This window comes from Rutidosis leptorrhynchoides, chromosome 8 (assembly GCF_046630445.1).
Source record: "Rutidosis leptorrhynchoides isolate AG116_Rl617_1_P2 chromosome 8, CSIRO_AGI_Rlap_v1, whole genome shotgun sequence".
In the NCBI taxonomy this organism is placed as follows: Eukaryota; Viridiplantae; Streptophyta; class Magnoliopsida; order Asterales; family Asteraceae; genus Rutidosis; species Rutidosis leptorrhynchoides.
Window position 1 is genome coordinate 244,233,574 of NC_092340.1, and position 72,089 is coordinate 244,305,662.

The 72,089-nt window shown below is 31.6% G+C and overlaps 3 protein-coding genes across 3 annotated transcripts; 1 reads left to right on the top strand and 2 right to left on the bottom strand.

The window, feature by feature from the left end:
* Positions 1-18,794: 18,794 nt before the first annotated feature.
* LOC139861640 (CAAX prenyl protease 1 homolog) lies at positions 18,795-24,440 on the top strand. The gene is made up of 14 exons (XM_071850100.1): positions 18,795-18,950; positions 19,425-19,572; positions 19,673-19,757; positions 19,853-19,948; positions 20,527-20,592; positions 20,738-20,836; positions 20,958-21,071; positions 21,566-21,676; positions 22,213-22,275; positions 22,437-22,529; positions 22,763-22,876; positions 23,478-23,549; positions 23,956-24,021; positions 24,126-24,440. The coding sequence occupies exons 1-14, from the start codon at positions 18,920-18,922 to the stop codon at positions 24,240-24,242; spliced, it is 1,275 nt and encodes a 424-aa protein (XP_071706201.1). The 5' UTR covers positions 18,795-18,919; the 3' UTR covers positions 24,243-24,440.
* Positions 24,441-25,008: 568 nt separating this feature from the next.
* On the bottom strand, positions 25,009-26,800 carry LOC139863120 (cinnamoyl-CoA reductase CAD2-like). Its single transcript, XM_071851767.1, has 3 exons — positions 26,509-26,800; positions 26,099-26,285; positions 25,009-25,376 (listed from the first exon to the last, which is right to left on the bottom strand). The coding sequence occupies exons 1-3, from the start codon at positions 26,672-26,674 to the stop codon at positions 25,244-25,246; spliced, it is 486 nt and encodes a 161-aa protein (XP_071707868.1). The 5' UTR covers positions 26,675-26,800; the 3' UTR covers positions 25,009-25,243.
* LOC139864066 (uncharacterized) lies at positions 26,735-27,950 on the bottom strand. The gene is made up of 4 exons (XM_071852653.1): positions 27,807-27,950; positions 27,615-27,698; positions 27,269-27,505; positions 26,735-26,746 (listed from the first exon to the last, which is right to left on the bottom strand). The coding sequence occupies exons 1-4, from the start codon at positions 27,948-27,950 to the stop codon at positions 26,735-26,737; spliced, it is 477 nt and encodes a 158-aa protein (XP_071708754.1).
* Positions 27,951-72,089: the final 44,139 nt, after the last annotated feature.

A 72,089-nucleotide genomic window follows, 5' to 3' on the forward strand; every position in this document is an offset into this window, starting at 1 on the left:
CTTGTTAAGACTTGATTATTTGAAATAGGTTTCATGAAGATAATTGACCACCCAAGTTGACCGGTGATTCACGAAAGTTAAAAACTTGTAAAAACTATATGATGATATATATATATGGATATATATATATATATATATATATATATATATATATATATATATATATATATATATATATATATATAGTTAACATGATATTAGGATAAGTAAGTATCTCACTAGGTATATTAACAATGGGTTATATACATAAAAATGAGATTACTAACTCAAGTAATTCGAAACGATATATATAACGATTATCGTTATAACAACGTCTTACTAAATACATATGTATCATATTAAGATATTGTTACACTATATTTAACATTATAAAATGATAATTATATATATCATTAAGTATGTTAACAATGAACTACATATGTAAAAACAAGACTACTAACTTAAGAATTGCGAAACGAGACATATATGTAACGATTATCGTCGTAACGACATTTTAATGTATATATATCATATTAAGATATATTCATACATCATAATATCATGATAATGTAATAATTTAACATCTCATTAGATATAATAAACAATGGGTTAATAACACTAAATGAGATCGTTAACTTAAAAGTTTCAAAACAACACTTACATGTAACGACTAACGATGACTTAACGACTCAGTTAAAATGTATATACATGTAGTATATTAAGATGTATTAGTATACTTTTGAAAGACTTCAAGAAATATATCAAAGTACTTCTACTTAACAAAAATGCCTACAATTGCATTCTCATTCATTTTCATCAACAATTCTACTCGTATGCACCCGTATTCGTATTCGTACAATACACAGCTCCTAGATGTACATACTATTGGTATATACACTTCAATGATCAGCTCTTAGCAGCCCTTGTAAGTCACCAAGACATGTGGGAACCATCATTTGGCAACTAGCATGAAATATCTCACAAAAATACAAAGTAATGGAGGCTATATGACAAGCCATGGTTCACGAAATTCTTCACCAACCATGTCACTTTCATTTTCCAATTTTTATGCATCAAATTGATCTCTCTCAAACTCTATCTTGATGTTCTAAGTGTTCTTCATCATCTTCATCAAAATCTACATCAATCTAGCTCTTAAATCCATACATAAACCAACTTACAAAATAACTACTCAAGAACACTTCAAGAACACTTTCAAGTGTACAAGTCTACTTTCAAGCTTTCTAATCCATTCCAAGTAATCATATAAGATCAAGAAACCTCTGATATTTACAGTAAGTTATCATTCTAATTCAAGGTATAATTCATATTCAAACTTTGATTCGATTTCTATAACTATAAACTATCTTAATTCGAGTAAAAATCTTACTTGAACTTGTTTTCGTGTCATGATTCTACTTCAAGAACTTTCAAGCCATCCAAGATCCTTTGAAGCTAGATCATTTCTTGTCACTTCCAGTAGGTTTACCTACTAAACTTGAGGTAGTAATGATGTTCATAACATCATTCGATTCATATATATATATATATATATATATATATATATATATATATATATATATATATATATATATATATATATATATATATATATATATATATATATAACTATCTTATTCGAAGATTTAAACTTGTAATAACTAGAACATAGTTTAGTTAATTCTAAACTTGTTCGCAAACAAAGTTAATCCTTCTAACTTGACTTTTAAAATCAACTAAACACATGTTCTATATCTATATGATATGCTAACTTAATAGTTTAAAACCTGAAAACACGAAGAACACCGTAAAACCGGACATACGCCGTCATAGTAAACCAGGGGCTGTTTTGGGTTAGATAATTAAAAACTATGATAAACTTTGATTTAAAAATTGTTATTTTGGGAAAATAATTTTTCTTATGAACATGAAACTATATCCAAAAATCATGGTTAAACTCAAAGTGGAAATATGTTTTTCAAAATGGTCATCAAGACATCGTTTATTCGATTAAAATGACTACCTATACAAAAAAGACTTGTAAACTGTATTTTCGACTATAAACCTATACTTTTTATGTTTAGTTTCATAAAATACAGTTCAATATGAAACCATAGCAAGTTAATTCACTCAAAATGGATTTAAAACGAAGAAGTTATGGGTAAAACAAAATTGGTTAAAAATGGTTAATTTGACTACGGGATGAATTGACAAAAATCCATACTAACCATATCCTAACTAACTTATATTGTATTATACATGTATTCTAACATATATTATGTAATCTTGATAGACCATAGACACGTATACTATGTTTTGACATATCATATCGACGTCATCTATACATATTATTTGGAACAACCATAGACACTCTATATGCGGTAATGTTCGAGTTAGCTCTACAGGGTTGAGGTTCCAAAATAATATATATACTTTGAGTTGTGATCGAGTCTGAGACTTGTATACACTGGGTCGTGGATTGATTCGAGATAATAGATATTGATTTATTTCTGTACTACTAACTGTGGACAACTAACTGTGGACTACGAACATTGGACTGTTAATTTAACAAAACTTAAATCGTTAAAACATAATAAAACATATTGTGAATATATTACGATCATACTTTGATATATATGTATATATTTGTTATAGGTTCATGAATCGACCCGTGGCCAAGTCTTATTTCCGACGAACGAAAAATCTGTGAAAGTGAGTTATAGTCCTACTTTTAAAATCTAATATTTTTGGGATGAGAATACATGCAGTTTTATAAATGTTTTACAAAATAGAAACAAGTACTTGAAACTATATTCTATGATTGAATCATTATACCAGATATCACCCTTTCAGCTTGGTAGCCTAAGAATTAGGGAACAGACCCCCTAATTGACGCGAATCCTGAAGATAGATCTATGGGCCTAACAAACCCCATCCAAGTTATGGATGCTTTAGTACTTCAATTTTATATACAGATGAGTGTACCTGTATATTTGGGGATATTCTAGATGCATTTGTTAATGTTGGTTACCAGGTGTTCATCATATGAATAATTTTTTATGCAGATTGCATGTTGTTTATGAGAAATGGAAATATGAAATCTTGTGGTCTATTATTACGATTTGATAAATATATAGGTTAAACCTATAACTCACCAACATTTTTTGTTGACGTTTTAAGCATGTTTATTCTCAGGTGATTATTAAGAGCTTCCGCTGTTGCATGCTAAATAAAGACAAGATTGGAGTCTGCATGCTTGTATAATATTGTTTAAAACTGCATTCGAAGACTTAAGTTGATGTGTAATATTATTGTAAACCATTATGTAATGGTCGTGTGATAACGCTATATTTTAGATTATCATTATTTGATAATCGTCGAAATGTTTTTAAAAACCTTTATCGATAAAATAAAGGTTATGGTTGTTTTAAAAATCGAATGCAGTCTTTGAAAAACGTCTCATATAGAGGTCAAAATCTCGCAACGAAATCAATTAATATGAAACGTTTATAATCATTATGAACGGGACATTTCAGTTTCTTCTCAACAACTCTTATGTCTCTTGCTTATTCGATTCGGGTGCCGATAAGAGTTTTGTATCCAAGACCTTGACTCATTCTTTTTGCACTCCACCACTCCCACTAGATACTACTTACACCATTGAAGTGGCCAACGGGAAACTATTGAGTGCCGACAAATTTTATCGGGGGTGTACATTAAACTTATTAGGTAAAGAGTTTGAAATTGACTTAATACCTATAGAACTAGGGAGCTTCGATGTAATAATCAGTATGGATTGGTTAGCCAAAACAAAATCTCACATCCTTTGTGATCTTAAAGCGATTCAAATTCCTATCGAGAATGGTGAACCCTTGATTGTCTATGGCGATAAGAGTTGCACCGGACTCAACCTCGTTTCGTGCCTTAAAGTTGAAAAATATCTTCGTAAAGGTTGTTTTGTGATCCTAGCCCACGTTAAGAAAGTCGAGACCAATGAGAAGCATATCGATGATGTGCCAATTGTTAGTGACTTTTTCGATGTTTTTCCCGAAGAATTGTCGAGTCTTCCACCTCATTGACCGGTTGAATTCCAAATCGATCTTATTCCGGGAGCCGCACCCATAGCACGTGCACCGTATAGACTTGCTCCATCCGAAATGCATGAATTACAAAGTCAAATTCAAGAACTACTTGACCGTGGTTTTATCCGACCTAGCCATTCACCATGGGGCGCTCCGATTTTATTCGTTAAAAAGAAAGATGGATCCCTATGAATGTGCATCGATTATCGTGAACTAAATAAATTGACAGTTAAGAATCGATATCCTCTTCCACGCATCGATGACCTCTTTGATCAACTTCAAGGGTCTTATGTATATTCAAAAATCGATCTCCGCTCGGGTTATCATCAACTAAGGGTAAAGGGGGAAGATGTCTCCAAAACCGCTTTCCGGTCTCGTTATGGTAGTTACGAATTTCTTGTAATGCCATTTGGTCTAACTAACGCACCGACGGTGTTCATGGATCTTATGAACCACGTGTTCAAGCCGTACCTCGACAAATTCGTTATCGTATTCATAGACGATATCTTAATCTACTCTAAAAGCGAAGAGGAACACGAACAACACCTCCAACTCGTGCTTGAGCTCTTGAGACAAGAACAACTCTATGCCAAATTCTCAAAGTGTGAATTTTGGTTAAACGAAGTTCAATTTCTTGGTCATGTTGTAAGCGATCAAGGTATTAAGGTTGATCCCACGAAATTCTAAGCTATTAGTAAATGGGAAACCCTACTACTCCTACTCACATTCGTCAATTCTTAGGCCTCGCCGGGTATTATCCTAGGTTCATCGAAGATTTCTCTTTGGTTGCACGTCCTCTAACCGCGTTAACTCACAAGGGAAAGAAATCCGTTCGGGCAACCGAACAAGAGTCCGCATTCCAAACTTGGAAGAAAAAGTTAACCACCGCTCATATCTTGTTTCTTCCCGAAGGCAATGATGATTTTGTTGTATATTGCGATGCCTCGAAACATGGTTTGGGGTGTGTATTGATGCAATGAAAGAAAGTCATTGCTTATGCCTCTCGACAATTAAAAATTCATGAACGGAACTACACGACACATGATCTCGAACTCGGAGCCATTGTCTTTGCACTCAAAATGTGGAGACACTATCTTTACGGGACCAAAAGTACCATCTTCACCGACCACAAAAGCCTCCAACACATCTTCGATCAAAAACAACTAAACATGAGACAACGACGGTGGATTGAAACATTGAACGATTACGATTGTGAACTTCGTTACCACCCCGGGAAGGCAAATGTAGTAGACGATGCCTTAAGCCGAAAGGAAAGAATGGTGCCTCTTCATGTCCGAGCCTTAAACATCACCATCCACACCAACCTCAATAGCCAAATTCGTGTAGCCCAAGATGAGGCTCTCAAGGATGAAAAATATTTCACACGAACACTTGAACGTTCTCGTCTCTCGATTCGAAGTTAAGGAGTCCGGACTCTGATATTTCACCGGAAGAATTTGGGTGCCTAGTTATGGGGATTTACGAAGCCTTATTCTAGACGAAGCCCATAAGTCAAGGTATTTGATTCATCCCGGTGCCGGTAAGATGTACCACGATCTCAAAGAACAATATTGGTGGCCGAACATTAAAAGGGACGTTGCTACTTATGTGGGAAAGTGTTTAACATGCTTCAAAGTCAAAGCCGAACATCAAAGACCGTCTGGGTTACTTCAACAACCTGAAATCCCACAATGGAAGTGGGAAAGAATAACGATGGACTTTATCACAAAACTACTAAAAAGGGCGGTTATGATACCATTTGGGTTATTATTGACCGTCTAACCAAATCCGCCCACTTCCTAGCCATGAAGGAAACTGACAAAATGGACAAACTTGCATAATTGTATATAAAGGAAATTGTATCCCGTCACGGTGTACCCTTATCGATCGTTTCCGACCGAGATGCCTGTTTCGCTTCTAGATTTTGGGGTGCCTTGCAAGAAGCCTTGGGAACTCGTTTGGACATGAGTACCGCATACCATCCACAAACCGACGGACAAAGCGAACGCATAATTCAAACCTTGGAAGACATGTTACGAGCTTGCGTTATCGATTTCAGAAAAGCTTGGGAAAAGCATTTGCCTCTAGCCGAATTCTCTTACAACAATAGTTATCACGCGAGTATTAACGTCGCACCTTTCGAAGCATTATATGGCCACAAATGTCGTTCTCCTATTTGTTGGGCCGAAGTAGGTGACAAGCAAATCACCGGACCCGAACTCATTCATGAAACAACCGACAAGATCGTTCAAATCCAAGATAGGCTCAGGATGGCCTGTAGTCGTCAAAAGAGCTATGCCGACATTAGACGTAAAGATCTCGAGTTCCAAGTGGGTGACCGTGTAATGTTAAAGGTCGCACCTTGGAAAGGTGTAATCCGTTTCGGGAAACGTGGAAAACTAAATCCGCGTTATATTGGTCCTTTTGAAATCTTGGGGCATATTGGACCCGTTGTTTACCGTTTAGATCTTCCGACTCAATTGAGCTCCGTTAATCCTACTTTTCATGTATCAAACTTGAAGAAGTGCTTTGCCGAACCCGAACTCGTCATCCCTCTCGAGGAGCTTACTATCGATGACAAATTTCATTTCGTGGAAGAACCGGTTGAAATTGTCGACCACTCCATCAAGACACTAAAACAAAGTAAAATCCCGATTATCAAAATCCGTTGGAATGCCAAAAGAGGATCCGAGTTTACTTGGGAAAGACAAGATCAAATGCAAAGAAAGTATCCTCACTTATTCGTAGAGTTGGCAACGCAAGATCCCGAGAAGGAAGCAACACCTACTACATCTACCTAAATTTCGGGACGAAATTTCTTTTAAGGAGTAGGTAATGTAATAACCCGCCTTTTTCGTTTACTTTCCGTTTAACTATTTTAAGTCCGTTATTTAATTATAACATCTTCCGTTACTATGCGTATTTAAAATAATTCGTTTAGTTAATTCACGCACCCGCTTTTAAACTCGAGGGACTATTTGTGCCAAATGACCAAATTTGATCACTAGGTCAACTAGTCAACCATCTTCTCCTCCACTCATTCATCACCTCCTCACTTTTGATACTTCCACTTTTTCTCTCAACCCATACATCAAATATTCATCATCCATTTCAAATCTAGCAAGCTAACATCAAAACAAATTACCTATTTGGAATCCTTGCATCTTCCTCTTCAATTCCATACCAACTTCATCTCTTTTGAGTAACTTTTCAAAAACTCTAGATTTTTGTTCTTGGTGTTCTTGACTAATGAAAGTGTTAATTGGTGTCTATGGCTCAAGTCTAACATGAATATTTGAATTGTTTGCTTGTTCTTGTCACTTTGGTGTAACTAGCTTAAACTTGAAAATGACTTGTCTAATCTTGTGATTTGGTTGATTAAATGTTGTTAAATATTAAAGTGCATGTATTAAATGTGTTAATAACATCATTAGCTTCAATTTGACATGTAGGTTGACTTAGAAAGACTCCATTAACATGATTGTTGAATTTATGATTTTGGTTAGGGTTTGATAGCCTTAAATGTGAATTTTGATGCATTAAATGCTTTGCAATGTTGGTTATAAGTGTTTAATAGTATTGTATGCATAATTACCTACAAAACGGCGTATTATATGTGTTCATTTATTTCCCGAATCACCAAATTGTATTTATGAACTTGGATGTAATTAATGAGGAACATTTAATGCGAAATATGTTGTTATAAATGTTTAGTTTAGTTAATGTTATGAGTTCAATTGAACTACTAGTAATGGGTGTTTCAAATGACATACAATAAGCGTTTTTCATGTTTGTTGACCATGATTTGTGTTTTGGTGAAATTTGGTTCGAGACTTGACTACTTGAAACTGCCCAGAAATCTGTCCAGGTGTATTGCCGCGGCGCGGCCAACCTTGGCGAGGCGCGACTCAAAGAGTGTTTTGAAATTTGCCTTAAACCAAGGTGTGAGGCATCATGTAAGCTGAAGTGCCGCGGCGCGGCGCGGCATATGCCGGGATTAGGGGCTGTTCAACTTTACGTTTTCACGTTTAATTCTAACTATGCTACGCACATCCAATTAACATGTAACTTGTCCTAACATGCTCATATATGAATATGTATCTCGGAAAAATTGTCCGAGACCCGACCCGAACGTGTTGACTTTTTCGTTGACTTTGACTTGACCAAAGTTGACTTTTATTCAAACTTAACCAATACTTTATTTAATCGTTATAACCTTTCTCTTATACTTGATTCTTACATGAAACTTGACAATTTGATTCACATGTTATATGATCGAGTCGTAACGAGCCATAGGACTAATTGAACAACTTTGACCGACCGTATTTTACCGTGATTGACACGACCTACTTGTTTAGGTCAAGACTAGCATTCGTTCTTGCTCACGTTTACTTTATGAAGTACCTTTATACTCGTGCACTCAAGGTGAGATCATAGTCCCACTTTTACTCTTTTATACTTATACTTGGGATGAGAAAACATAAACGTTTCGTTTTACAAGTGAGCACAAGTACGAAAACAAACATTCTACGTGCGAGTTAGAACAAAAATCCTCAAGTCCAATTATCATTAGTTACACTTGTAGGGTGTAAGCGATAACTTATGTTGTGTGGCCATACGGGTTTGACGAACCCTCATTCGGACGGTTCGCTATCGTTAGCGGATGAAATATATTTTCGGGTATAGTGTAGGTTCTAACACTATGATTCAGAGGTACCATTCAGTTAAGCCTTGATAATTGGGTGCTCGTGATGCAAGCAACAACTTTTGGAATGTAAACGATTTGGATAATCACCTTATACTAAATCTTATGGTTCAATTCAATATACTTACTAAACCTATGATTTCACTAACGTTTTCGTTAACAGATTTTCTATGTTTTTCTCAGGTCCTTGAATGCTAAGTGATACATGCTTCCGCACACTATTTTTGATACTTGCTTGGATGTCGAGTATACATGCATACATGGAGCGTCTTTTGGTGTTACTTTAAATTGTGTCGCATAGGTTTCATTTGTACTTTAAAACGTTGTAATGTAACTTGTTGTCGAACTACTTTTGTAAACTTTGAAACATCTTTACATTTAAAATGAATGCGACATATTTTGGGTCAAACTTGGTTTTAAAGACTTGTGACCACGTTACGGGACCTAAGTTGACGGCGCCGTCAATGACAATTTTGTCGGGTCGTCACACGCGTGATGCGGCGAGACCTTTTGGATTACATACTTATACATGGTGTTATGTATTTGTTGAACAAAAAATGCTTTGATGCGGGTGTGTTATGTATGAAAGGTAGCCTAAAATATTTAGCATTTTCTAAAAAGCGTCCGTTTCGCGTATAGCTAGTTGCGTTGTGTTCGTAAAATTATTTTGAGTTAAACAGTGATGGCGGAAAAATTTAACTCATGTCGAGAAGTAAGATACGGTTCGTTGAAAATTTGTGTGATGTTTCTTTATGAGTTTTAAATAAAATAATAATGTTACGATTTATACCCTGAGGAATTTACAGGTTAAACCGTGAATGAGGGGGCGGAATGAAAAATCTATTTTAGTTGTCGTTTTGATATGGTGTAGGGTGGTCCAAACGACCAAAACCCACAAAGTATATAAAAGGTTAAAAGGTTAATTATAATTATAATTATAATTATAATTATAATTATAATTATAATTATAATTATAATTATAATATAACTAGCTTACAACCCGCGAATTCGCGGGGCTAGAACATAGTAGATTATTAAATTTGAAATTTTAGTAAAAAGAAATACGCATGGATGTCTAAAAGTACGTACAAAGTTAAAATTAATCGATTAACACAATATGTAAGATTTATAACCAACTTATATCTATATGACTATATCCTTACTTGCTTGTGAGTTATCAAGAGGATGTTAGATCTCCTAACATATACTTAGTAGTACATACGTCACTTTAAAATTCTAAAACAATTTGCATCAATCAATCAGATGAATATTATAATAATCTATATTTTTCAGTATAATGATGAATGGTAATTCACCTATATTAATGAAAGGGCATGAGAATGAATTTCAATCGCGAAATGTCACATTACTTCGTATCATATAATAAAGTTCAAGAAAGTGAATGAAAAAAGTGTTTCTAATCAATCCAAGCCGTTAGACCCATTCTATATAATTACCGGATTAAAATTAGAATTAACTTGGACTAACTGAATAGGAAACTTATATTTACACTTGTGTTCTTCTATATTCGGGATGTAGCATTAAAATTTTAAAATTATAATTAACTTGGACTAACTGAATAGGAAAATTATAATTACACTTGTGTTCTTCTATATTTAGGATGTAGCCCACCAGTTCTTACCTGATCCATCAATGTTTCCACGTCCTTGGAAAGTGGCTTAAGTCAGATTAAATTAAGACAACCAATTCCACATATTCACGGGATCCCATCTATGCCATTTTCATCAGTAACAGCCTTTTAATTATATCAAATGAATAAGTAAAAACCTATTAAATAAACATTCAGATTGCCATGGGGATGACACTGGATCGGATATGGATCGGGTGAAGTCGTATCCATATTCATATCCATTTATTTATTTTTAATCCATATCCATTTATAAAAATTTCATCCATCCATATCCATATCTGTCAAGTGAAGCGGGTTAATAGATAATCATCTATATCCATTTAAATTTATTTTATTTTTAGGAATTATAAGCGGTGATTCACTGTATACGATCAAAAGTGCGACCGAAAGTCACATTTTTACTAATCTATATAACAAATAGTCAACACATAGCCTATTAAATGTGTAGAGATATCGATTACCTGTAAGCTGCTTACTTTTTAGTTACATGGAATCACATTTAAATCACCAAAGTAGGATAAATACATTTAATGTTTTAAATAAAACAAAATACAAGAAAATTTATATATTTTTAAAGAAAATATAAAGAAAGATTAATAAAATTAATAAAATATCACTACATAAATGATATTAATTGGAGTGAACAATTTATATATTTAGTTATTTCGGGTGAAAGCGGGTTCATCCATGGATGAAACTTTTCATCCATATCCATATCCATTTTAGTTCATTCATATCCGTATCCATATCCATTTAGATCGTTCATATCCACGAATAACCGGGTGTATCTGGTGGATATCCACTGGATCGGGTAGCCACTACCATCCCTAATTGCCATATGCCAAAAAGAGAGTTTAAACAAGTTAGTGTCCAGTTTTTAACGTTTTTTTATTCATGTCTTGACGCTTAAAAGTGAATGAAATATAAATGTTGACGCTTCTAGTTTGCGTGGGAATATTGGGCGTCAACAAATTACTTGAAATTCTCGCGGTCATTAGCGTCAAAAGTTAGTTATCCTTTCACAGTCAAAAATGTCAAGAAGAGCATCACTGATATTCTAAAGTTTTAACCCATAAACTCATAAAGCAAGACATATTATGATATGCTCACATCATAAAGCGTGGAAATATTAATGAAATGTTTAACAGCTTTTACAACATATATTTCCACATTTTTATATTTATTTGTTGACATATTATAAAATTATACTGTATAATATACATACTCATGTACATTATAGATACAATACAAACATGATTAAACAAAGTACCACTTCAAAACAAATAAATGAAACATCATTTCATTATACACTGTAAATTACAGTATTGTACACCACCCAAAAACGATGAATGTCTATGAGGTGATTTGAATTATACAATATGCATACACTTCAACCAACTTTATCCTTAAACTAAACTTATTTAGTTCCCAATAAAACACAATCCAAAACAACCCATGTATCAGTATTTAGGTTCATATTGCACCTCTTGGCTGTATTTGTTGAACATAAATAAGCTCTGAGTGAAGAACGTGGCTTCAAGTCCTGCATAACTGTTTTGTATAAAGAGGTTGTTCGATAAATATTTTTTATGTGGATCTAAGAGAGTTCTAAAAACAAATAAAAATCAGTACCTGATCTCGATTTGGAAGAGCCCCGTCTTCCTGCAATTTTAAACTTGACCCATTATTAATTCAGAAAATTGACCACAAACACATTTTTGCATACCTCCCGAAATTTATTTTGATTCATTCTATACCATGAAAACAGAGCTCGAATAACCGGGCCATTTTTCTCCTATGGGTCCAAATGAGCTCAAAAATGCACAAGTAAATGCATCAAAAATGCTACCACTAAAAACATTCAGTGAGTATTATGTATGCATATTGTGATGCCCCGTACAAAACCATCGTGTACGAATCATCAACAACAGGATCATTACAAGGTTAAGTACTACAGGCTGTAATAAAAGAAGTTGCATTCACGATAAAAGATGACGTCATAACCGACGTCAATTGTTTTACACCAACAGTATGCTTCTACGAATAGCAAGCATGAATAAATGTATGTGACCCTTAGGTCGTTACAAAACATAGTTTCAAATGTATTAAAGTTGAATGCAAGATAAACAGTTCATGCGGTGATAACACTAGAGCAGCGGGTGTCTACGGCAAGACTAGCACGACAGCGGAAGCAAATAACCTTAAGCACCTGAGAAAAACATGATTAAAAACGTCAACACAAAGGTTAGTGAGCTATAGTTTAAGTATAACAGTATATAAGGTAGGCCACGAGATTTCAGTGCTATAAAGAGCGTTTCAAAACAGTATGATAAAGTATATGTTAACCGTGGGCACTTGGTAACTAACTTAACTTTTATACCCCCCGAAAGTACACTTGGAAAGTGCGTATGTTTACGAAGTATTAAACACTCGTTAAATTCTAGCGCTACTAGCCCGAGTGGGGATGTCAAACCCTATGGATCCATATCTAAGATTCGCATTCACCGGTTCAAAAACCAATGACTAAACGTTACCGAGCTAAAGGGAATGTTTCTGCCGTTATATAACCCACACATATATAAGTTTAAGTACTCGTGCCTAGTATGTAAAACATAAAATCCGCATGTATTCTCAGTTTCCAAAATAAGTTAAAGTAAAAAAGGAAATGCTATAACTCACAATGATAAAGTAGCGGTAAAGTATGACTCGAAAAGTAAGCAAGTAATGAAGGTTGTCCAAATGGGTCCTCAACCTAAGTCAAATAGTACTAAGTCAGTAAATCATCCGAATAGGTTTAAAAGTATGTAAATAAGGTCTTAAGGGTCATCATCATTCATCATTAAACAAAAGGTGTAAAGTAGGTTTCGTTTATGAAAGTAGTTTAAAACAAAGGCTGAGTTCGGTCAGTCACCACGGCCTCAATACCTACTGAAATAAGGTGAGACCAGTGGCCATGGATCTGTCTATGAGTCCTTTAAGTGTGGTAAAAAGGACATAGGGACGATCGGAGGGCCATAAATCCTAAACCGTAACTCGGATTAAGACGAGTCCTATATGAAAAGTTATCTACTCGAGCAGAGCTATCTGAAAATCATAATTACAGTAGCCCAGGTCGTACAGGTCAGACACAGAAATAGTATAACAGTAGGGTCAGTAGGTTCCGGTGGACCTTGGTGCTCGATGCTTATCATGGTTCTCATCCTTGATGCATATAGCTTCAAGTGTACAACTCGTTGATGTGTTTGCATCATTTTCACCAAGGTTTGACCATCATAACCCAAGTATAAGTCTAAGACATGAAGCACAACTCACTTAAGTGTTGCAAGTGTTTTGATGAACCAAAGTTACATCAAAGTCTTAGATTCAACACATACATGAAATGTAAAAGTAATATTAACCAAGTTTTGACTATTATGACACAAGTGTAGGTCTAAGACATGTAGCACAACTCACTTAAGAGTTGTATGAAGTTTGATGAACCAAAGTTACATCAAAGTCTTAGATCTAACACATACATGAACTTTAAAACTAATAATAGGTTACAAACTTGAAAGTAAACTTATGAAATCAAGATCTTAAGTTGTAGAACATAATTCTTAGTTTGATCTTGAAGATCCAAGACTCAAAAGTCTAGATCTAACATAAGTGTACAAAGTTATAGTTAAAGAAAGCTTACTTACATGTTCTTGAACTTTTAAAGTTAACTTTAAGTTCAAGATTAATGAGATCAAGGTTAACTAGTAACACTTGACCAATAATAACCAACAAACATGAATTTAAAGTGCATAATATGAAGAAATAAACTTAAGTAAACAAGTAATTAGTTCATGGTTTGTTCATACTTTAAAGATTCAAACCAAAGTTTGATCTTTAAGAAAGTAAACTTTAAAGTTTACTAACATGACTTACAAGTATGATTTGCAACACATGAACTCTAAATCTTTTTAAAACAATAATTGTAGAACATAACTAACAAGTTAGTTCTTGTGTGTTCTTGTTATAACAAGATAGATGAAGAATCAAACTAACAAGTTTGCTTCTTAGAAGATCATAAGTAAATAACAATAACAACTAGTAACTACATGTATTTAAACATTAAGCAAGAACAAGTAAACAACAACAAACAATGATGATGATTAAGGGTGTGTAATTCGGTTTTTGTAAGAAAAGAATAAGAGAAAAGAAGTTCCATTTACTTACAAGAAAGAAAGAAACCTTGAGAGAAAAGAGAGTAAAAATGAAAGCAAGTAAAAGTGTGTTTGTGAGAAATGAGGATTCAAGTAACAAGTAATACAAAAAAAAGAATTTGAACTCCCTCCCACCCCTTGGAACCCCACGGTCAGCAGAAAAAAAGAAGGGGGGAAGAAGTCCACAAGTTAATTGCATGTAAAGCCTTAAAAGTGTGGGTAATAGAGGTGGTTACATGGGGATCATGTGCAAACTAGATTCCTAATACCTTAACTAACTAGTTTCATGATCTAAATAATACTTACATGTTAAAGATGGGCTAAGTAATCCTTGTAAGATGTAGGGTGGGCTTATAAGCCCAATGTCATGTGTCCATGTACAAAAATAAAGCCCAAGTTGTATGTAATTAACAAATAAATCCAAGTAAAGCCCAAGTGATTAACTAACAACCTTAGTTAATTAAAATGATTAATAAAACTAATCATGAATGTAAATAATACTTGAAAATATTATTCGTGTAAGTTTCGCGTGTCACAAAGACGTTTCGAGCAATTAAAGTCAAGTACGAGCAATCATGGCAACATGTAAATGTAATAACATACATTCGTTTAATCACACGTATTATTAATAATAATTATTAATAATTAACGTTGGAAAATCCAGGGTCGTTACACATATTGGCAAGAACAATCATAGCGTGTAATTTTTTTTTACCAATATCAGTTTTGGTTGAAGCATACTAAGTAATTCTGGAACCTTCTCCAACCTATATAATAACAGGTTATAACTTACAGTAAGGTTGCATAATATATGAATCAATGTGATGGAAAATGATAGAAATAATTTACAAAACACTACTAAAGCTATACACACGTTTTGAGAAACTTAAAGGCAAATTTAATATAAAGTTTCAACCAAAAAACTGAACCTAAATATAACCTCATTATCATTGTAGAACCGATCCACATTGTACTACTAACCTTTATTTCGCCATTTCTGTTAGTTCAGTTCATGGTATGCAAACACATTCGCTGTGACGAAGTAAGAACAATGTATTATACATAAGGAAACTGATACGGTTGCCAGTATTACAAGGAAACAGAATAGAACCAAACAAACAAAAAGTTAACGTATTAATAAATGTCAATTATATACGGAGTATATAAAATATTTGACAAGTTAAAGTTTTACGTATAACTGCACTGTTCATTATCATAACTTATGCTAGTAGCATACGTGACCCACTAGAAGCTACTTAACAACACCAAGAAGATTGTCAATTACATCTACTCTTGAATCTATTTAGCCAAGTTATATAACAACGTACTCTTGAAGTGATAAATATTACAGTATTATCATATTAACAATATAAGTATAAATAAAGCTATAATCATCACACTCATAAGTATATGATTCTGTGATAAAACAGTAACACATACCATCTGTTGGTAGGCTACCTGATGATGCACAAAATTCCTTATCAGTAAGCGCCCAACCCAGATGATTTTAGTGACCTGAGGTAATGATCACAACAATTGAGATACACTAAAGGAATAAGTGAAGGTTCAAATGAAGCAGTAAATGGTAAAAATAAAATAAGAGAAGTTCAATTTCATCTCATAACAAAAACAACCTAAATGTCTTAAAATTTCTTTTACCAAAGTTAACTACATTTAGTATCATATTAAGCTTAACTCCCTGCATCAAATAAAGAATATACTATAATGTCTAACAAAGCATATACAATCAAATCTGAAGCAATAATGGTTGAGCAAATAGTAACCTGAATGTTGATCTGAATGGTAGTTGACCTGCATATCTGCTAATCCTGCTACCCTGATACAGACAGTAGTCTGCAAAACACAACGTATCGAGTCAGCAACATTGTTATGCATAAAAATATATATGGAGTAATATACTTAAACGACTTAAGGAAACCTCTGTTCTCGATATTTCTCCCCGTTTCATAGGTGTTGTATGGAACATATCCACCGTTTCACCATAGTTCTGTGTTGATCTAATAAATTACAATAGTTGTTAACTGATGCACTCTTTCTAAAGACGTATTAATGTAAGAAGTGTTAAGCGACCCTTCTTAAAGACCTGTTGATGGAAGAAGTATGAAGAAAAATCAAAGAATAAGAAAAACCAAATACATCATAATATTGTTTAAACTTCAAGCACTTCATCAAGCTTAACATTTACAATCTGAATCTTTGGACTATATGAAAGAAATCAAACTTGAATCATCACACTCATAAGCATACAATTTAAGGAAAAGAATAGTAATAAAGACTGTGAGATTACCTTACTATGACAATGCACAAAACTCCTTATCAGTAAGCACTTGGCCTACATGTGTTTTGGTGACCTGAGGAATTGGTCACAACAGTTCAACAACCCTTCTTAGAAACCTGTTGATGAAAGAAGTGTCAAGTGATCCTTATTAAACACGTGTTAATGAAAAAAATACAAAAAGCTTTGTATACATAATTAAACACACAAGTTACCTAGCTGATGCAGACATTCAACTTTGTCACTACATCGAATCATAAAAAAATATATCACAATCAGCATATAGCATCATAGTTATTCTCGATACTGTATTTAATGCATTAGGAACGGGTCAGGTATGATTGTAAATCCAGCCATTTTGGGCTGACCTGGATTTTACACTTTACAGCTACTTGTATATCAGTATAGCCAGGTAATTTACACTTTATAGCTACTTGTATATATGATAAGAGATTTGAGAATGGGATTGTACCAAATCAACAGCTTCTTTGTTATTTTCCTCAAGTGCCAGAGTCTTGTCCTCGTCTATCAATCCCATTGCTGCTTCGAACATAAAAAACCGCTTTATTGGTCGCTACCCAAATTCTTATGGAATAAATGCACCTTATCAGTAGATGTTTTCAAATAGCTAAGAATTGTTTCCAGTCAGACATCAGAAATCAAACATAAATTTGTAAACTAATATTGTATGCTCAAATTCAATACCGTCGATGATGACAAAGAACCCTAGCTAAAAAACACCATCATTGTCATCATATGTTAAATTTACTTTGTATCATTATAGTTTATCACACTAAAAATTTTTAATTTTTAAATTGTAATTCATCCAAAAGTTTTAATTCAACATATTACGGTTCTTAGTTGTATATTAAATCAAATAATCATAAACCCTAACTCTTCGAATCGAACAAAAGAGAAAATGATTACCACAGAATGGATGATTATACATGATATCTTTATTCGAAATTCGTAAATCAAATATTTAGAAAACCCTAACTTTAAATTTTTTAAAAACACCATATAGTTACCTCACAATGGATGATTATTGTTGACATCTTTATTCGAATTTGTTTCTCCATCTGAATTGAACGGTGATAAGCTTCCAACTTTTTGAAATTGAAGTTTCCGACTTGAGAAAGGAAAAGTTTGATCGCATGACTGTGTGTGAAATCAAACAACGGAATCCAAATTCAGATGGAGAACTTTGAATCGCATGACTATGTGTGAAATCGAAGCAAAACTTTGAATCGACTATTTTGACATCCGATCATCGACCGATCTAGTGATTTGATTTGGTAATTGCTAATTAGCCAGATCTAATCGATTGAAGGTTTTTTTTTTAGTGATGAAGGTTTCTTTTATTAGTTAAGTTTTGAAGGGGAAAAGGGTATTTTGGTCACTTAATAATTGAATTTGAGGAGAGAGACAAATGTTGAGTGATCACTTGATCCAATGAGTGATATTGAAAGCTGGTTTTTGATCTAATGGTCACTTCTTCTCCATTTAATTTTTTTTGAAAAATGATTAGGAAAAAAGGACTTTGTTATTATTATATATAATATAGATATAGATATAGATATAGATAATATAGATATAGAATATAGATGTAGATGTAGATGTAAATGTAGATGTAGATATAGAATATAGATATAGATATAGATATAATATAATATAATATAATATAATATAATATAATATAATATAATATAATATAATATAATATATAATAATATATAATAATATAATAATAAAAATAAATAAAATAAAATATAAAATACATAGTCATATATCGGTCAATTTGTTTCATACAAAGGGTTTAACCTAAATAACTTCTCGTGTAAACAAATCAGGTTATACATAAATTTCCATCCCCATCCGTACCTCAAAATCAATTTACAGATTCACAAAAATCTCCTCTTTCAAAAAACCGCTTCAATCTCTCTCTCTCTCTCTCTCTCTCTCTCTCTCTCTCTCTCTCTCTCTCTCTCGCCGATCCTGTTTATCTTCTCCGGCACAAGCATGGCGTTTCCCTATATGGAAGCCGTCGTTGGTAAATTATTTATGACTTTTTTTATTTTATTTTATATTATTTATCTACTGATTTTTTTCCCACTAAATTAAGCGTCTTAATTTCATTATTAGGGTTTTACAATTACTAATGTTACTACTGTATCGTACACATCAATACAAAACAGTATTGACTTTTACTTAGCTTAGGGTTTTGAAGTTATATATTTCTAGGGTTTTTGTTCGTAGTATTTTATTTTACAACTCCATTTTGCTTGTACAGATTGGGTACCAAAAGTAATTTTTATTTTATTTTTTATTTTTCAATAAATGCTATGCTATGCGTTTAATTGTTATAGTTATGGATTACTGTTGTTTACTAATATCGATTCTGTTAGTAACACGCTAGTGAATTTTACTGATGTTTTAACTTTTTTACATTTTTTTATGAATTTTCAGGATTCATGATATTGATTCTGTTATATACCCTCTGATGAACAATTTTAATAATTTTCAGGATTCATGATATTGATGTACATTTTCGAGACGTATTTGGATTTACGACAACATGCTGCGCTTAAGCTGCCAACCCTTCCTAAAACTTTGGAAGGGGTGATTAGCCAAGAAAAGTTTGAAAAATCTAGAGCTTATAGTATCGATAAAAGGTACTTTCATTTTAACGTAAATCGTCTGCAACTTCATGTTCATTGAGTTCTCTGATTTTATCTGCTCGAATGACATTCATTTTTTGTTTCCGTTTGCCAGTAACTTCCATTTCATTCATGAGTTTGTGACAATAGTAATGGACTCAGCTATTTTGCTCTTTGGCATATTGCCGTGGTTTTGGAACGTGAGTAGTTTAGTGCCTTCTTAACCATTTTTGAATGTTTTCTTAACTGTTTTCTAGTTCTGTTAAAATATTTTAACCATTTTCAATTGCAACAGAAATCAGGTGATATTTTGGAGTCCGTTGGCCTTGATGCAGAGAGTGAAATATATCATACACTCACATTTCTAGCTGGTGTCATGATTTGGTCTCAGGTACATATATATATTTTCTGATGAGGTATTTTTGTGAAGTTTGCTATTTTCGGTGTAAAATACGATACTTCTTTGGGCTGGTGGTCCCTCGTTTATACATCAATTAACATGCCTTATCCCTATCATTTTGTTTTGCTCGGGTGATCCCTTGATTTTACAAATATTTCCTCGTTGTCCCTCAGTCTATTTTTCCTTAAAAATTTCCCGTTAAGTGCCATCACGTGATGTCGTTTAAATGACATTATGTGATGGCACTTAACAGACTTTTAACGAGAAATAGACAGAGGGACCATCAAGGCAACATTTGTAAAATCAAGGGATCACACGAGCTAAACAAAATGACTGGGACACGGCATGCAATTTGATGTATAATTGAGGGACCCCCGGCGCAAAAATGTAAAAATATGTAAACAGCATATTTTGTATGTTAAAACTTATACTCTTGCTACTGAACAGTTTTACATTTCTGTCTTTACTTTGTAAGAGAATTTAACAAAAATATCCTCTTACAATCTATACTGTGTCAACTTTGCTTGCTGCTTGTTCACAGTTGTTATTCAATGTTTTTTTGGGTGCAGATTACAGACTTGCCATTTTCATTATATTCTACTTTTGTAATTGAGGAGCGTCATGGTTTCAACAAGGTTTGATGGCACTTGATGCTCGTTACTTTTATAGTCGACTTATTTGTATTAGTTCAAATTTGGATCTATGATTACCTTTCTGGTCTATCTTACATCTTACATATTATTATATTAACATTAGTTATAAATGCTTTTATGGTCACAGCAAACATTTTTGCTTTTCATCCGAGACATGATTAAGGGCATGATATTGGCTGTAGTTATAGGACCCCCTGTTGTGGCAGCCATCATTCTAATAGTACAGGTACTGCTAGATTTAGTATAAATTTTAGCTTATATAAATTGATGCTGATATAAAAATTACGTATATATGTGTGTGTGTGTGTTGTGAATTTTTTTAAGAAAGTGTTCTCATTTCATTGCAGAAAGGCGGTCCCTATCTGGCTATTTATCTTTGGGGGTTTATGTTTGTTTTGTCGCTCGTCATGATGACAATTTACCCAGTTTTAATTGCGCCCCTTTTTAACAAGTTCACACCTGTAAGTATTCCTACTTTAGCTTTTATCGATGAAGAACGTCATTGACTTGTTTGCTTGCTTGAGGCTGTTCCTAGATTTGCTTACTAGAAATTATCTGATTATTGAAAATTTACGTCTCGATAATCAGTTTATTATTATTCTACTGATTACATATGGTTGTTCATGCTAGTTGCATACCAGCTGAAACAAAACTAAATATCTAACGGCAGACCAAAATTCGATGTTGACCCATGTTTAACCTATTTTGAAGGATGTTTACTTTCAAATACCATTACATATCTATTACTCTTTAGGCAAACAGATTCTCCAAGCCTTTTTGATGTTTTACAAAAGCAAATCAAAACAATATCTAGTATGACCTGTTTCATTGCAGTTGATTATCTGATTCAAGTTATTGAACATCGTATAATCATCCAAAAAAACCACATACAAGTGTCCCCTGAATATATTTCTTCTTTGAGAAATTTATCTTTCATGTTTTTATAATATTATAGCTACCAGACGGCGAGCTCAGAACAAAGATCGAGACACTTGCTTCTTCTCTCAATTTTCCTTTGAAGAAGCTGTTTGTCGTGGATGGATCTACAAGGTCAAGCCATAGCAATGTGAGGATTTCTACTTTGTTGCAATAGTTTCTCTTAATTTCCAAGTCAACATTACTCGCGAGTACTTGGTTTTTGCAACTCGGGGAGTACTAGGAAAGTACTCAGTCAAACTCGGGATTACTGGGAAAATTGGTCAAAACTCGTCAAAATTGGTCAAAGTCAAACTTGGTCAAATTCGCATACACCCCGAATTTCCGAGTACTTAAAAAGTTCCGACAGAGTACTTTCTGAGTAGCGATTTTTGCATGCTTGGTTATGAACTATGAAAAAAAGAAATGATCACATTGAGATTGAATGTCTCAAATATGTATTTGGGCCCTTTATATACTTTTGCTTAAAATTCTACTTTTCTACATCCACAGTCAAGAACACATGTTAAAATTCTTAATGACATCTCTTGTTTACAGTGTAAACGGTTTATATACTAGGTACTTGATTTAATTTTTTGTTTTACTTCACTCTTTACCCTGTGCCAATACGTAACAGATTTTCATGTCATTTTGCACTGGAATGACGTAACTTCTGTTGGTCTGCAGGCATACATGTATGGGTTCTTTAAAAACAAACGCATTGTTCTTTATGATACTTTGATCCAGCAGGTATTGTTCTTTAAAGTCTGTTTCTTGTTGTGAAATCATCTTTAAGTAGTAGTGTATCTGGAAACTTCAGACCCGATCATACTTTCTGCTCCAACTAGTTTTTGTTCATCAGATTTTAATGTTTATCAAAGATTTGTTAAATCATTAAACTATATCTGCAGTGCAAAAATGTTGAAGAAGTTGTTGCTGTGATTGCTCATGAACTTGGTCACTGGAAACTTAATCACACAATGTACTCCTTTATTGCTGTTCAGGTGTGCTTTTCTTGTAACTGTTATTTCATATTACTTTTCGATAATTGTAATAAACACTAATTAGAAATAATGCATGTTTATCGTAAGTTGATGAATAATTTTGATGTTTATCCTGTTTGTATTTTGTGATTTCTTTCTTTATTTCATCTAACGGGTAAATTGAAATTGATCTTCTCTTTGGCTTTATAAGATATGGGTTGGCGAGTTGCATTGACAACGTCTGTACTTTGCAGGTTCTTACACTTTTGCAGTTTGGAGGTTATACCGTTGTAAAGAACTCGAAGGACTTATTCTGTAGTTTTGGATTTGATACTCAACCAGTCCTCATTGGGCTCATATTATTTCAGGTACACTTATTTATTATAATATTTTCTCAAGTCAACAAAATATCTGTAACTGACCACAAATATAATGCTTACCTGAGGGATTTTTTTGTGTCTTTTTTATTTAAAACTATACTGAAGATATAGATATTTTCTGTATTTGAAATTTTATAACCGATTATGTTCCTAAGGGTGATAAAAAGGGAGGCAAGGCAACTCTACAGATTTTCTATATCTGAAATTGTATAACTCAGTGTGATGTATAACGTTTTATGAACCTATAAACTACAAAACATTTTTATTTTATTTTTATCCTGAGTCCCACACATATAAAAGAACCACCGTCTTCGTAACTCATAAGATAGCCACAAATGTTTAGCGAACTATGTGAAACGTGAGTACAGATTCATTTTTACATTAAGATAGAGCATGTGACCCATGATATGAAGAAGGGTGAAGGTGATTTAAAAAAATAATAAATAGATCCTTGATAGTCTTCATATTGTCAATGCAATATAAGATTTTTTTTTATTTTAGAGCCACGCTGCACTCTTTTTAAACTATATCAATTTGTTTGTATGTTCTCTTTTCAGTTTTCTCTAATTTTTTGAAAATTCTCTTGCAGCACACTATAATACCTATCCAGCATCTTGTGAGCTTTGGCCTCAACCTTGTTAGTCGTGCTTTTGAGTTTCAGGTATCTTAAGATTTTTATATTCGTTCCCAAACGGTATCTACATTTAGAGGTATAAAATGGCGGGGTATGGTTGGTCTGGATATTGGGTCAACACAGGTTTGAGACGGTATTTTGTGTCAAAAACTTTGCAAACATTTTCATTTCCATTTCTTTCTAAAATCCTGTATCAATGGATTTAAATATGAAGACATAACTATAACTAGATTAATCAAAACCCCTATGACCCGTTTAAGCTAAAAAGTTACCTCATATGACTCATTGGAGGTTAAGTAAATCCTGAATTGACAAATGTCTAGGTAAATAAGTTTACATTGCCATCTCTAATGTTCAAATAAATCGCATTTCTTTACTTATTGCTTCCTGGATATATGGCCTGGTCTGATTATAAAATGTGTTTCTTACTCAGGCTGATGCTTTTGCGAAGAAGCTCGGTTATTCTAAACCACTTCGCGATGGACTAGTTAAGCTGCAGGTACAATTTATTTATTCATTTTCATTAGTGGTTTTTGTGGTGTATACCTTTCCGCTTATTCTGTTTTTTTTGTTGTTGTTGTTGATTTGTTTATGAATTTGCAGGAGGAGAATCTGTCAGCAATGAACACGGATCCATGGTACTCTGCGTATCACTACTCTCACCCTCCTCTGGTTGAACGATTAGCTGCCATTGATGAAGCTGATAAGAAGTATGATTGACAACCCGATACACATAGTTTAGACTATATGGATTCACTAGTCACCACACCGCTACTTTTTACCCTTTAAAAGTGAAGACACATTTGAGTTTTTTAGATGAAAATCACAACTTGAAAATGTTGAAGAGTCGATGTGTAGGAAAATCATGTTATTTGTGATTCAACATTTTGATCTAGTGTAAAACATGGTTTTCAGTTTCGTGTGTTTGATTTATCGCTTATGATGCTCTTGCTTATCATTTATTGAATATATCGATATTGATTTTGATTGATTTTCAGTGTAACTAGGTGATTGATGAGGATTAGATGAGTTAATACTAGTATTTATAAGTATTTGCTGAAAAATGTTTAATTTTCCTTTTTAGAAATATACTCAGTAGTATCAGAAGTTGATGTATACTACCAAAAATGATTGAAACTGGCAAATGATTTCTACCTGTAAGATAATGATTATTAGGATCTGTTAAGGTATAAATATGTTGTTAAAAGTTTTACTAGAAAGCAACAGAAAAAACTAACTAGATGAACATTTTGTGGCTCATTATAATAATACTTGTTAATTGTTAAATTGTTATTGTGATTGTTATTAAAACAAAATTAAAATTATCAAAACTGAATTTCATTTGAAAAATTCAATAACACTTTCTACTAAGTTTAACAAAACACATTTTCTTAATTACATATTGTAATGATCTCTCAGCTCTCAATAAACATGTTCAAGCTCCATCTTGTCTAGTAGTGTTCGAATTTAACACCTCTTGTGACAACACGGTAACAAATTACCACTAGTTCACCTTAAAATCAATTTTAGTTAATACACTAAGCATTAAAAAGCTGTACTATATTCATAAATCGCGTAGAATTCTAGTTTAGAAAGTAAAATACATTGTAATATCACCTCCCTACTAAATAGTTGCAGATTAATGTCAACATTTCATATAAAGAAATGCAAGCAATTGTCTTGAAACAAACTGATCATGAACATAATTTAGTGTTAGAAGCTCAATAAGTTAAGCTTTCAATTGTGTCCTTGATGGTTACCTCCAATGGCGTAAATTCAACGCCTAAACTCTCCGCTCTTGCCTTTGATATACTGAAAGGAAGTGGCTTGATGCAGTTGGTCTCTTCGTACCACCTATAAGATTGTAGAAAGATGATATATTGATAATCCAGATTTCGAGTTAGATCGAGACATTAAGTTTTCTGCCTCTTCTTAACTCCCCATAACCAAGGTTGCAAATGAGGCGAGTCGAAGACGAGTCGGTCAGGATATTGAAAGCTCGAGTCGGTTAAGACGGGGTTGAAATGAGGTCGAAACAGGGTTGAGACGCGCATTGAACACTGTTGACTTCTAAATAAAATACTTTAAATACAAATATTTCAAAGATAAATATTTTAAACATAAATATTTTGAAAATAAATGATTCAATATGGTGTTAGTTTAAATACTATATAAGTTTTTTATAATATTTTCTATAATTATAGTGTATTTATTAATTTATCTTTAAGAATACTATGTAAGTCGGTGTTATTTCCAGTTAATTGTTAGATGGGCTTAGGATTTTTGTTTACACCAGAACAAAAAGAAGGCGAGACAAAAATTCGGCTTTAGACCGTTGTTGACCAACTTTTCCCGACTTTGACCTGACATTTAGCGTTGACTGACTAATTAGACGTTTTTAGACAAAACGGGCACCAAACCGCCACAATGGCCGCGCAACCGTCGTTTGCAACCATAACCCGGATTTTGCGAAATTAGGTCGTGTTGTCATTGTTGTATTGAGTTTTCCAAAGACGCCAAAGAAGATAGACTGATCAAGAGATTGGAAAAGGAAAAAAAAAAAAAAAAATACTTACCTTTGCGAAAAGCCAAGAATAGGAAATAGTTTCTTTATGATCTTCATGATCATCGAAGAACTAACCATATTCCCAACCATTAAGTATCTACCGTTAGCTTCCAGGTTCTCAAAGGCTAATATATGTGCATTAGCAACATCTCTAACATCGACAAGTCTATAGATTCCATCTGCGAATACTTCTTTACCTGCATATATACGTTTCGAAAACTTATAAAAAGCTGAACCTTTATTCGTTGTATATGCACAGAAACAAACTACAAAAAGACTCCCGTTTACTATTGAGTATCTAATGAGTCTTTTGTATTTGACCCGTTTGAGAAAAATACAACCCATATGGACCCGTGTATTACGAGGACATAAACATAGCATCATGATGATGCATACACATTAGTTATAGGATTCAATTACCGGTTTTCACCATGTTCATGAATCCCTCAGAAGTTAGATTGAGTGTTGGTTGTAAAATAGGACCAATCACATATCCAGGATTTATAACCAACAACACCAGTCCGTTTTCTTTTGAATATTTAACAGCAGCATCTTCAGCCAAGGTCTTTGAAACGACATACCACATCTGAACGGTACAAATAAAATAATCGATTATAAAACTCTTAATCAGTTGACAAGAATCACATCATGACATAACCTGATATAATTCATAACAGCTTACTATATCCTTTATTATTATTATTCTTTTTTGCACCAAAGGTGGTGACTCGAGAGAAGTTGGAGTTATGCAGAGACATAACTGGAATGTTTGTGGATTCGGCTAGAGGGGGAGAATTGAAGATTTCCAGCCTACAATCTAGAAGCCCACCTTCTAGATATTCAAAGTAGGCAACCTTGACAACTCATATGGAAGTAGCAAAGTTGATAACGATGACGGTCGCCAACCTTCTCCGTTCACACCATTCCACCGCCATAGAATTTTAGCTATAAATAGAGGTGCAAACCTCAGTTGTAAATCATCCCAAAATCACTCAGAGAAGTGTAATCACAACCTAGAGAGTGTGTGTGAGTTTGAGAGTTTTTTTGTAAGAGTTTTGTAATACTCTATAAATCTATTCTTGTGAGTAATAGAGTTGTTTTTCTCTCAAATTTGTATCTCCCAACGTCCAGGCGATCCTCTCTTCCTAACATGCTCATGTGGAAATGGCTTTGTGGAAACCTCTTGAATATCGTCATCATAATTAAATTCCTCCAAGTTAATTTCATTGTTAGCTAATAACTCGTCAACAACTTCAATTGTCTCTATTTTCACATCTTCTTTATTGTTCAATTTGGCATTCTTTTCCTTGGCAGTTTCAGATTCACTACCCGATGCCCTATCTTTAGCAAACAATTGTGACAAGTCATCATAATTAGAAACTCTTCTTATCTTCCACTCTTTAGCTTCAGGTTTTGCCTAGTGATGAAATAAATAAATAATGATGAAATAAATAAACAAATATTGAAACATTAATGATCATAAATAGTGATGAAATAAATAAATAATGTATGAAGTTCATACTTACAATAATCAAGGTTTCCCAAACTTCATCTTCCGCTTCCATTAGTTGAGTTTGCTGATTCCAAGAAAACCCACGTAATTGAGCTCCCTGAAACACATCATAACAAAGAGCAAAGTGTTGTTTCAAAGTTTTCAACCGATTCTTCAAATGGTTTTTGTTAATTTCAATATTAAGCTTTTTACTTAACTCTAGTACCATATTAGTATAGGCTTGAGGTGTAAATGTTCCACCAATTATATTACCCGCTTCTTGTTGCGTAAGCATTGATTTAATGAAAGCCGAATCCATATGAGATGTCCAAACTAATTGTTCTCTTTTCACAGCTATTCCATCAACCATTTTCTTAGTCATGATTTACAACTACATAGTAAAATAAGATACAGAAGTAATTAAATATATATGGAATCATTGATGTACATTTAAATGAACAACAAAAGGCAAGGTACAACAAAAGACAATTTATGAGTAGCATATTTAGATGAACACCAAAAGACAAGGTACAACAAAAGACGAGGCCCGATAACGGTAACTAGTAACTAGTAACTAGTGAACAACAAAAGACAAGGTATAACAAAAGACAATTTATGAGTAGAATATTTAGATGAACACCAAAAGACAAGGTACAATAAAAGACGAGGCCCGAGAACGGTATCTAGTAACCAGTGAACAACAAAAGACAAGTACTACAATAAACTATTAAGAATCTACTTTGTGAAATCAATTTCATCATCAGGATGCAATAGATAATCAGCCCACATTTCATCTGCAATTGAATTTCGTAGTTGCTCACCACTTGCATTACCAACACCTCTACCTCTTCGCGTATGGTGTTGTTCATCTGCGTCTAACAACTCTTGCACCTCCTCCTCTTCAATAGCTTTGTCACGATCTTCGTCAATTAAGAAGTTGTGTAAAATACAACAAGCCAAAAAAAATAGAGGATTGAGTTTCACAATAGTACTATGGCTCACTGGAACTTCTTATGATTGGAAACCTTTTTCTAAGCACACCAAACGCTCGCTCGATAGCATTTCGTAAAGACGCATGACAAAGGTTAAAAAGTTCTTTGGCATTCTCAAGTGAACGACTCGAGTACTCTTTCAAGTGATACCTAACACCTCTATAAGGTACCATCAGTTTACTTGTATGTGGAAGACCCGCATTAACCAAACAATATCTACCTATAAACAAAGTATATTATTATCATAACTATGTAGATATTCACAATGCTAAATATGGTCTAATGAATTACCAGTAGGAATGAGTAGCTTATCCTCTTTATTGAGTGCATTTTTTTTATTATTCTCGAGTCTGAGGCAGTGCCCTCCCAACCCGACAAAACGTATGTAAACTTTAAATCGAATGTGCATGCGGCTAACACATTAATCGTTGGGTATCCTTTAGGGCCTCAATATCTAGGTGCGTCCTTATTATTTACTTTCACACGAACATGTGTTCCATCAATCGCTCCAACACAATTTATGAAGAAAGGGTAAAACCCTCTTTTTCCTTGAATTTCATTCGGGACAACATCACCCGTGGGTTGTTTGATATAGCGTCCTTTTAATGATAACATTGCTTTCAAAACTCTATGAAAGCACCTACTAACTGTTGATCCAGATCAACGATAGATCCAAGAAGTAAAATGGTTACTTAAGTCATTACCTACAATATGAAAAAATCTAGCAACATGCTCTTTTAAGGACATAAGTTGAGTTGGTCGAAGTCCACCTTCAAGCTCTAATATTTTGCATAATTTACTAAAAGCTCTCACATCCATGCGAATGTGATCACGACATTTATCACTAATTGAGAGGTTGTGTAACATCTCATCGCGTACACATCGTCAATGTAAGAGCTCATATCTCTTAGGTAAATTAACATGGTTTATGAATCTATGATGCGTAATAAAATTCAGTAGTAAACAAATTACCTAAACAGCTGCTAAATTTGTTGCTCTCACATGATGACGTATAATGTGTGATGACCCGTCCTAATCCATAAGGACGAATTCAATAACATATGATTACATTGCGAGGTATTTGACCTCTAAATGATACATTGCGAGGTATTTGACCTCTAAATGATACATTTTACAAACATTGCATTCGTTTTTAAAAGACAAACTTTCATTACATCGAAAGTTAACCAGCATGCATACCATTTCATATTATATCAAACTATCAATGACTTAATAATGATCTTGTTGAACTCAACGACTCGAATGCAACGTCTTTTGAAATATTCCATGAATGACTCCAAGTAATATCTTTAAAATGAGCAAATGCACAACGGAAGATTTCTTTCAAACCTGAGAATAAACATGCTTTCAAGTGTCAACCAAAAGGTTGGTGAGTTCATTAGTTTATCATAAACATTCATTTCCATTATTTTAATAGACCACAAGATTTCATATATTTAATTGTACACGTAACCCGAGTACAAAATAACACGCGTAACCCGCGAATTAAAAATCATTCATATGGTGAACGCTTGATAACCAACTTAACTTTAATGCATAGAATATCCCCAAACAGAACCTCTCGTCTGTATAATAATAATAATCTCGAAGTACTAAGGCATCCGTACCCCGGATGGGACTTGTCGAGGTCCATAGATCTATCTTTAGGATTCGCGTCAATTAGGGGCCATACCCGTTTCCTAATTATTAGGTTACCAAGCTAAAAAAGGGTGATATTCAATATTCATAATCCAGCCATAGAATGTAGTTTTTGATCACTTGTGTCTATTTCGTAAAACTTTAATAAAATCAGCGCATGTATTCTCAGTCCCAAAAATATATATAAAAAGGGAGTAATGAAACTCACAAAACTGTATTTCGTAACAATAATGCATATGACAGCACTTGAACATGTGCAAGGTTGGCCTCGAATTCACGAACCTATATTAAGTATATATATATATATATATATATATATATATATATATATATATATATATATATATATATATATATATATATATATATATATATATATATATATATATATATATATATATATTAAAACATATAATAACAATTAACAAGTAATATATTAATATTAGTAATATATATATATATATATATATATATATATATATATATATATATATATATATATTATTTTGAATTATCATATATATATATATATATATATACACACACACACACACACACTTCTATATATGTTTTATATAAGTATTTAGTTGCTAAAATAATATTAATAATGATAATAATAATAATTATATTTACTAATGGTAATAATACTTTTGATAATAATAATAGTCATTTTGTTTGTAGTATTAATAATACCATAAAGATAATAATACCATAATAATAATAATAATAATAATAATAATAATAATAATAATAATAATAATAATAATAATAACATAAGTAATAAGATTAATACCCTAATTTGTCATCGTCATGTATTCGCCGTTTATGATTATAATCAAATCGTCATAATTCAACCGTCATCATCTCATTCATCAACGTATATCACGATCATACATAAATCATCATTAATTACCATGATCATCATTATTACTTATTTTCGTTTACCATTCCATCATCATCATAATACAATTATCATCGTCATTGTGATCATCACCAATACCCCCATCGGATTTTATTGTCATCATCATTGCTATCATAACCACTCTTATTATCATCATTATCTATTATTACTATTTTATGTACTATCTACTCGTTTTTCATGGTTACCTCATCCTAATATCCCATCATCGCCATCTTATATCATCATTCATTTAATCATTTTATAAGACACAACATGGTTGCCCAATTAATAACCGAAGTATAGCAGCCATGTTAACCAGTTTTTACGGCCCACTTAAAGTCCAAAACTAACTTAAATCTTGCAGCCCACTTATGAAATTACAGCGGCCCAATTTTCCCAACAGGAAACACGGCCCAACAAGAAATAATACATGGCCCATTAACAGTCCGAAGCATGTAGGTTTGGGGGTCTGAGAGTCTGATCGCTAGTAGAAGTTTAAAACTACACGGCTGTTAAAGTTGTCGGCCACAATCAAAAAGAGAAAAAAAATGCATTACAGTAGCGACTTTAAATCTCATAATTCACTTCCCAATTTATTCGATAATGGTTGTTAGGTTGGTGAGGGTTTACGAAGAAGAAGAAGAAGAAAAAAAATAGTTTGGCAACAGGCTATTTTAACAGTTTTCCTGGGTTGTTCTTGAGCTGTAAAACATCCTCAAGGTTGCTGTTTAGTTCGTATAGAAATCACGAAAAATACTGCTGTAACGGTGGGGTTGCAGCAGAAATAAGTGGGCTGTTGTTTGATGGTTAAATAGGTTGATGAAGGTGATGGTTGTGGGTGTTGAGTAGCGGTTGTGGTGATGTCAACTAAAGTGATGGTGATCGTGGTTATGTTCTCGAACAGAGAAAGATATAGAGAGATATGGTGGTAATATGGGTTTTAAGTGATGATCAAATAGTGGTTGTGGTGACTTCCGAAAGGTGATCATGGGTTAAAGAGGGTGGTGGTGTGCCGAGGATGATACAGAAAATAAGCAAGTTCAAAGTAAGAGATGGTGGGATTGTTCTTGGTGGGTGTGTGGTTGGTTTACACGATAGAGAACAACAGTAGTTAAACAAGGAAATTTGCAGCAGTATAGTAAAAGAATGGTGGTTTAATTGTGACTCAAACACAATAGAAACACTAACCGTTAGTAGTAGCATAGTAGGGCATTCGATGGGTTGAGTGGTGGTGAGAGTGTTACGGTTGTAGGGTGAAGGTAGTGGCCGAATGATTAGTGATTCAGAGAAGTAAGGGTGATAGCAGTCGGGTCTTAGGTGATGGTGATCAATTAGTTTAATGATGATGAGGATAATTGTGATGGTGGTTAGCTGCAAAACTAAACGCGAAGATGGTGTTTATTGCTTGGGAAAAGAAATTTAAGTAGTAAACATCTGCTATATATCAGCTACAATTTATACTGAGATTAGTTGTTGAATGATTATAATAGAATCAAAGGATAATTGAGGTATGATTTGTAGGGTTGCTATTGTTCGACAAAACATCACAAGGAAGAAGAAATTTTTTTAAAGTAGATAGGGATACAAAACTGAATTTGTTTCCTAGTAATTTGGAATCGACATGAATGGGGAAAAGAACAGAGAAAAGAAGAAGAAAAATTTAAAATATAACAAACGGGTTTATATCTTTCTTTATATATTATACGGAGTAAATACCAAGTAGCCGTTAGAGTTTTCTAGCCTATATATATATATATATATATATATATATATATATATATATATATATATATATATATATATATATATATATATATAAATGGATGAATCGATATTCACCATAGGATTATAGGATACACAATTAAAATGAATTTTATTTGGTAAACGTGACTTAATCACAGATTTTGCAGGATTCAGATTGATCTCCATTAATAATTAAAATTCTACTATTTGGATTTTATACATTTGTGAATCTACTATGCTTGGCAACTTTAATCATAAAAGTTGAAATGATAGAACGTTAGTGACCCTTTTGAAAAAGTAAAAAAATACAATAAATAATGTATTAGTGAATTTAACAGATTATGGAGTTCATACTTCATATATTGTATTTATTAAAGAATCATTATGTGGTTTCGAATAGTCCCTGAAAATTAATAGTATTAAAGTGTTATTAATATCACATTAAATATTAATTAAATGTCTAAACTACATCATCTCATAATTTAGTGTACATACATGATATAATTATTATAACTCATTTTCGAATCTCCGTTTATTTTTAAAATCATAAAAGTTTGAATTTAACTTGCTTAATATCAATCGGAACATCAAACGAGTATTACAATCATTTAATATTTATTTTTAATATACCTTTATTTATATATAGATATGTTTTAAATAATTATTATTATAATATCATATTTCATTTTATTTTACATAATTATTTTTAATAACAACAACATTTAATATTTCAAATTATACACCCAATTATTATTTATATATATATACACACATATCTATTTACAAATAGTTGTTCGTGAATCGTTGGGAATAGTCATAGGTCAATTGAATATATAACCACAGTTCAAAATTTTTGAGACTCAACATAACCGACTTTGCTTATCGTGTCGGAAACATATAAAGATCAAGTTTAAATTTGGTCAAAAATTTCCGGGTCGTCACAGTACCTACCTGTTAAAGAAATTTTGTCCCGAAATTTGATTGGGATGGTCATGGCTTACAATAAAAATGTTTTCATGACTAATATGAGTTGATATAAAGAATTTTATCATCATATAGATAAGAAAAGTATAAGTGAAGCTATCACAAAAGAGTGAAATGAGTAGGTGTAGATTTGTCATGTCTTTTGACGTAGGTAGGATTGATTTCCAAGTTCAAGAGATTTGAAGAAAATCTTTTTGATAAGATTTGATTCTTCGGTAATTAATAAAATTAGGATCTTCTTTGATTAAATGCAATGATCTATTTCGATTGCTCTGTCGGATGTTTCACTATAAATCCACTCCCTTCGTTTCCTTATTTTCCACAGCTCACATCCTCTATTCTTTCTCCCTCAATTCATACTTTAAAGAATTTTTCAATATGCTCCATCCGATTCTAATTCTTGATATACTCCTAACTTTTATATCCGTCATTCTACTTTTTCATCTGCCGCCAGAAGAATCTATTCACTTTTACTACACTCTTGGTTTTATAGTGTTTTTAGTTCTCCCGTGTCTTTATATTGCTATATGCATCGATATATATGGTTTGTAATTTCTGTGTGTTGTCGTCGGCCTTTATACCTTTCCTTGTTTTTCAGAGTCCCTGCTTCTGTCTTTCTATAACCATCGACATCCACAGCTAATGCTCTCTCCTATTTGCTGCGATTTATATCCCTATTTCTATTTCGGAGCTTCATGCTCTGTTTTTTCTTCTATCCATTAAGCAGCGCATGTAATGGTCCAGAATTCACAGATATGAATTTTGGAATGAACATAGTTAATGTTCTAAGAAGGAAATTGTAATGGCACAATCTTGATTCCTCAAATTACCAGAATATCCGGAAAAGACCGAATCATCAAGAAAATATTTTCTTGATATTTTTAGAGGTTAAATAGAATACTAGAATCGTGTAACATGGCACATGATGACGTTATAATCTGTGAATCATCACGTTCCATTTAGAAACTCAGCATGACTTACTGTAATATAATCACGTTGATCAAGTGTCATTATATTATACTAACACATGCTTCAGTTCCCAACACTACTTTAAAAACATTCTTATTTTAAACTCGAAGGTTTCAGAATTTAGAAACTAAAATAGTTTCTTTCATGATGTAATACAAATAACGAGAAGAGGTAGATGATTTCAGATAAGAATAGATATGAAAATATCTTCAGAAATATGGAGGATATTTATAATGGACAATATGATGATATCTTTGAGTATTTAAGATAAGAGGATGATGAAGAATATTGTCCACAAGGTTTTAGAGTCAGGAGCAAGATATTCGTTAATGACTTCAGCAGATACTGATTCATTTGGATTCTTTAAAGGCAGGTTTAGTCTTTGTGATTTGTCCACAACCTCCTTCATACTTTGCTCAATCCGTTTTCCAGTTCCAAACCTTCTCTTTTTCCGAGCTTTGCCAACGCACTATTCTTTATCATCAAACTTTTTACTGTTAAGGTCGTTTACAGTTTTTGCTGCTTCATCAGCAATTTTCAAAATTTTGAGAACTAATTCGCAGTTTAGGGTATTTTTCAGAAACTTCACATTCAAAGAATGTAAGTCCAGGAGATAGAAGTTGCACGTACACATATAATTGTTGGCGTAGACATGCTGCGAGATTTCAAAATACTGATTGCTAATTCCCGATGATTCGTAGGGCAATTCTCGTTACAAGATGCAGATGAGTAAATGATGGGGTTTTGATAAATATAATGATTTTCCAGAAAATCCTAGATCATTACGGTTGCCGATAAGTTTACTGCTAATGTGATGGAATATAAACGGTTCCCCGGTAATGATAGCGAAAAGGCAACGTATATATATCAAGGTTACAATAAGGCTGTTTCAACTGAAATGTTGAAGTTGTCTTGCTGGAGCTGTGACAACACTGACTACTTTGGAAAGGAATTGAGAAGTCATTTTAGCTAATAAATGCCAAAGGGTCTGACACGGATACGTGTCGAACTATGACTTTGGTCCCGAGAGCTTTTCAGGTACATAACTGTGGGTAATATGTGGTTGGATCATCATCCCGATTGCTCATTATTTGAAGTGTCTTCAGGAATTTCGGAGGGTTTGAACACAGATTGTAATCATTAATATACATATGATGTTCTAACACAGTTTTGAAGTCAAAGTATAGCTTTGAAAGATGTAGGAATCTAAGAGTGATGATACGGGTTAAATCTTAACTTAAATTTTGATTTGTCCAAAATCAGAATACGTACTCAAATTTGGATGAGGATGGTTGTTTTGATTTATATAAAAGGATGTATATTGTTGTGAAAGTAGTGAGTATAGTTGATGATTGCTGAATCAGATTCGAAGAATGTAACATATTAATTGTGAATTATATATATCTCTCGGGTATTACCTACCCGTAAAAAAAAAATTTTACAATTAATATTTTGTACAAAATAATTTTATTACAGTCTTTATGAAAATATATATATATGTGTATATTTTCTTCAGATGTAACATAGATTTAATGAGTTAATATTAAATTAAACTCATTCGATTTACGGTTGAAACTAGAATTGAATAATTCCTAAAACTTTAGAAATTACGTAATCTTCGCGGATTATTTCTTCAACGTAAATGAAATCATGAATCATTACTTCATTATTCATTTTTATTATATTTCTTCGGTGAATGGTGTTAGTGTTTGTGGAATTCTTGTGAACTTCGCAAGGTACGAATGATCTTGTCTGAAAAGTTTCGAGTACATCGATAATGAAGATGTAAAATCAAACATATATTTGAATAATACACTCGATTTATTATGAAATGGAATTCATTGAATTGAAACAGAGATTGTAGTTAACGATGGTTAAGTTGATGATGAAGGATGTACATCATTGCATATTAATAATATGAATTAACCGAGTAGTTAAGATTCACACATAATAGCTTAGTACGGAAAGATTTATTATGGTTTCAAAATTTGTATATATAAGATATAAATATAAATTCTTCAGAGGAATGGGTTAATACTTCATAACTCGTTGATACAATATACGTGTTGTTGATTAGTGATGATGCCCAATGTGATTCTTGAACTGTCGGAGCTTGTGATGTTATATGTGCTGCTAGTGCTGATGATGATGACGGTACTGACGGTGCTGGTGATGCTATCGGTACTGTTGATGCTGTTGATAAAACAAGTCTAGTTTGTAAATCGCGCACCATTCTTGCCAGGGTTTCTACTCTTCCTCCTATCATTTTGGTTCACTCATCTGATTTCTGGTTAGGGTTAGAATAGATAATCTCTAAGACTTTAGAGATTACATAATCGTCGTAGGACATTTCTCTAATGAAGTTATGAATTAATACTTCATCGGTTATTGTTGTTGGTACTCCTTGGTATCTATGGTGTGTGTGACATTGATGCTCGAGGTACCGATTGTGATGTTAATGTGTGGGATGCGGGTGTTGCTGTTGTGATGGTGATGGTACTGTTAACATTGATGATGGTGGTACTGTTGATGCCGGTGTTGCTGCTGGTGCTTGTAACCTTTGCACCATATTCTCCAAAGCCACTACTCGAGCGTTAAGCTCGTTGGTTTCTTCTACTATACCGGGATGATTGGCGGTTCGGACGAGCGGATGAATAAGATCTAGAATCTGGGATAGTATATAATCATGACGGGATACTCTGGAAATGTGAGAGAAAATGGTGTCTCGAACAGGTTCGTTGGTAAGTGCTTCAGGTTCTTCGCCAAGAGGGTAATGTGGTGGATGGAAGGGATCGCCTTCTTCTTGTCTCCAATGATTAAGGAGGCTACGAACCCATCCCCAATTCATCCAGAATAGATGATGGCTGATTGGTTGGTCCATTCCGGTCACACTGCTTTCGGAGCTCGAGTGGGATTCCATTTCGGAATCCGAGGGACTTGAACTAGTGGAGAGTTTCATTTCGTACGATTGAATAAAAGATTTTTTTTCCGATATGAAATGATTCCTGGCTATCGGATGGTAATTTACTTACATGGAATATCTATATATATAGAATAAAAGATTTCGTAGATTACGGAGGAATTTACGGAATATGTCAGACAAAGTTTACAGTAACAAATACGCTAAGATATGAATTAGCAGATACGCTAAGATATAAATTTTGTCTATACACTATTCATGTAATCAATGCAATAAGATGTGTCTAGACTAAGAATGATAAGCATGCGATTTTCGACGAAAATGATAAGCAAAACTTTTGACATGCAGACACGGTCGAAGTCCAGACTCACTAATGCATCCTAACGACTTATCAGTTAGACACACTAATGCAGACCTGGTTCGCTAAGACCACCGCTCTGATACAAGATGTGATGACCTGTCCTAATACATAAGGATGAATTCAATAACATATGATAACATTGCGAGGTATTTGACCTCTAAATGATACATTTTACAAACATTGCATTCGTTTTAAAAGACAAACTTTCATTACATCGAAAATTAACCAGCATGCATACCATTTCATATTATATCAAACTATCAATGACTTAATAATGATCTTGTTGAACTCAATGACTCGAATGCAACGTCTTTTGAAATATGCCATGAATGACTCCAAGTAATATCTTTAAAATGAGCAAATGCACAGCGGGAGATTTCTTTCAAACCTGAGAATAAACATGCCTTCAAGTGCCAACCAAAAGGTTGGTGAGTTCATTAGTTTATCATAAACATTCATTTCCATCATTTTAATAGACCACAAGATTTCATATATTTAATTTTACACGTAACCCGAGTATAAAATAACACGCGTAACCCGCGAATTAAAAATCATTCATATGGTGAACGCTTGATAACCGACTTAACTTTAATGCATAGAATATCCCCAAACAGAACCTCTCGTCTGTATAATAATAATAATCTCGAAGTACTAAAGCATCCGTACCCCGGATGGGACTTGTCGAGGTCCATAGATCTATCTTTAGGATTCACATCAATTAGGGGCCATACCCGTTTCCTAATTATTAGGTTACCAAGCTAGAAAGGGGTGATATTCAATATTCATAATCCAGCCATAGAATGTAGTTTTTGATCACTTGTGTCTATTTCGTAAAACTTTAATAAAATCCGCGCATGTATTCTCAGTCCCAATATATCTAAAAAGGGAGTAATGAAACTCACAAAACTGTATTTCGTAGCAATAATGCATATGACGGCACTTGAACATGTGCAAGGTTGGCCTCGGATTCACGAACCTATGTAAAGTATATATATATATATATATATATATATATATATATATATATATATATATATATATATATATATATGTTTTAATATATATATATATATATATATATATATATATATATATATATATATATATATATATATATATACACACACACTTCTATATATGTTTTATATAAGTATTTAGTTGCTTAAATAATATTAATAATGAAATGATAATAATAATAATAATTATATTTACTAATGGTAATAATGCTTTTGATAATAATAATAGTCATTTTGTTTGTAGTATTAATAATACCATAAAGATAATAATACCATAATAATAATAATAATAATAATAATAATAATAATAATAATAATAATAATATAATAATAATAATAATAATAATAACAATATCATAAGTAATAAGATTAATACCCTAATTTGTCATCGTCATGTATTCGCCGTTTATGATTATAATTAAATCGTCATAATTCAACCGTCATCATCTCATTCATCAACGTATATCATGATCATACATAAACCATCATTAATTACCATGATCATCATGATCATCATGATCATCATTATTACTTATTTTCGTTTACCATTCCATCATCATCATAATACAATTATCATCGTCATTGTGATCATCACCAATACCCCCATCGGATTTTATTGTCATCATCATTGCTATCATAACCACTCTTATTATCATCATTATCGATTATTATTTTATGTACTATCTACTCGTTTTTCATGGTTACCTCATCCTAATATCCCATCATCGCCATCTTATATCATCATTCGTTTAATCATTTTATAAGACACAACATGGTTGCCCAATTAATAACCGAAGTATAGCAGCCATGTTAACCAGTTTTTACGGCCCACTTAAAGTCCAAAACTAACTTAAATCTTGAAGCCCACTTATGAAATTACAGCGGCCCAATTTTCCCAACAGGAAACACGGCCCAACAAGAAACAATACATGGCCCATTAACAGTCCGAAGCATGTAGGTTTGGGGGTCTGACTGATCGCTAGTAGAATTTTAAAACCACAAAAGAAAACGTGGTCATCTGTTAAAGTTGTCGGCCACAATCAAAAAGAGAAAAATACGCATTACGTCAGCGACTTTAAATCTCATAATTCACTTCTTAATTTATTCGATAATGGTTGTTAGGTTGGTGAGGGTTTACGAAGAAGAAGAAGAAAAAAAATAGTTTGGCAACATGCTGTTTTAACAGTTTTCCTGGGTTGTTCTTGAGCTGTAAAACAGCCGCAAGGTTGCTGTTTAGTTCATATAGAAATCACGAAAAATACTGCTGTAACGGTGGGGTTGCAGCAGAAATAAATGGGCTGTTGTTTGATGGTTAAATAGGTTGATGAAGGTGATGGTTGTGGGTGTTGAGTAGCGGTTGTGGTGATGTCAACTAAAGTGATGGTGATCGTGGTTATGTTCTCGAACAGAGAAAGATATAGAGAGATATGGTGGTAATATGGGTTTTAAGTGATGATCGAATAGTGGTTGTGGTGACTTCCGAAAGGTGATCATGGGTTAAAGAGGGTGGTGGTGTGCCGAGGATGATACAGAAAATAAGCAAGTTCAAAGTAAGAGATGGTGGGATTGTTCTTGGTGGGTGTGTGGTTGGTTTACACGACATAGAACAACAGTAGTTAAATAAGAAAATTTGCAGCAGTATAGTAAAAGAATGGTGGTTTAATGGTGGCTCAAACACAATAGAAACACTAACCGTTAGTAGTAGCATAGTAGGGCATTGATGGGTTGAGTGGTGGTGAGAGTGTTACGGTTGTTGGGTGAAGGTAGTGGCCGAATGATTAGTGATTCAGAGAAGTAAGGGTGATAGCAGTCGGGTCTTAGGTGATGGTGATCAATTAGTTTAACGATGATGAGGATAATTGTGATGGTGGTTAGCTGCAAAACTAAACGCGAAGATGGTGTTTATTGGTTGGGAAAAGAAATTTAAGTAGTAAACATCCGCTATATATCAGCTACAATTTATACTGAGATTAGTTGATGAATGATTGTAATAGAATCAAAGGATGATTGAGGTATGATTTGTAGGGTTGCTATTGTTCGACAAAACATCACAAGGAAGAAGAAAAAAATTTAAAGTAGATAGGGATACAAAACTGAATTTGTTTCCTAGTAATTTGGAATCGACATGAATGGGGAAAAGAACAGAGAAAAGAAGAAGAAAAATTTAAAAGTGAAAGGGATATATAACAAACGGGTTTATATCTTTCTTTATATATTATACGGAGTAAATACCAAGTAGCCGTTAGAGTTTTCTAGCCTATCTCTGTTTCTATATATATATATATATATATATATATATATATATATATATATATATATATATATATATATATATATATATATATATATATATATATATATATATATATATATATATATATATATATAGTGGTAGGATCAAGAGGGAAGTAACCATTCGGGGGGAAGCGGGGGGAAGCAAAAACTTTTTTTTTTTCGTTTTTTGAAAAAACTTTGTTCACGAACATTATAGATGAGATGATAATATGAACATTTAGTAGAGACACTTTGTGATAAATGTTTTTATTTTGGCGGGAAAACGCTCGAAGAAGTAATATATAACAATCATCGTGTTTTTCGAGCGTATTTTTAGGTTTTAGCTATTGGGGTTTAGATATTAGGGTTTATAGGGTTTAGATATTAGGGTTTAGAAATTTAGGGTTTAGGGTTTAGATTTAGGGTTTAGATTTAGGATTTAGATTGAGTTTTTAACACGAACGGTTTAGAGTTTAGGGTTTAGGGTTTAGGGTTTAGGGTTTGGTGTTTTGGGTGGAATAAACCCAAAACACCAAACCCTAAACCCTAAACCCTAAACTCTAAATCGGGCTAAATTTTACTTCACAAAACATGAAAAAAAAAAGTTCATATTCTTCACGAACAATATTATCTTGAATGTTATTTTTGTCGATCGTTTTCCCGCCTAAATAATAACATTCATCACGAGGTGTCTCTTCTAAATGTTCATATTTTTGTGTGATCTTGATGCCGGAAAAAAAATTTAAAAAAAAATGAAAAAAATAAAAAATTTGCTTCCCCCCGCTTCCCCCCGATTGGTTACATCCCCATTGATCCTGCCCCTATATATATATATATATATATATAAATATATATATATAAACAAAGATAGGCTAGAAAACTCTAACGGCTACTTGGTATTTACTCCGTATAATATATAAAGAAAGATATAAACCCGTTTGTTATATAGGGATACAAAACTGAATTTGTTTCCTAGTAATTTGGAATCAACATGAATGGGGAAAAGAACAGAGAAAAGAAGAAGAAAAATTTAAAAGTGAAAGGGATATTCGCCATAGGATTATAGGATACACAATTAAAACGAATTTTATTTGGTAAACGTGACTTAATCACAGATTTTGTAGGATTCAGATTGATCTCCATTAATAATTAAAATTCTACTACTTGGATTTTATATATTTGTGAATCTACTATGCTTGACAACTTTAATCATAAAAGTTGAAATGATAGAACGTTAGTGACCCTTTTGAAAAAGTAAAACAAAATACAATAAATAATGTATTAGTGAATTTAACGGATTGTGGAGTTCATACTTCATATATTGTATTTATTAAAGAATCATTATGTGGTTTCGAATAGTCCCTGAAAATTAATAGTATTAAAGTGTTATTAATATCACATTAAATATTAATTAAATGTCTAAACTACATCATCTCATAATTTAGTGTACATACATGCTATAAGTATTATAACTCATTTTCGAATCTTCGTTTATTTTTAAAATCATAAAAGTTTGAATTTAACTTGCTTAATATCAATCGGAACATCAAACGTGTATTACAATCATTTAATATTTATTTTTAATATACCTTTATTTATATATAGATATGTTTTAAATAATAATTATTATAATATCATATTTCATTTTATTTTACATAATTATTTTTAATAACAACAACATTTAATATTTCAAATTATACACCCAATTATTATTTATATATATACACACACATATCTATTTACAAATAGTTGTTCGTGAATCGTTGGGAATAGTCATAGGTCAATTGAATATATAACCACAGTTCAAAATTTTTGAGACTCAACATAACAGACTTTGCTTATCGTGTCTGAAACATATAAAGATCAAGTTTAAATTTGGTCGAAAATTTCTGGGTCGTCACATAGTGAGTATTCTCTCAACCATTCGGTTATCCATTTAGTTTTTACCTATGTTTGGATGCTTATGCATTAGTTTTTGAGCCATGATGTTATTCATGTAACAAACAGGGAATAAAATATTGGAATAAGACATCACAACAAACAACATAAAAACAAAATACGGAGACTGTAAGAAATAAGTATTTATATATTATTAAATAGACAAAATAAACAAGTAAGAAACAAGTACATAAACAAACAAGATAAAAAACAAGTAAAAAAGGATTCAAAAAAAATACCTACAATTACACTTTGATAGTAAATTCTGCTACATAGAATAACATAAATGAGATGTGGATGTATGAGATATTTAGTAATATATATATGTACAGCCTAGATGCATAGGCATGGAGGAAAAACACCAAAATATAGTGGAGGAAAAACAAAAAGTAGGTGGAGGAAAAAGGGTATATTGGTAATCAAATGAGAGAGATAGACGTTAAGATAACCTCTCTTCTCAAATCATTCCAATTTGAGCTGATTGTTAGAAAAGAAAGTTTCAAGTAATTCCCCCTCCCCTTCTTTTCTTTTCTATTGATACAAAAATTCTGAAACATACATTCCTTTTTAACTTCTTTCCAAACCCATTCTTTTCTCTACAAAAAACATCTGTGGAACACAACCTTACACTAAAACATAAGGCATATAAGCTCAAAATGAAAGCCTACAAATCTTGACATGCACTATTACATAAATGCAAGCAAAACAAAAATTAAACAGATCACATTCTTTACAGAAGCAAACACTGCTGGGATTCCATATGTATAATTGATGAGTGGGGTTACTTTGCTCTTACTCTAGCAGTCAATCAACTTTACCGCTTCATCCGGAGATTAATCCCCTGTTTCTTGTAATTTCATGAAGTCATATATTTGACATTCCTAAGAGGCAAGTAACAAATTATTATTGTTAACCTGATCATCATTTCACAGCTTAAGTTCTTTCTTTAATTTTCAACACTTTGCAGGTATCACATAGGCATCATATCCTTTTTCATCACGCGATAGCCATAGCGATTTACATAAGCATAGAAATCTTGGGACTTCAAACCAGTGGTGGATCCAGGAAATTTTTTACCGGGGGTGAATTTTTTTTTAAACCTAGGATTTTTTTTGGCAAAATAGGTAGTTTTTGGGGTAAAATATAGAGTTTTTTGAGCTAAATTTGGAGGTTTTTTGGGCAAAATACGAAGTGTTGGTTAGTAATTCAATATTAATATTCAAATATTAAACACTTTTTTTGATGATGACACCGAGTCTTGTGTGCTTATACCAAGGTATAGAACAACACATGTTCATAAGCCTACACCATATCTAGAAAACGACCAATACACAAAACCGATAAGTCAAAAGAGTTATTTGAAAACACACTGAAGGAAAACGTTCGGTCCACGTTCGGTCGTAGGCCAGACCGTGGATACCCTGTACCTTTGTTCTTCGAAACAATGTACACGGTCGACTTCACGGTCAGCTGTGGGTCGACCACAAAAACCCACTGTCCACTATTTGATCGAAAAATGTTTGACAACTTCGGGGCATCTATAATTTGCAAAACTTGTTTAAACATACTTAGAATAGTTGCCTTCTTCATATTCAAATGAGTTTTGGTCACTAAAACACTAATATTGGTTAATCACACTTAATGACACCTTAATGACACTTTTAGCTTATGATAAATGTTAAACATTCAAGTATGGCTAAAAGATCTTTTTCAAAGTATATTTTTATAAATCTAATTAAAAATTAAAAATAGTAAAACTTAAAGATGGTCATTAAATCCCAATTAAAGAGATGATCTCCACTTGATTAACCATTAAGCACAAATTATGTGTTTAATAAGAGTTTAGTGTAAACTCTCAAAAGTCTTCACACAAAAACAAAGTAGTCTAAATTGGAAGCTTGCAAGTAACCAATAAGAGCACATACTTGCAAAACTAGTTGTAACAAAAGAGTTGAAGACTTGTGACTTTAAGTTTGGAAGCATATGGTTGTCATGGGATCAAAATTTTGCATTTGCCTTAAAAGGAAATCAGTGACACCCTTCTAGTTTAAAGTGACTTACCCATTTCTAGCCAAGGTCAACTTCAAAGAATGCCTCCAAGACAGAAAGGGTAATGCAGGTCTTTTCAGATGTTTTTGGCATCTAATTACAACCATATAATAAGGGAAAAAGCTAAAGTAAAAGATCTCAATTGGCTACAGAATTTAGAGAACAGAGCTGCACGGTCGACCCACGGTCGACCGTGGGGTGAGTCGCAGTTATCCGGGTTTGAATTTCTCTTGCGTATAAAAGCCAAACCTTGAAGCACTTGAAGACTCACCTCTTGCACTTACATTTCCATACATTTACTGATATCATTCAAATTTATTGTAATTAATTTAAAGTGATTCAAGCAAGAGTAATTTTAAACTTAGTTGTGAGTTTATTGTAAATTATCTTCTTAAAGGGATCTGGAAGATAAGTGAGGTTTCACTTAAGTGATAGCATTAGGATCTTGTGGTAAGAGCTTTTGGTGGTTGTGAATTCTTCAACGGGACATAAGGGTTCATAAGTTGCGGCTTATCAAGGAGATAGTGTTGTATCCGGACACTCCACCGAGTTTGGAGTATCATAGTGAAACTAAATCTCAATTCGTTAGAATTGAGGAGTGGATTAAGGAAGATTAGTTAACATCTTCCCAAACCACTATAAACCTCTGTGTTTATTCTCTTATCCCTTATCTTTGTATTTATTATACTTGTGAACAAACTATTCAAATAACACTATAGTAATTTCAAGTTCTAAATCAAAAAGTTTTCAAAATTACACTAAGTAACTATTCACCCCCTCTCTAGTTACTTACAATTGGTATCAGAGCGGTTGCTCTAAATGTTTTGCTAAAATTACTATTTTTGAGATAAAATTAATTTTTGCAAACTTTTGAGTTAAAGATCAGGGGCCAAAAATTTGAGAACTTGAGGTATAGTGAATGTTCCTCTATGCAAAGACCTCCACTACTTGAGAGTGAAGGATTTTGCTATTGGAAATAAAGATTTGAAACATATGTCCATGCTAAAGATATAGACGTTTGGAACATTATTACTAAGGGCGATTATGTCCCATTCTCTCTAAGTGAGGATAGGAAAACTAGAATATGTGCCTGAAGAAAATTGGTCCAAATAACATAAAACGAATGTAGGGAAAAAACTATCAAGCTAAACTAGTCATATTTAACGCTTTGCCTAGAAAAGAATATGAAAGAGTTTTTATGCTTAAGAATTCAAAGCAAATGTGGGATAGTTTAATAGTAACTTGTAGTGACCCGAACTTTTCCATGATTATATATTATATGAGATTAATATTTACATGAATAAATGTTTCCAACATGTTAAACAATCAAACTTGTTAAGACTTGATTAATTGAAATGAGTTTATGTAGACAATTGACCACCCAGTTTGCCTGATGATTCACGAACATCATAACTTGTGATAATTATATAATCGTTTTATTTTTTATTTTTATTTTTTTATGATGTAAGTTTTTATTTTATATATCTATATAAGAAGAAATACAATTTAATCAAAGATGTACAAGTAAAACACTATTTGCTACAGTAAAACACTATTTACTACAGTAAAACACTATTTGCTACAGTAAAACACTATTTGCTACAGTAAAACACTATTTGCTACATTAAAACACTATTTGCTACAATAATTTTTGCTTTGCTATAGTACAATACTATTTGCTATAGTGAAAAACTATTTGCTACAGCAAAAACTATTTGCTACAGTAAATACTATTTGCTACAGTAACACACTATTTACTACAGTAAACACTATTTACTCGTATTCAATTCGTATTTGTACTTGTACAATACTCAGCTTCTATATGTATATACTATTGGTATATACACTTCAATGATCAGCTCTTAGCAGCCTTAAATGATTAACCAACATGTGGGAACCATTACTTGTCTTCAAGTACGAATTATTACACAAAATAACTAAATGAGGAGCCTTTGTTTCCATGATATAATCACGCCACCACCACCATCATTTACTACATCATTTCCATTCTATAATTTCACATACAAATCCTCTCTAATTACCTACTCCAAAAACACTTGAAAGATCAGGAACATCCAAATTATCTCAGTAATCTTTTCTTTCTAATTCAAGGTAATACTCATATTCAAACTTTGATTCAATTTCTATAACTATAACAATCTTAATTCAAGTAGTAATCTTACTTGAACTTGTTTTCGTGTCATGATTATACTTCAAGAACTTTTGATAAGGCTAAAAAGGAACATATATTTCATAGCAATATCCCTCCTAAATAATAGATTTTTATATGTAATTGTATTATATTTTTATTATAATTGTTTAAATAAATAAATGTGAAGACGAAGCACGAAGATTAAAGAATTGAAGAAAAAGTGCCACTAAAGCCTGAAAAGTGCCACTAAAGCCATAGTACACTTAAAAGTGCCACTAAAAAGTGAGTAAAAGACTCGCACGGATTTTGAAATTTAAGGAGAACAATTTTTGTGCAAATTACAAATCGCGAAACGTAAAGTGTACGATATAAAATACTACGAAAGGATGTTTGAAAATCCGGAACCAGGACATGAGTCAACTCTCAACGCTCGACGCAACGGACTAAAAATTACGAGTCAACTATGCACGAGAATATAATATAATATTTAAATAATTATATTAATTATTTAAATATTATAATTATATAAATAATATGTCGGCAAAGCAAAGTTCCAAACTTGAATGAGCTGTATTCACGATCTTCGCGACTCGCGGAGATCCCAGCCTTTTTCTATCGCGACTCGCGGAGCACAAGATTTCAGAAATGCCTATAAAAGGCTCGAGCATTTGGCCGAGTAAAATAACATAATAATAATAATACTCCGTAGTATAATATAAATAAATATATATATATATATATATATATATATATATATATATATATATATATATATATATATATATAGTATAGATTAGTGTTATATTAGATTAGTTTGGGTTATGTAAAAGTTATTTTTACGGGTTTTAAAGTCGGAGCTCTGTCCGTGTACTACTACGCGATAAATAATCAATGTAAGCTATGTTCTCCTTTTTAAATTAATGTCTCGTACTTAAGTTATTATTATGCTTATTTGAGCCGAAGTAATCATGATGTTGAGCTAAATATTAAAGACGGGGTAATTGGGTTTTGTACCATAATTGGGGTTTGGACAAAAGAATGACACTTGTGGAAATTAGACTATGGGCTATTAATGGGCTTTATATTAAATTAACGATACCTCGTTAATTTAATATAAAGGTTATGATTTGACGTATCTATATATAACCACATACGCTTAATCGGACACGATGGGCGGGATATTTATAAGTACGAATTATTGTTCATTTGACCGGACACATGGATGGATTAATAGTCAATGGACTCATTAAAACAGGGGTGGATTACATTCAAGGGTAATTGGTGTAATTGTTAACAAAGTATTAAAACCTTGGTTTACACACAGTCGATAACCTGGTGTATTCATTAAGCAAAGTATTAAGACCTTGTTACAGTTCGAATCCCCAATTAGTTGGAATATTTGACTTCGGGTATAAGGTTAAATTTGCCGAGCAGTTTATAATTATGACCGATGAACTATTATGGACAAAAACCAGATAGGTTTCAAATACATCCAGGACAAAGGACAATTAACCCAGGACAATAGATTAAAATCAAAACGTCAAACATCATGGTTACGGAAGTTTAAATAAGCATAATATATTTTATTTCATTTTTCATCGTACTTTTATTGTCATTTTAATTATTGTTATTTATTTTATATTGTTATTTAAATATCGTCATTTACTATACGCTTCGCTTAAAATATAAATCGACAAACCGGTCATTAAACGGTAAACCCCCTTTTATATATTATTATATATAATTATATATATTTTGTACAAATATAGTTGTTTAAAAATATAGTGTGCAATAAGCCCGCTCCCTGTGGAACGAACCGGACTTACTAAAAACTATACTACTCTACGATTAGGTACACTGCCTATAGTGTTGTAGCCAGGTTTAGGTATATCCCATTTGTAAATAAATAATTAAAACTTGTGTAATTTGTAACGTATTTCGTAGTAAAATATAGTACTATCACGTACCCCCATGCTACATCATCAACTTCCAAGCCATCAAAGATCCTTTGAAGCTCAAGTTAATTTCTCATCATTTCCAGCAGGTTTACCTACTATACTTGAGGTAGTGATGATGTTCATAACATCGTTCGATTCATATATATAACTATCTTATTCGAAGATTTAAATTTGTAATCACTAGAACATAGTTTAGTTAATTCTAAACTTGTTCGCAAACCAAGTTAATCCTTCTAAATTAACTTTTAAAATCAACTAAATACATGTTCTATATCTATATGATATGCTAACTTAATGATTTAAAACCTGGAAACACGAAGAACAACGTAAAACCGGGCATACGCCGTCGTAGTGAAACCGGGGGCTGTTTTGGGTTAGATAATTAAAAACTATGATAAACTTTGATTTAAAAGTTGTTTTTTTGAGAAAATTATTTTTATTATGAACATGAAACTATATCCAAAAATCATGGTTAAACTCAAAGTAGAAGTATGTTTTTCAAAATGGTCATCAAGACGTCGTTCTTTCGACTGAAATAACTACCTCTTATAAAATTGACTTGTAACCTGTATTTCCGACTATAAACTTATACTTTTTATGTTTAGTTTCATAAATTTCAGTTCATTATGAAATTATAGAAAATTGAATCACTCAAAACGGATTTAAAACGAAGAAGTTATGGGTAAAACAAAATTGGATAATTTTTCTTGTTGTAGCTACGTGAAATTTGTAACAAATCTATACTAACCATAACTTAACTAACTTATATTGTATTATACATGTACTCTAACATATTATGTAACCTTGATAGACCATATACACGTATGCAATGTTTTGACATATCATATTGACGTCATCTATATATATTATTTGGAACATCCATAGACACTCTATATGCGGTAATGATCGAGTTAGCTATACAGGGTTGAGATTGATTCTAAAATAATATATATACTTTGAGTTGTGATCGAGTCTGAGACTTGTATGCACTGGGTCGTGGATCGATTCGAGATAATATATATTGATTTATTTTTGTACTACTAACTGTGGACAATTATCTGTGGACTACAAACGTTGGACTATCAACTTAATAAACTTAAATTGTTAAAACATAATAAAATATGGTATAATTATATTTCGATCATACTTTGATATATATATATATATATATACATATTTATTATAGGTTCGACTATTATAGGTTCGTGAATCGACCAGTGGCCAAGTGTTATTTTTCGACGAAGTGATAATCTGTGAAAGTGAGTTATAGTCCCATTTTTACTATCTAATATTTTGGGATGAGAATACATGCAGTTTTGTAAATGTTTTACAAAATAGACACAAGTACTTGAAATTACATTCTATGTTGGATTATGAATACCGAATATCACCCTTTTAGCTTGGTAACCTAAGAATTAGGGAACAAACACCCTAATTGACGCGAATCCTAAAGGTAGATCTACGGGCACTAACTCCCCCCATACTGGAAAATGGTATGCTTTAGTACTTCGAGTTATTAATACAGATGGATTTCTGTTTTGGGGATATTCTATATGCATTTTGTTAATGTCGGTTACCAGTTGTTCAACATATGAATGGTTTTTACGCAGTTCACATGTTATTGAAAAAAGGAAATGGAAATCTTGTGGTCTATTATTACGATTTGATAAATATATAGGTTAAACCTATAACTCACCAACATTTTTGTTGACTTTTAAGCATGTTTATTCTCATGTGATTATTAAGAGCTTCCGCTGTTGCATGCTAATTTAAGGACAAGAATTGGAATCAGCATGCTTGTAATATATTGTTTAAAAACTGCATTCGGAGATTTAAATCGATGTGTAATATTGTTGTAAACCAATATGTAATATTCGTGTGTAAAACGTTATCTTTTAGATTATCATTACTTGATAATCTACGTTATGGTTTTTGAACCTTTATTGATAAAATAAAGGTTATGGTTTGTTTTTAAATAAAACGAATGCAGTCTTTGAAAAACGTCTCATATAGAGGTCAAACCTCGCAACGAAATCAATTAATATGAAACATTTATAATCGATATGAACGGGACATTTCAGTTGGTATCCGAGTGTTGGTCTTAGAGAACCAGAAATTTACATTAGTGTGTCTAACCGAGTTTGTTAGGATGCATTAGTGAGTCTGGACTTCGACCGTGTTTACTTGAAAAACGATTGCTTAACACTTTTGTTGGAAATTACATATTTTTACATGTAAATATTATGTGATATATTAATCTCTTAATGTGTTTGATATTGTGTGATAGATGTCTACCTCTTGTACAAATCCCATCGACTCACCTAATAATAATGAAGAGCCAAATGTATTTTGGGAAGATTCATAAATTTCCGAAGAGGAACCGGAAGAAGAGGAACCGGAAGAAGAGGAACCCGAAGAGGAGGAACCGGAAGAGGAGGAACCGGAAGAAGAAGAGGTTTTGGAGGAAGAAATATTAATAACTACAGAAAAGCGGTAAAATAAAAGAAAATCCTCAACCAATGGACCAAAGTTAAAAATGGTCAATGGTGTTTCCGCCGAGGAAGAAAAATATTGAGAAAATTACTAATTTTCTGATGAATCGGATCCCGACGAGGATTTCGATGATGTTATAGAAATTACCCATGCTTAATTTAATAAGGTAAAAGAAAATAATAAAGGAAAAGCTATCAAAATAGAAAAACTCGAGTCCAAAACAGATGAACTCTATGTTAACATGAAATATCCCGATGGGATATATCGTAAACACCCGTATTTCTTAAACTTTCACTATAACCCAGGAACATCTAAGCCACCAGGTTTTTCTAGACCATTTGTGAAAAGGACGGCTCGTATTAGAGGAGCACCATCTATCCCTAGAAAATTAGCAAAACGAAATGAGTCTGAAGAAGAAGAAACAAGTAAGTCGGAATGAAGAGTAGTAACCATGATGTGTAATATATGTATTGAAGTGTGCTTGTACTTTTATGTTATATGTAAAAATTGCTTGTATTGTGTCTTAATTATCTTTTATGAATCTAATCCTCATCTATTTTACAGTATAAAAACACACATTGGACGTTAAGGATAGACAACCAAATATTTTAGAAGACTTACCAGGGGATATGATTGATGAAATCTTGTCTAAAGTCGGTCAGAATTCATTGGCACAATTATTTATGGCGAAATTAGTTTGTAGGACATTTGAAAGATGTTCCAGGCATGCCTTGGTTTATAAAAGGCTTTCCTTTAATAGATGGTGTATATCACATTGGGGAGAACCTAAGTTAAGCCTTGTTTTTTTAAGGCATTAAGTGCGGGAAACCCTACTGCAACTTTCCGCTACGGGTTGAGAGCCTATTTTGACTCCACATATCCCAACATAGGATTTCGTTCTTTAGAAAGAGCTTCAGACATGCAACATAAAGAAGCATGTTATGTTTACGGTTTAGTGATGTTCGCTTCTCACCAAATTGAGAAAAAGAACATCGGGTTGCAACTTCTAAATAAAACATTCCCACAAGTGACGGATTCAGTAGTTGAAGTGAGAAATAAGGTTTTTAGATTGTTACGGGGCTGTTGGGCATTACGTAACCCTCGTCCTTTTGATGATGTTACAACATGCTGCCTAGCCAACTGCCATAACGGTTATTTTCCACAAGACCAATGATGGGAAATAGTATTAGTAAAACCCGAATGCATTACTTGCTTCTGGACCTATGAATTACGTATCTTTATTGCCTTCGCGGAACGACTTGCATTAAACTAGAATTATCTTCGCAATTGCCTTGTATCAAAGTTATTGTGTGCTATATTTCATACTATATGTAAAATAGTGGTATTGTACGTTTGTAAATTATTGTATAAAAGTTTGAACGTCAAATTTATTGTAATCAGTTTTTCATATAGAATTGTAGTAGTTGAATTGTATGTTAGCTACTAAGTTTGAACTTAACGAGTAGGTACTACCCGAATTAAAACTTATAAAATGCTAATATGAAGAAAAAGCTTTTATAAATAAGTTCATATTATGCTACGAAATACTATTGACTACTCTTAATATTCTATATGATTAACTCGATTCTTTTGGCTATTTTTGAAGGAAATGGCACCGACGACTCGTCAGAACTTAAACATGAGCGAGGAAGACTTCTGTGCTTTTCTTGCTGCGAACATAGCCGCAGTGCATGCCGCAATGCAAAATAACAACAATAACTCCGGATCTAGCAGTGGAATTAATTCCACAAGGAATCGTGTAGGATGCTCCTACAAAGAATTCACTGCCTGTAAACCTCTAGAATTCGATGGAATCGAAGGACCAATCGGATTGAAGCGGTGGACCGAGAAGGTCGAATCGGTGTTTGCCATAAGTAAGTGCACTGAAGAAGACAAAGTAAAGTACGCTACGCATACCTTCACAGATACTGCGTTAACATGGTGGAACACCTATCTCGAGCAGGTGGGACAAGATGCTGCTTACGCACTACCATGGTCAGCATTCAAGCACTTGATGAACGAGCAGTATCGTCCCTGAAACGAGGTCAATAAGCTCAAGGTAGAGCTTAGAGGATTACGAATGCAAGGTTTTGACCTCACCACGTACGAACGACGATTCACAGAGTTGTGCCTATTGTGTCCTAGAGCGTTCGAAGATGAAGAAGAGAAGATCGACGCATTTGTAAAAGGGTTACCAGAAAGAATTCAAGAAGATGTGAGTTCGCACGAACCCGCCTCCATACAAAAGGCAAGTCGAATGGCTCACAAACTCATAAATCAGATTGAAGGAAGGATTAAAGAACAGGCGGCCGAAGAGACCAACACGAAACAAGTCAAGAGAAAGTGGGAAGAAACCAGTGACAAGGGTCACCAATACAACAAAGACAACAATCACAATCACAATCCCAACAACTATCCCAACAACCGTAACATCAACCGAAACAACAAAAATCGCAACCCCAACAACAACTATAACAACCGATTCAACAACAACAACAACCACAACAACAAACATCCCAACAATAATAACAAAAGGCAGAAGCCATGCCAGAGGTGTGAAGAATACCATCCGACTGGGTTCTGCCTGACAACATGTACTAAGTGTAAAAGAAGTGGTCATGGCGCGATGAAGTGTGAAGTCTACGGACCGGTGATTAACAAAAATAATGCAACAAATAATGTCAGGACAAATAATGCGCATTTATTTGTTATGGATGTGGGAAACCGGGCCATGTCAAGAGTAAATGCCCAAACTAAGGGAATACAAATGGGAAAAGTCATGAAAGAGTCTTCAACATCAATGCAACAGAAGCGCAGGAAGACCCGGAGCTTGTTACTGGTACGTTTCTTATTAATGAAAAACCTGCTTATGTTTTATTTGATTCGGGTGCGGATAGAAGCTATATGAGTAGAGATTTTTGTGCTAAATTAAGTTGTCCACCGACACCTTTGGATAATAAATTTTTACTCGAATTAGCGAACGGTAAATTAATTACAGCAGATAATATATGTCGAAATCGAGAAATTAAACTGGTTAGCGAAATGTTTAAGATTGATTTGATACCAGTAGAGTTAGGGAGTTTTGATGTGATAATTGGCATGGACTGGTTGAAAGAGGTGAAAGCAGAGATCGTTTGTTACAAAAATGCGATTCGTATTGTACGCGAAAAAGGAAAACCTTTAATGGTGTACGGAGAAAAGAGCAACGCGAAGTTAAATCTTATTAGTAGTTTGAAGGCGCAAAAACTAATAAGAAAAGGTTGCTATGTCATTCTAGCACACATCGAGGAAGTCAAACCCGAAGAAAAGAACATCAGTGATGTTCCCGTGCAAAAGAATTTCCCGATGTATTTCCGAAAGAATTACCGGGACTACTGTGACGACCCGGAAACTTCCGACCAAATTTAAACTTAATCTTTATATGAATTCGGCACGATAAGCAAAGGTTGTAATTGTTGAAGACTCATAAACTTTGAACGGTGTACATGCATACATTTGACCTTTGAACTATATACATGGAATCAGTTAACCTTTGACTAGTCCCGACGATTCACGAACAATAGTTGTAAATATATATATAAGCATATATATATATATATATATATATATATATATATATATATATATATATATATATATATAAGCATATATATATATATATATATATATATATATATATATATATTATTTTGAATTAAAAACACTTTAAGCACTTGAAATTTAAAATTTAAAATAATGAATAGAATAATTAAGTTATTATTAAAGTAAATATATATAAACATATATATATGATATTATTATGAATCTATGTAGATATATATACACATATAAATATAAGTTCATAGAATAAATTGAAATAATAGAATACAAGTTAATCATTTAAGTTAATTATGTAAAATACTACAAAAAGGAAATTATATAGATATATATGATTTCTATGTGAGATTATTATTATATTGTATTATATATAAAATTTATAAATAATGAATATTTAATGAAAGTTAATATATATAGTATAAGTAATGATACAAGTATAAAGATAGTTGTTATAATAATGTTATTACTTTCAATATTAATATCAATATTAGTGTTATTAATATTAATTAAATATATAGATCTAAGAGATATACATATATAGAGATATATAAATAAAATAGATATATACCGATATATACCGATATATATATATATATGTATATATATATATATATATATATTATATACAAATATATTTATTAGGAAATTAGTATTATTGTTATCATTATTCATATCAAAATTTGTAGTAAGATTACAATTTTAGTTATTAAAGAATAATTATTATTATTATTATTAACATTGTTAATATTAATATTGATATATGTATTAGTAATATTATTACTTCTAATATAAAATATATGTATATATAAAATGTGATATGTTTGAGTTGTATTATTAATATTATTATTATTAGTAATGTTATTAATTATTAGTATTATTATTAATATTATCAATATATTTGTTAATTATCAAAAAAACTTATGAATAATATATACATATAAACAGATATATATAAATGGATATATAAAATCAGTTACATAGAAACATATATATATATATATATATATATATATATATATATATATATATATATATATATATATATATATATATATATATATATATATATATATATATATAATATACGATTATATATATATCATTACATATACATCAAGTTATATTATATATAACACAATTATATACATATATATACAGGAAAATACGTTTTCTATTTTGCATCACTGTCTAACTGTATCTGATGTTTGTTCTTGTTAGAAAATTATTCCATATCAGGATCCAATCGTACGAACCTCTGGAAAATTTACAAACTGCTTTTGTTTTTTTATTCAACTTCTTATCTGATTCAAAGATGCTGTCGACACAAATGGGCTATTAAACAAATGGTTTATCAATGTTATTCTGAAATTTATTCAACACTTTATCTCCATTATCAATTACTACTCTCCCATTTTCCTCAGATTCGATTTTTAAACAGAAAATAATGGAAGAACAGCACCTGCTCTGCTCACGTATTATTTTTTTTTGAAACCTTGAATTCGAATATAATTTCAAATTTGGTAAATGAAGTTTTGTTAGGAATCTATTACTTAATCTATCTGCAAAAGATCATTCCCCAATTCCTCCTATATAATTTAAATTTTGAAGTCAAAGTTTTTAGTTTAAAAAGTCAAACAATGTTCTTCATCTAAATTTGAATTCTGTGTTATGAATTAGGTGAAATTGAGGATTGAGAAAGATTATAGGAAAGTTTTAAAAACTATTTCGTGAAGAAATCGTAGGCTAAAACATCCTTTAACTCAAAATCAAGGTATGAGTTTTCATTGTGTTCTTCGACGATGCAGCAGCAATTTTATCATCCTTGTTATTTTTTTTATTTTATCCAAGTAGCCTTATTTAATTGTTTATGTTTTGGATATAAAATCATAAAAATCAAATTAGTAAGTGTTATTAAGATTAATATAATCTGGGTCGTTTGAGAATGTGAGGAAGAAGATGGAAAAGGAAAACAGATCGAGTTATAGAAGTTTAGGTTGTGTTTAAAACAGAAAAACAGGCAACAGCCTGATGGTTTAGGGTGTTTACGGTTATGCGAGAGGTCGCGGGTTCGAGCCTGGGCGAGGGCAGTCATATTCTTTTTGGGCCGAATTTATGAGGTAGTTATCTTAATATTATTATTATTATTTTTATTATTAGTATTATTATTATTATTATTATTATTATTATTATTATTATTATTATTATTATTATTATTATTATTATTATTATTATTATTATTATTATTATTATTATTATTATTATTATTATTATTATTATTATTATTATTATTATTATTATTATTATTATTATTATTATTATTATTAGTTATTGTTAATTTTTTTTAAGTTTTAGTATTGTTGTTATCACTTGTATTATTATCATTATTAAGTAGGATAAATATTGATATCACCATTAATAATAAAATTATTATTACTACTACTATGGTTTTGAATATGTTAATAACATGGATATCACAAGGTTAATAATAAAGTTTAATATGGTAAAAATTATGGAAACTAATTATGAATTATATAAATATATGTACAGTTATGAAATTGGCTAAGAAATTAAGTTATAGAATTTGTAGTTATAAGTTGAGGAATTAAAAACGAAGTTATGATAAATCTGATTATTATTATTACCACTAGTATTATTGTTATCGTTATAATACTAAAGCAAAGTATCATTACATTATTATTATTAGAATCATTAATATTATTATTATTATTATTATTATTACTACTATTATTTTCACCATTATAATTAAAATTAACAAAATTATCATTTTTCTTAAGATTTAACATTATTAGTAAAGTTGTTATTTTTATTAAAGTTATCATTATCAAAATTAATATTATTATTATTATTATTATTATTATTATTATTATTATTATTATTATTATTATTATTATTATTATTATTATTATTATTATTATTATTATTATTATTATTATTATTATTATTATCATTATTATTATTATTATTATCTTTAATCTAGTATATTTACAACTATTATTAAGTGATCTTTACATAAAAATATAATTAGTACACATAACTTAACTATATGAATATTTTAGTTATTTAAAATATATAAAATGAATACTTTTAATTAAATAATGAAATATATATAAGTTAGTAACATAAAAATTATATCACTAATAATAATATATATAATTGTTCGATTTTGATTATATGTATTAATGACAATACAAATAATATAGGTTCGTGAATCCGAGGCCAATCCTGCATTGTTCAATGTCGTCATATGTATTTTTACTACAAAATACAGTACTGTGAGTTTCATTTTCCTTTTTACCCTTTATATTTTTGGGCTATGAATACATGCGAAATTTTTATAAATGTTTTACGAAATAGACACAAGTACTTAAATTTACATTCTATGGTTGGATTATTTACCGAATATCGCCCTTCAAGTCTGGTAACCTAAGAATTTAGGGAAATGGCCCCTGATTGACGCGAATCCTAAAGATAGATCTATGGACCTTGATAAGTCCCATTCGGGGTACAAATGCTTTAGTACTTCAAGATTATTATACAGACGAGAGGTTCTGTTTTGGGGATATTCTATACATTAAGTTAACGTCGGTTACCAGGTGTTCAATCCATATGAATGATTATTTTTGTCTCTATGCATGGGACGTATATTTATGTGAAATGAAAATCTTGTGGTCTATTAAAATGATGGAAATGATTATTTATGTTAAACTAATGAACTCACCAACTTTTTGGTTGACACTTTAAAGCATGTTTATTCTCAGGTATGAAAGAAATCTTCCGATGTGCATTTGCTCATCTTAGAGATATTACTTGGAGTCATTCATGACATATTTCAAAAAGCATTGCATTCGAGTCGTTGAGTTTATCAAGATTATTTTTAAGTCAATTATAGTTAGATATATTATGAAATGGTATGCATGCCGTCAACTTTCGATGTAATGAAAGATTGTCTTTTCAAAAACGAATGCAATGTTTGTAAAATGTATCATATAGAGGTCAAGTACCTCGCGATGTAATCAACTGTTGTGAATCGTTTATAATCGATATGGACTTCGTCCGGATGGATTAGGACGGGTCTCTACAGTTGGTATCAGAGCGGTGGTCTTAGTGAACCAGGTCTTGCATTAGTGTGTCTAACTGATAGTCGTTAGGATGCATTAGTAAGTCTGGACTTTGACCGTGTCTGCATGTCAAAAGTTTTGCTTATCATTTAGTGTCGAAAATTATTTGCTTATCATCCTTAAAGTCTAGACACGTCTTACTGCCTCTATTGTATAGACAGTGTATAGATAAATTCATATCTTAGCGTATCTGTTATTGTTATCTTTGCCTGACAGCTTCCGTAGATTCCTCCGTAACTTATGGGATTTTAGTATTATATATGCATATGTAAATTATGTATTGCAGGGTACTAATCTACATCCTATAATCTAATTCTTATCAAAAATCCTTCATCTGATCGTACGAGATGAATCCCTCAACCGGTTCGAATTCCTTGGATTCCGACAGCTATTCCGATATGGAGTTTCACCTAAGCTCCGAAAGCAGTGTCACCAGAATGAATCAACCAATCATCCCTCCCCAATTCATATGATGAGTTCGTAGTCGACTTAACTAATGGAGAAGAGAAGAAGGCAATCCTTTCCATCAACCAAATTCACCTCTTGGTGAAGAACCTGAAGCACTTACCGGCGAACCAGACCGAAACATCATTTTCACACTCATCTCCAGAGTATCTCACCACGATTATATTCTATCTAAAATTCTAAACCTTATTCATTCGCTCGTTCCTACCAACAATCATCCCGGGATAATATAAGAAATCAATGAGCTTCGCGCCCGAGTTGTAGCCCTGGAAAATATGGTGCAAAACGTACCAGCTTCAACAAAATCACTGGCACCAACAGTACCACTAACATCAATACCATTACCACCAACAACCCAAGTTTCAACGTCACACGCCTCAACATCTCATTCTGTACATCGAGCATAATCATCGTTCTACGAGTCGTTCTGCATCATTTATCTTCGTTCAACATGGCGAATATGTAATCTCTAATGTTTCAGAGATTATATATTCTATTCTAACGGTAAATCAAATGAGTTTAATATCATATTGACTCATTTAAATGCATAATTATATCTGAAGAAAATATATATGTATATATGTTTTCATAAAGATTGTAATTAAAAATTCCTTTGTACAAACTGTTAATGGTGAAAATATTTTAACGGGTAGGTAATACCCTAAAAATATTTAAATTTCACATTAATAAGTTACACTGTACATTCTTCGAATCTGATTCAATAGTCATTTACTATCATACTTACAACCACAGAAGTACGAATCCGTTCCTCACCGAATAACTATTTTCATTCAAATTCAATTTCATATTTGGATTTTGACCTATCAGAATCCAACAAGTGGCATAATGAAGAAATAATGGACACAATAAAAATTGATTAGAAACAGACTAATTAACAATATGAAATTTTGTTAAGAAACCACGCTAACAAGATCCTAGCTAACTGTTCCTAGCTAACTGTTAATTCTGTATCACATTTTATTTTATCGCAATTTATTTATCGCAATTTAATTATCGCAATTTATTTATCGCAGTTTATTTATCTCAATTTATATTCTCGCAATTTTATTTATCGTCATTTAATTTCTGTTATTTACTTTACGCACTTTATTTATCGTTATTTAATTTCTGCTATTTATTTTACGCACTTTAAATATCGGGACACGTATACAAGGTTTTGACACATCATATCGACGCATTTATATATATTATTTAGAATAACCATAGACACTCTATATGCAGTAATGATCGAGTTCTCTATACAGGGTTGAGGTTGATTCTACAATAATATATATAATTTGAGTTGTGATCGAGTCTGAGACATGTACACGGGTCACGATACGTATTAATTAATTCGAATATTATATATTAAACTATATATGAATTATTGGATTGTTAACTGTGGACTATCGACTGTGGACTAATAACATTGGACAATTAAAATGAATTAAAATATTATTATAACCTATGAAACTAAACAATTCTTCAAGTTGCCACTTGATTTCATCTTAAACCTCATTTGTATTTTGACGATTATAATCTGCGTTCAAACCTTTCATAATTCTTGAAAACACTTCAATTGATAGGATGAACCAACCGCACTTCATCTACGGAAGGAAAGATTTATGTATATAGTATTGCACCTGAGAAACTCTCAGCAACTGAGTAAAAGTTTAACACGTAGCCGCATCAGATCCTTTGGCATTTTTTAGTAAAAATAACTTTGCGATCCCTTTTCAAAGTAGGCAATTTTGTCACAGCTCCAGCAAGTCAACTTTGACTTTTCATTCGAAGTAGCCTTACTATAATCCTGATATATACGATTACCCTTTTGATACCGGAGAATTCTTTTATATTCCACTATATTACCATCAGACGTACCAGCCACCTCGTTGCTCCTTGGCTCAAATCTCCACGACAAATCAATATATTTATCTATTGAAGTCTTATCATGAACTCATCGGTATCTGGTAACGATAATTACCATACCAAGTACCGGAAGGCATCAATCGATAATCTCGAAATTCTCAGCGATTCTACGACAACAATTTATTTATATATATATATATATATATATATATATATATATATATATATATATATATATATATATATATATATATATATATATATATATATAAATTCTATCTCCTGGATTTACGAATTCCAATTCTGAAATTCTGAAAAGCACCCAGTCTGCAAATTAATGCTCTGAATTTTGAAAATATTGAATGAAGCAACAAAAACTGTAAACGACCTCAACAGCCTAAAGTTGATGATAAAAAAATTGTATGTTGGCAAAGCTCAGAAAAAGTTTGAAACTGAAAAGCTGATTGAGCAAACTATGAAGGAGTCTCTGAACTGATCACAAGGACTAAATTTGTACATTAAGAATCCTGATGATTCTGTTTCTGATGAAATCTTTAGCGAATACCTTGCTTCTGAGTCCAAACTCTTGCGGACAAATTTTCTTCACCATCTTTCGATATTAGAAATTCCAAGATATCATCGTATCTTTCATTATAAATATCCTCCATATATCTGAAGATATTTTCATAACTATTCTTATCTGAAATTATTAATCTCTTCTTGCTATCAGTGTTACATCATATAGAAACTGTTAGTTTCTATATTCTGTAAACTTTCGAGCTTAAAATATGAATGTTATTGAAGTAATGATTGGGAACTGAAGCATGAGTTAGTATAATATAATGACACTTGATCAACGTGATTATATTACAGTAATTCATGCTGAGTTTCTAATGAAACTTGATGATGGTTCACAGTAGATCATACTATCATCATGTGTCATATTACATAACTTTTTCATTCTACTTAACTCTTGAACATATCGAGAAAATGTATTCTTGATGGTTCTATCTTCTGTGATGTTGATAAATTTGTGATGTTGATAAATTTGAAAAATCAAATCGTGCTATCACATTCCTTCCTTCCTAGAACATTATAATCATTCGAAACTCTATATCTACAAATTCTGAACTATTATTCGCTTGATGTAGAATTGGGACGAGAAAACAAGAGCATGAAGCTCCGAATTATAAAGGAAAATATAAAGCCCAATAACAACATGGAGGTCATAAACCGTGGATATTAATACGAATAACAGTGTAAAGACTCGGGAGAACTAAAAACATTATAAACCCAAAAGCATAGTAGAAGTAGACAGATTCCTCCGGTGGTAGATGAAAAAGGAGAATGACAGATATGAAAGTCAGAAATATATCTAGAATTAAAACTGGATGAAGCATATTGAATGATGATTTGGAAATATGAATTAAGTATAGAAAATGGGAGTAGTGAAAAATATTGGAAACGAAAGGGTTTAATTTATAATGGAAATATCAGACAGAGTAATCAAGGCAGATCACTGTATTTAATTATAGAGATACTAATTTCCTTATTCACCGAAAAATCAAATCTTTTATATTTCGAAGATTTTCTTTTAAATCCCTTGAATTCCGGAATTCAATCGTGACTACGTCAAAAGTTATGGAAAAATCTCCATTTCTTCATCTCGATCTTTTGTGATAACTTCACTCATACGCTTCGATTAATCGAATCATTTTATCTATATTACTCAATGATGATAAAACTCTATTTATCAACTCATATTCGTCATGAAAACATTTTTATTGTTAACCATGACCACCTCACTCAAATTTCGAGACGAAATTTCTTTAACGGGTAGGTACTGTGATGACCCGGAAACTTCCGACCAAATTTAAACTTAATCTTTATATGAATTCGGCACGATAAGCAAAGGTTGTAATTGTTGAAGTCTCATAAACTTTGAACGGTGTACATGCATACATTTGACCTTTGAACTATATACATGGAATCAGTTAACCTTTGACTAGTCCCGACGATTCAGAAAAATAGTTGTAAATATATATATATAAATATAAGCGCATATATATATATTATTTTGAATTAAAAACACTTTAAGCACTTGAAATTTAAAATTTAAAATAATGAATAGAATAATTAAGTTATTATTAAAGTAAATATATATAAACATATACATATGATATTATTATGAATCTATGTAGATATATATACATATATAAATATAAGTTCATAGAATAAATTGAAATAATAGAATACAAGTTAATCATTTAAGTTAATTATGTAAAATACTACAAAAAGGAAATTATATAGATATATATGATTTCTATGTGAGATTATTATTATATTGTATTATATATAAAATTTATAAATAATGAATATTTAATGAAAGTTAATATATATAGTATAAGTAATGATACAAGTATAAAGATAGTTGTTATAATAATATTATTACTTTCAATATTAATATCAATATTAGTGTTATTAATATTAATTAAATATATAGATCTAAGAGATATACATATATAGAGATATATAAATACAAATAGATATATACTGATATATATATATATATATATATATATATATATATATATATATATATATATATATATATATATATATATATATATATATATATATATATATATATGTTGTTATATACAAATATATTTATTAGGAAATTAGTATTATTGTTATCATTATTCATATCAAAATTTGTAGTAAGATTACAATTTTAGTTATTAAAGAATAATTATTATTATTATTATTAACATTGTTAATATTAATATTGATATTTGTATTAGTAATATTATTACTTCTAATATAAAATATATGTATATATAAAATGTGATATGTTTAAGTTGTATTATTAATATTATTATTATTATTAGTAATGTTATTAATTATTAGTATTATTATTAATATTATCAATATATTTGTTAATTATCAAAAAAACTTATGAATTATATATACATATAAACAGATATATATAAATAGATATATAAAATCAGTTACATAGAAACATATATATATATATATATATATATATATATATATATATATATATATATATAATATACGATTATATATATATCATTACATATACAGCAAGTTATTTTATATATATAACACAATTATATACATATATATACAGGAAAATATGTTTTCTGTTTTGCATCACTGTCTAACTGTATCTGATGTTTGTTCTTGTTAGAAAATTATTCCATATCAGGATCCAATCGTACGAACCTGTGGAAAATTCACAAACTGCTTTTGTTTTTTTTATTCAACTTCTTGTCTGATTCAAAGATGCTGTCGACATAAATGGGCTATTAAACAAATGGTTTATCAATGTTATTCTGAAATTTATTCAACACTTTATCTCCATTATCAATTACTACTCTCCCATTTTCCTCAAATTCGATTTTTAAACAGAAAATAATGGAAGAACAGTACCTGCTCTGCTCACGTATTATTTTTTTTTGAAACCTTGAATTCGAATATAATTTCAAATTTTGTAAATGAAGTTTTGTTAGAAATCTACTACTTAATCTATCTGCAAAAGATCATTCCCCAATTCCTCCTATATAATTTGAATTTTGAAGTCAAAGTTTTTAGTTTAAAAAGTCAAACAATGTTCTTCATCTAAATTCGAATTCTGTGTTATGAATTAGGTGAAATTGAGGATTGAGAAAGATTATAGGAAAGTTTTAAAAACTATTTCGTGAACAAATTGTAGGCTAAAATGTCCTTTAACTCAAAATCAAGGTATGAGTTTTCATTGTGTTCTTCGACGATGCAGCAGCAGTTTTGTCATCCTTGTTATTTTTTTTTATTTTATCCAAGTAGCCTTATTTAATTGTTTATGTTTTGGATATTAAATCCTAAAAATCAAATTAGTAAGTTTTATTAAGATTAATATAATCTGGGTCGTTTGAGAATGTGAGGAAGAAGATGGAAAAGGAAAACAGATCGAGTTATAGAAGTTTAGGTTGTGTTTAAAACAGAAAAATAGGCAACAGCCTGATGGTTTAGGGTATTTACGGTTATGCGAGAGGTCGCGGGTTCGAGCCTGGGCGAAGGCAGTCATATTCTTTTTGGGCCGAATTTATGAGGTAGTTATCTTAATATTATTATTATTATTATTATTATTATTATTATTATTATTATTATTATTATTATTATTATTATTATTATTATTATTATTATTATTATTATTATTATTATTATTATTATTATTATTATTATTATTATTATTATTATTATTATTAGTTATTGTTATTTTTTTTAAGTATTAGTATTGTTGTTACCACTTGTATTATTATTATTATTAAGTAGGATAAATATTGATATCACCATTAATAATAAAATTATTATTACTACTACTATGGTTTCGAATATGTTAATAACATGGATATCACAAGGTTAATAATAAAGTTTAATATGGTAAAAATTATGGAAACTAATTATGAATTATATAAATATATGTACAGTTATAAAATTGGCTAAGAAATCAAATTATAGAATTTGTAGTTATAAGTTGAGGAATTAAAAACGAAGTTATGATAAATCTGATTATTATTATTACCACTAGTATTTTGTTATTGTTATAATACTAAAGCAAAGTATCATTACATTATTATTATTAGAATTATTAATATTATTATTATTATTACTATTATTTTCACCATTATAATTAAAATTAACAAAATTATCATTTTTCTTAAGATTTAACATTATTAGTAAAGTTGTTATTTTTATTAAAGTTATCATTACCAAAAATTATTATTATTATTATTATTATTATTATTATTATTATTATTATTATTATTATTATTATTATTATTATTATTATTATTATTATTATTATTATTATTATTATTATTATTATTATTATTATTATTATTATTATTATTATCATTATTATTATTATCTTTAATCTAGTATATTTACAACTATTATTAAGTGATCCTTACATAAAAATATAATTAGTACACATAACTTAACTATATGAATATTTTAGTTATTTAAAATATATAAAATGAATACTTTTAATTAAATAATGAAATATATATAAGTTAGTAACATAAAAATTATATCACTAATAATAATATATATAATTGTTCGATTTCGATTATAAGTATTAATGACAATACAAATAATATAGGTTCGTGAATCCGAGGCAACCCTACATTGTTCAATGTCGTCATATGTATTTTTACTACAAAATATAGTACTGTGAGTTTCATTTGCCTTTTTACCTTTTATATTTTTGGGCTGTGAATACATGCGAAATTTTTATAAATGTTTTACGAAATAGACACAAGTACTTAAATTTACATTCTATGGTTGGATTATTAACCGAATATCGCCCTTCAAGTCTGGTAACCTAAGAATTTAGGGAAATGGCCCCTGATTGACGCGAATCCTAAAGATAGATCTATGGACCTTGACAAGTCCCATTCGGGGTACGAATGCTTTAGTACTTCGAGATTATTATATAGACGAGAGGTTCTGTTTTAGGGATATTCTATGCATTAAGTTAACGTCGGTTACCAGGTGTTCAATCCATATGAATGATTATTTTTGTCTCTATGCATGGGACGTATATTTATGTGAGATAAAAATCTTGTGGTCTATTAAAATGATGGAAATGATTATTTATGTTAAACTAATGAACTCACCAACTTTTTGGTTGACACTTTAAAGCATGTTTATTCTCAGGTATGAAAGAAATCTTCCGCTATGCATTTGCTCATCTTAGAGATATTACTTGGAGTCATTCATGACATATTTCAAAAGGCGTTGCATTCGAGTCTTTGAGTTCAACAAGATTATTATTAAGTCAATTATAGTTAGATATATTATGAAATGGTATGCATGCCGTCAAATTTCGATGTAATGAAAGATTGTCTTTTTAAAAACGAATGCAATGTTTGTAAAATGTATCATATAGAGGTCAAGTACCTCGCGATGTAATCAACTGTTGTGAATCGTTTATAATCGATATGGACTTCATCCGGATGGATTAGGACGGGTCTCTACAACTACCTCCACACCGATCCGTTGAATTTCAAATAGATCTTGTATCGGGAGCTGCACCAATAGCTCGTGCTCCATACAGACTCGAACCCAGCGAAATGAAGGAACTCCAGAGTCAATTACAAGAACTTTTAGAGCGTGATTTCATTCGACCAAGCACATCACCGTGGGGAGCACCTTTTTTGTTTGTCAAGAAGAAAGATGGTACATTCAGGCTGTGTATAGACTACTGAGAGTTGAACAAACTTACCATCCAGAACCGTTATCCACTACCAAGAATCGATGACTTATTTGATTAACTACAAGGCTCGTAAGTTTATTCAAAGATTGATTTACATTCTGGGTATCATCAAATGCGGGTGAAGGAAAATGATATTCCGAAAACTGCTTTCAGAACGCGTTACAGTCATTATGAGTTTATGGTTATTCCGTTTGGGTTGACTAACGCACCAGCTGTGTTCATGGACCTCATGAACCGAGTGTGTGGACCATATTTTGACAAGTTTGTTATTGTTTTCATCGATGACATCCTTATCTACTCAAATAATGAGCAAGAGCACGAAGAACATTTAAGAAAAGTGCTAGAATTGTTGAGGAATGAGAAACTATACGCTAAATTTTCAAAGTGTGCATTTTGGTTGAAAAAAGTTCAATTCCTCGGTCACATAGTGAGCAAAGAAGGTATTCAAGTTGATCCGGCAAAGATTGAAACTGTTGAGAAATGGAAAACCCCGAAAACTCCGACACAGATACGCCAATTTTTAGGATTGGCTGGTTACTACAGAAGGTTCATCTAAGATTTTTCCAAAATAGCAAAACCCTTGACTGCATTAACGCATAAAGGGAAGAAATTTAAATGGAAGGATGAGCAGGAGAAAGCGTTTCAATTGTTGAAGAAAAAGTTAACTACGGTACCTATATTGTCATTGCCTGAAGGGAATGATGATTTCGTGATTTATTATGACACTTCAAAGCAAGGTCTCGGTTGTGTATTAATGCAACGAATGAAAGTAATTGCCTATGCATCCAGACAATTGAAGATTCACGAGCAAAATTATATGACTCACGATTTGGAATTGGGCGCTGTTGTTTTTGCATTAACAACTTGGACGCACTACTTATATGGGGTCAAAAGTATCATACATACCGACCACAAAAGTCTCCAACATATATTTGATCAGAAACAACCGAACATAAGGCAGCGTAGGTGGATTGAATTGTTAAATGATTACAATTTTGAGATTCGTTACCACCCGGGGAAGGCAAATGTGGTAGCCGACACTTTAAGTAAAAAGGACAAAGAACCTATTCAAGTAAAAGCTATGAATATAATTATTCATACTCACCTTACCACTCGAATAAAAGAGGCACAACAAGGAGTTGTGAAAGAAGGGAATTTGAAGAATGAAATACCCAAAGGATCGGAGAAACATCTTAATATTAGGGAAGACGAAACCCGGTATAGGGCTGAAAGAATTTGGGTACCAAAGTTTGGAGATATGAGAGAAATGGTACTTAGGGAAGCACATAAAACCCGATATTCAATACATCCTGGAGCGGGAAATGAAATGTCCCGTTCATATTGATTATAAACGTTCCATATTAATTGATTTCGTCGCGAGGTTTTGACCTCTATATGAGACATTTTTCAAAGACTGCATTCATTTTTAAAACAACCATAACCTTTATTTTATCGATAAAGGTTTAAAAAAGCATTACGTAGATTATCAAATAATGATAATCTAAAATATACCGATTACACACGACCATTACATAATGGTTTACAATAAGAATATATTACATCAAAAATAAGTTTCTTGAATGCAGTTTTTACAAAATATCATACAAGCATGGACTCCAAATCTTGTCCTTATTTTAGTATGCAACAGCGGAAGCTCTTAATAATCACCTGAGAATAAACATGCTTTAAACGTCAACAAAAATGTTGGTGAGTTATAGGTTTAACCTATATATTTATCAATCGAAGTAATAGACCATAAGATTTCATATTTCAATATACATCCCATACATAGAGATAAAAAAATCATTCATATGGTGAACACCTGGTAACCGACATTAACAAGATGCATATAAGAATATCCCCTATCATTCCGGGAAATCCTTCGGACATGATAAAAACGAATTCGAAGTACTAAAGCATCCGGTACTTTGGATGGGGTTCGTTAGGCCCAATAGATCTATCTTTAGGATTCGCGTCAATTAGTAGATCGGTTTACTAATTCTTAGGTTACCAAGCAAAAGGGGCATATTCGGCTTCGATCATTCACCCATATAATGTAGTTTCAATTACTTGTGTCTATTTCGTAAAATATTTATAAAACTGCATGTATTCTCATCCCAAAATATTAGATTTTTAAAAGTGGGACTATAACTCACTTTCACAGATTTTTTACTTCGTCGGGAAGTAAGACTTGGCCACTGGTCGATTCACGAACCTATAACAAATATGTACATATATATCAAAGTATGTTCAAAATATATATACAATATTTTTAATACGTTTTAATGTTTTAAGTTTATTAAGTCAGCTGTCCTCGTTAGTAACCTACAACTAGTTGTCCACAATTAGATGTACATAAATAAATCGATATATATTATCTTGAATCAATCCACGACCCAGTGTATACACGTCTCAGGCTAGATCACAACTCAAAGTATATATATTTTTGGAATCAACCTCAACCTTGTATAGCTAACTCCAACATTACTGCATATAGAGTGTCTATGGTTGTTCCAAATAATATATATAGATGGGTCGATATGATATGTCAAAACATTTGAATACGTGTCTATGGTATCCCAAGATTACATAATATATTAGAATACATGTATAATACAATATAAGTTAGCTAGGATATGATTAATATAAATTTGTTACCAATTTTCACGTAGCTATAACAAGGAAAAATATCCAATCTTGTTTTACCCATAACTTCTTCGTTTTAAATCCGTTTTGAGTATTTCAAGTTGCTATGGTTTCATATTGAACTTAAGTTTATGAATCTAAACAGAAAAAGCATAAGTTTATAGTCAGAAATACAGGTTACAAGTCATTTTTGTAAAGGTAGTCATTTCAGTCGAAAGAACGACGTCTAGATGACCATTTTGGAAAACATACTTCCACTTTGAGTTTAACCATGATTTTTGGATATAGTTTCATGTTCATAAGAAAAATCATTTTCCCATAATAACAACTTTTAAATCAAATTTTATCATAGTTTTTAATTAACTAACCAAAAACAGCCCGCGGTGTTACTACGACGGCGTATATCCGGTTTTACGGTGTTTTTCATGTTTTTCGATTTTAAATCATTAAGTTAGCATATCATATAGATATAGAACATGTGTTTAGTTGATTTTAAAAGTCAAGTTAAAAGGATTAACTTTTGTTTGCGAACAAGTTTAGAATTAACTAAACTATATTCTAGTGATTACAAGTTTAAACCTTCGAATAAGGTAGTTTTATATATATGAATCGAATGATGTTATGAACATCATTACTACCTTAGGTTTTGTGGATAAACCTACTGGAAATGAGAAAAATAGATCTAGCTTCAAAGGATCCTTGGATGGCTTGAAAGTTCTTGAAGCAAAATCATGACACGAAAACAAGTTCAAGTAAGATTTCCACTCGAAATAAGATTATTAAAGTTATAGAAATTGAATCAAAGTTTGAATATGAGTATTACCTTGTATTAGAAAGATATCTTACTGTAAATAAGATAGATTTCTTGAGGTTGGATGATCAGTTTACAAGATTGGAAGTAAGCTAGCAAACTTGGAAGTATTCTTGATTTTATGAAACTAGAACTTATAGAATTTATGAAGAACACTTAGAACTTGAAGATATAACTTGAGAGAGATCAATTAGATGAAGAAAATTGAAGAATGAAAGTGTTTGTAGGTGTTTTTGGTCGTTGGCATATGGAATAGATATAAAGGATGTGTAATTTTGTTTATTTGTAAA

Excerpts from the sequence above, each read along its gene's own strand:
- LOC139861640 (XM_071850100.1), top strand. The coding sequence starts at position 18,920 with ATGGCGTTTCCCTATATGGAAGCCGTCGTTG. Across the intron at positions 21,072-21,565 it reads TTTTTAACAAGTTCACACCT|CTACCAGACGGCGAGCTCAG; the intron begins GTAAGTATTCCT and ends ATAATATTATAG. Across the intron at positions 21,677-22,212 it reads CAAGGTCAAGCCATAGCAAT|GCATACATGTATGGGTTCTT; the intron begins GTGAGGATTTCT and ends GTTGGTCTGCAG.
- LOC139863120 (XM_071851767.1), bottom strand. The coding sequence starts at position 26,674 with ATGTGGTATGTCGTTTCAAAGACCTTGGCTGAAGATGCTGCTGTTAAA. Across the intron at positions 26,286-26,508 it reads CATGAACATGGTGAAAACCG|GTAAAGAAGTATTCGCAGAT; the intron begins GTAATTGAATCC and ends GTATATATGCAG. Across the intron at positions 25,377-26,098 it reads ATTCTTGGCTTTTCGCAAAG|GTGGTACGAAGAGACCAACT; the intron begins GTAAGTATTTTT and ends ACAATCTTATAG.
- LOC139864066 (XM_071852653.1), bottom strand. The coding sequence starts at position 27,950 with ATGGTTGATGGAATAGCTGTGAAAAGAGAACAATTAGTTTGGACATCT. Across the intron at positions 27,699-27,806 it reads CTCAAGCCTATACTAATATG|GGAGCTCAATTACGTGGGTT; the intron begins GTACTAGAGTTA and ends GATGTGTTTCAG. Across the intron at positions 27,506-27,614 it reads TTTGGGAAACCTTGATTATT|GCAAAACCTGAAGCTAAAGA; the intron begins GTAAGTATGAAC and ends TTTCATCACTAG.